At 39.5% G+C, this 71703-nt stretch overlaps 3 protein-coding genes across 3 annotated transcripts in view; 2 read left to right on the forward strand and 1 right to left on the reverse strand.

Annotated features, from left to right (window-relative positions):
• XKR9 (XK related 9) overlaps nucleotides 1–85 on the reverse strand; it is a gene marked incomplete at both ends in the record, with an annotated part of 10152 nt that extends 10067 nt beyond the window's left edge. Inside the window, one exon of the mRNA XM_084203636.1 lies at nucleotides 1–85. This exon is cut by the window's left edge and continues 214 nt beyond it. Coding sequence (XP_084059762.1) covers nucleotides 1–85 — 85 coding nt within the window.
• A 7677-nt stretch (nucleotides 86–7762) lies between these two features.
• On the forward strand, nucleotides 7763–25212 carry LACTB2 (lactamase beta 2). Its single transcript, XM_084205662.1, has 7 exons — nucleotides 7763–7982; nucleotides 8499–8662; nucleotides 10003–10126; nucleotides 14223–14401; nucleotides 18445–18593; nucleotides 20334–20415; nucleotides 23022–25212. The coding sequence occupies exons 1-7, from the start codon at nucleotides 7861–7863 to the stop codon at nucleotides 23063–23065; spliced, it is 864 nt and encodes a 287-aa protein (XP_084061788.1). The 5' UTR covers nucleotides 7763–7860; the 3' UTR covers nucleotides 23066–25212.
• Nucleotides 25213–27459: 2247 nt separating this feature from the next.
• Nucleotides 27460–47449, forward strand: TRAM1 (translocation associated membrane protein 1). The gene is made up of 11 exons (XM_084202546.1): nucleotides 27460–27644; nucleotides 30512–30575; nucleotides 31164–31285; nucleotides 31488–31604; nucleotides 32504–32562; nucleotides 32958–33042; nucleotides 35771–35841; nucleotides 35931–36035; nucleotides 36568–36711; nucleotides 37589–37749; nucleotides 41223–47449. Exons 1-11 carry the CDS (start codon nucleotides 27522–27524, stop codon nucleotides 41294–41296), a joined length of 1125 nt encoding a protein of 374 aa, XP_084058672.1. The 5' UTR covers nucleotides 27460–27521; the 3' UTR covers nucleotides 41297–47449.
• Nucleotides 47450–71703: the final 24254 nt, after the last annotated feature.

Genomic DNA, 71703 nt, shown 5'->3' on the forward strand with positions numbered 1-71703 from the left:
CTACATAAATTATCATTCCACCAACTAAGAAAAAGAAATTCTGTTTAGTAAATTTCCTTGTGTGGGAAACTGCCACTGTTGTCATTCTCTCCTCACTTAATGTGAAGGGATCTAAATATTTTCCTACAATGGAGTCATTTTCCTGACAATGCCACCTTCTCATATTGCTTCATACAAAGGAAAGTTGGGTTATCCATTTTTATTATGGCAAAGAGACTTGCATCTTTCCATGCTCTTGATTTAAATATTAAATTAACTTCTAAAATACACATTTATAATGGAAAAGATAAATGTAAATTGTCTTTTTAATTGATGGAGTCGTTCTTCATCACTGATTCCTAAAAAGAAGAAAAAAAGGAAGATTAGCAGTAACAATATCTTCATCATTTAAAATATCCTACAGCAATTCTCATGATCATTTGAACAGGCAAGTTCTGAGATACTGGTGAACAATCATCCCAAGATAGCTCCATTTCTGAACCTGCTGAGGTCTCCCATTCTCCCAAAAAGTGACTCTCAGCTGTTGGGATAATTCCTAAGAGTTGCAAAACACTAAGGAACAACTGTATAAAAGCAGCTTATGGAAAAAAGATGGATTCCTTCCCAGAACTTTCTAAATTTCTGAACTCGTCTCCTTTACTGTGCACAGCACAAAATGTTGAGAAAACTTTGTCTTGAGCACACACCATGGTATCAGAATAAACATCATTTGGCAGCTTCCAACTGTGTCACTGCATTTGTGTGCCAATGTCCAGTGTTTTTATCACTCCTGCTTGGTTTTCTACATGCAGTAGGAAAGTGCTAAATAAGATTGCAGCTCTCCTGTTAAAGAGGCTTGTAAGGAGCCAGACCTGGACCAGTGTATACCTCTTTGAGAAATGTCTTCTAAGCTGTGTGTAGCTACACATAGCTCACTGCAAATACAATTAATTTGTAGTCAGAACTATATTTTACATTGCCCAACACTGCAAGGGTTCTTGTGACCTCTTGGGTAGCCATTACATGTCTTTCCTCTGTAGATCTGTGGTATTTGGCAGGTGAAACAGAAAAGCTATAAGGCAGTACATTCTCATTCACCTCTGCAAAGCTATAAACTTACAATTACAAAGTCCCTTTACTTCATTTACATATCTTAGGAAAAAGCTGCTGGCAGCAAATGCAAAGGATGGGATGCAGGACATGCCAAGGCTGGGCTGGTGCCAGTGCCAAACAGCTGCAGACAATACATGGGGAACAGCTGCACTAGGGAACTTGGAGCAGGAAAAGGGCATGTGGAGGCAGGTCCCTTTGGATTTTGTGAATTCAGGCACACTGCCACAGAGAAATGAAATGAGATAACTGGTTAATAACCCATAAACAAAGGTAATGACTGTTTTTTTCTTGGGTGGACTGGGCTCATCTTCACTGTGACCTGGGTACAAACCCAAAAAAGAGAACTTAAGTTCTTAATTTCCTAATGAAGACAAGTGGGAACATAACAGCCTGAAAAGGTGATGAGTGTATGGATTACTTTCTTGGATCCAGGCCTTAGCTATTTCTAGCCTCTCATTCTATCTCCTACTTAGGTTTCATGTCCTGGCCCAGAAGAGGTCAGAAAGCTCAGGCGATCTTGCAGCTGGGATAGCTGGAATCCTTTTGCTGTTCTTTCCTATTCTCTCCAATAAAATACCACTAATGCCCTCCAAATCACTAATGCAATTTATATCCAATTCACAGTTAGATTCTGGGAAGTGGACTTCAGTACAAAGTCCATCATAAATTGAACTCTGTGTTTACAAACACAAAAAGACAAGTTAACCATGAGCCAGGAATGCCTCTGTGCGGCCATGAAGGCAAATGGCACTGTGGAGTGCACTATGACCAGCGTGGCCAGCAGGTCAAGGGTGGCTATTCTCTCCCTCTACTCTGCCCTGGTGAGGCTGCATCTGGGGTACTCTGTCCAGTTCTGAGATCCCCAGTTCAATACAGACAAGGAGGGTTACAAAGATATTTGGGAGACTGGAACATCTCTCTCATGAAGACAGGCTGAGGAAGCTGGTTCTGTTCAAGCTGGAGAAGAGACTACTGAGAGGGGATCTTATCAATGAACACAAAAGCTTAAGGCCAGGAATCAAGAAGATGGGGCCAGACTCTTTGCAGTGATGCCCAGCAATGGGACAATGGGCAATGGGCACAAACCTAAACACGGGAAGTTCCATCTGAATATGAGAAAAAAACATCACTTTGAGGGTGACAGAGCCCAGGAAAAGGCTGCCCAGTTGTGAAGTCTCCTTCTCTGGAGATATTCAAAACCTGCCTGGATGCAACCCTGTGCAACCTGTTACAGGTGCACCTGGTTTAGACGATTTTAAAAGGTCCCTTTCCAACCCCAAATGGTTTGTGACTCTGAATTTCTTACGTCTGAAAATTTGTGTATGAACCGACTTAAGAGTTTATTACTAGGGTTCATTCAATAAAGTTCCAAAGGAAACAGTATTTACAACATGTCATTCTGCAACTTGAGTACCACCTTTGTCAAGCTGTATCTATGGTTTTTAGAACAGATTAAAAACAAAACCAAACATGAAACAAAACAAAACAAGCAAGTTCACTGTTCGACCACAACAGGAAGCATGACAGCAGCAGGTTAGTCAATCCCTAGATTCAAACAGAAAGTTCTTTGGAAGACACTTTATGGCCAAATCAGGCAAGGTACCAAGGTTCACCTTTAATGACTAACACTGTACCAGACAATATAATACCAGTATTCAAGTGGCAAGGCGTAGCCTCTGCTCTTCCACCTGAAATTAGTAAAAATGTAACAGGATTCCTCTCTCTTTACAGCCTCCCTATCCTTTTTTATATAAGCACTTCACAAAGAGGAATATGAGAAAGGAAGTTTTACAGGCAGACTCCTCTGAAATAACAGCATGAAGAGAAGCTGTGAGCCAGGGGATTTCTACTCCTGACAAGCCTGCTGTCCAAACTACTGTCATGTCAGCAGTCTGCAGACCTGTCTGGACATCTTGATGCTATTTGAAGCCATCAGGTTAGCTGAGATAAATGAAGAGCCACACATTATCAAGCATGTCAGCTTGCTCACTGTCTCACAATTATTTTGAATAAGGACTCCAGTCCTGAAAGAGCCTTGGAACAGCTGGGAAGGCACAAGGTTTATATTTTGCTCATGGCAACCTAAAAAAAATTCTACCTGAGACTCACAAATCTGTAATCACAAATTGTCTTAATTCCAAATCCAAGCACCAACACCTGCTCACAGGTGCACATGAAATCACTGTTGAAGATCCCAGCCTTTAATAGCCCTACATTTATGCATGATAGTACTCCAAAGAGCACCATGGTCTCAGTACCAGGTGGGGTTCAATTAAGTGCCACAGGAGAGAGTGTCTTGTATCAATCAGAATTAAATTGTCCCCAGTCTTATTAAACACATGATATCTAACATGACAGGGTCAGGAAGAGTAAACTGTCTGTCAATATAAATATAGCCCCCTCTAAAAACTAACATAATAAATAAATTTATGATACAGAATCTTTTTGTGATAAAACAGAAACAATAAAATTGGATTAGAAAGGCTTCAGGTCTCACTACATATTTAAAAGTTCTATTTTAAAATGCAGTTACCTTAATACTGGCCATGGATAGAATCTTTTTCACTTCAAAACTGTAGATTTCCATATTCATGGCTTTCCCATCCATACCTTTACAAGACTTGCAATCCAAGGAAATTAAAGGGCTTGCTGACATAACACAAAGTGAAACTCAAATCATATGGAAGTCATGTGACACAGTTAATGATTTGCTATCTGTCCTTATGTTTGCATTATAAAATTGTATTCTAAAAATTTTGTGTAGAAGTCCCTGTTAATAATAAATACTAAGTTTAACAGATTACAAATTTCTCTTCAATAAAATCGTTTAACAATTTACTTCCTCAAAGTAAAAAAAAAAAAAAAAAAAAAAAAAAAAAAAAAAAAAAAAAGTATCACTTTGCCCTGGTATGTTTCTGTATCTGTGTAATCATTTTCAAATTTAGACTTTAGTTCATTAGACCTGTTGAGCAAAGTCAATAGATATTTCTGGAAACACAAATGTATATGTGTGCGATTATATGCGTATGTTTGCTTATATATACATATTGATTCATTTATTTGTACACCCCTGTATATATCCCAAAGATTTTTACAAAAAGAACAATATTTTTGGCTATATTTAAAAACTGTAGTACAATGTACTTTAAAAAAAAAATCCCTTCTGTGCAATGATGCATGAAGAGACTGCATGTGGCCAAGGACAGGTGATTAAAATTGTTCTCCTCTGCTAAAACTATAGATGCTTGCAAGAGTCTGCTCCAGCTGAGCTGTTGTTACTCAACATGAAATTTTTATGCATGTTTAAAACAGCTGCAGGGTACAAGGCACAGGTGTGATCCTGCCTCTGTGACTGTGCTGCACAGGATGATGCTCACCCTCAGTCTGTAGATTTTCTAGCTCTTAGGACAGGAGTTACAATCCTCAGTGTCTTCATAACAAACATGAGATCAACCCTTGTCATTTTTTGTGTGCCTTCCCGCTTCTCCCTTACACTTTAGAAACATCCTGGTCCTAAACAGTCTACAAACTCACTGCTATGACCTTTGTTATAATTAAAAAAATTACAAAACTCTATGGCACAGAGGGACGGGCAAAGTTGCGTGCAGGATTCTTGGACTGTAAATCAAACAACACACAAGATAAATTACTGGCTGGATGATTTATTTGTTTTCTTGTTAGACTTGGCATCAAAGCAAGTACAATTCTAAATTGTGACAAATCTGCTATGGTATTTGGTATATATCCTTTCATTTGCTTCCAAATGTGGTAGGAAGGACCCTTAAAGTATTTATAGGCATTGATGAGGCTTTTTTTCTCCAGGCTGGATAGTACAAGCTCTTTCAGCCTTTCCTTATTATGGAAATGTCCCAGGCCCTTCATCATCCCCCCAAATCAGCTCCCACAAACCTGCTGATCTGACTATTTTACATTTTCTACACAGTGTTGACCCTCCATGCAGGAATCTTGCAGCCCATGGCCTTTCTCTCTGCAAAATCTGCTTCACTTCTTTTTGGTTTAAGGTCTTTTTACTTATCTCTGTACCAGAAAAAAAAATATAATGAAACAGAAAGGAAAATTCTGCAAGTAAAAAATCACCTTGAGATATTCATGTGCCAATGGCTATGAAGATAAGTCTCTGAAGACATTTTCTATCTGCTGTTCAATTGATTAGGACTAATTATTGCACAATTACATGCTTGTGCTATTCTATTAAGCTATTACACAGCCACAGTGGAGAGGCATTTATCCTCAACATTAACACTTAAAATGTGAAAAAAAAAAGCCAAGTGCCAATACTCAAAGATTTCCTGAGTGCTAAAAATTTGAACCTTGCTGGATTTTCAGAAATAACAGTCTGTGTCTTGTGCATTTCATAGTTGTTACAAAATTAATCATTGTATATCACAAACAATCTAATTTTAGGTTTATTTATTTATTTATTATTTAGGAAACTCAGCTGGTTTTGGTTTTTTTACTGGTAGCTTACCTGCTTCAGAACATTTTTCCCCTCAAAAATTTAACAATGCAAAACAGAGAACCAAAAGAACTTGAGGGTATACACTCATTTTTCCTGTATCACATCAGAGCATAATAGCAGGACGTTCACTACATGCCTATTAACCTCTGTATTATAAGAGAAACAAGAGATTTTTTAAACAGATTGTGCAGGAAGTGGAGATGATCAAAGAACCTGTACTTCGTTCTCCAAAGGCACCATTGCTGCCACCTACAGATAAAACAAATTCACAGCTCCTGCCTAACATCAGAAAATGCTTTACTACAGGACAGCAAGAGTAGTAACAAGTATTCCCTGGAGAACAAGACTACAGCTCCCCAGACAATTCTTTATTTGAGGGGGAGGGGAAAAAAAAAGATCTTGTGATGTTAAAAATAATGCCACCTGAGTTATCAATGACATCTAAAATAATGTAATTTTGGAAACCTTCTCTAAACATTCAGAATTTTCTTTAAAATAAAAAACCATTTAAATATACAACTTGGCTTAGGTAGTAGCTTTTTCTAATGACTAAACTAAACTTTACCTGAAGACTGAAAATGGGTTGCATGTACCAATAGCTATACAAATATGCTACAAAAATAGCATAAGAGGGTACCTCAGGATTAGGTAACTTCAGTCACGGTTTCTTACAAAAGAGCATACAGGAAAATTTTATGGGGAGTGACTAGAATATTGTCTATGGGGTTTTCTTGATTATGACAACAACATCCCTGCACACAAAAAAGCTTCTTTCCTTTGATCTGAAACATCCCTTCTGTTGTCTGTAGTTCATGCTTTAATGAGCATGAAAACAAAAAATAAATGTAATTGGTTTATATTTCAAATAAGTAAATGGTATCTCAAATAAGTAAGGATTTATCAGACAAATCAAGGAAATTGGCTTGAAGGCCTAAATATACTGATTACCAGCATCAGTGGTACAGTTTCTGGCTGTGGTTTTATATTGCTGTGATCACCTTATAACAGGTACCATATGAGATTCTATGTAAGTATAAAACAATCAGATAATATTTGAAATTCTAATATTAGCAAATTTACCCGCAGTAAAATCACCTGCTTTTATTTCACGTTAAATTATGTTTATTCTTCATTGATATGTAATTTAAGGGGAGAACAAGTCTGCCCTATTTTCTTTAACAATGCCACTTGAAAGGCAATTAAGCAGAGGTTTCAGGGGAGACCCTGCAAAGTCAAACAGGTAATCTCAGCACCTTGCAGGATCTGCTTGCTTGATCTGAATGCTGCTTGCAAACACATTATTTCTACTTGGACGACAGTGACACAATTTCACAAAGTCACAGAATGGCTGAGCTGGGGAGGGACCACTGGGGTTCACGTTTGAAGCCCCCAGCTCAAGCAGGGACACCTAGAGCCAGATGCGCAGGACCATGTCCAGATGAGTTTTGAGCATCATCAAGGATGCAAACTCCACAACCCCCGTGGCCCCCTATGCCAGCTCTTGGTCACCCACACAGTGAAAAGTGTTTCCTGATGCTCGGAGTGAGCATCCTGTGCTCCAGTTTGTGCCCATTGCCTCTGGTGCTGGCACGGGGCTCCATGACAGGACCTGAGGCAATTGCCGGGTGACAGAGCCTGGCTCTGCCCCCTACACACCCTCTCTTCAGGGTTTTACACACGATGAGATTTTCCTGAGCCTGTTCTTCTCCAGGCTGGGCAGCCCCAGCTCTTTCAGCTTTTCCTCACAAAAGAGATGCTCCAGTCCCTCAGAGACCCTTTGCTGGACACTCTCCAGCAGCTCTCCAGTTTTATTAAAATGCCGAATCCTAGACAGCTCCTATGTGCCGTGCGGGACCATACGCAGTTCCTACATCCCCTGTCAGGAGGCGCGTTCCTGGGATACAGAAAAGGTGCATTTGTCTCTTAAAACAAATTTCTCTGGAGAAGCCCGGCAGGGCACGGACATGCCTCTTAATGGGCAGCAGCGAGGCACCGAGCCGGCACGGAGAACTGAATTGCACCGAGAACTGGCCTCCTCCACACGGGAGAGCTTTATCCGACCGCATCACCACAGCGCCTACCGTTAGGAGCCGCCGTTTAGCGCGCACCCGGCCCGCCGGGCAACGGAAGGAGCCGCCCCACAGGCGGGCGGAAGGCGCCGCGGCCAGGCCCCGGGAGGCGGAGCACGGCCACAGAGGCTTCCGCTCTGCTACAGAGGCTGCCGTCCTGCCGCCCGGCGGCGTCGTGAGGGAAGCGGAGCCGGGAGTTCGGGGCTGTTCGCTGCAGAGATGGTGTCGCTGCTGCCGCGCATCGAGCGGCTCTCGTCGCGGGTGGTGCGGGTGCTGGGCTGCAACCCGGGGCCCATGACCCTGCAGGGCACCAACACCTACCTGGTGGGCTCCGGGCACAGGTACCGAGCCTGCTCGCAGAACGGGGCAGGGCACGGCGGAGCAGGCTCCGCTGCGCCGGGACCGTGTGCTGCCTCCAGCCCGAGGGGCCGCTACCGGCCTGTTCCCAAATCCCTTAGTCAGCGCTGAAAAGAGGGAGGAAACCGGACAGCGTTACATTTGAGGAGCTAGTGCCCGGAGGCGGCTTGGGCGGGTGGGATATGGAGTCTGGTCCGGGCGACCCTTGGGCCGAGGCCGGGAATTCGGTGGGGGAAGTGGACCTGTGCCTCAGGTACTAAACGGTGGCTTCTGCCACTTGTCGCGGAGTCGTAAATGTGTGGCCCACATTTATTACTTACGCCACTTTTTAAGTTGTTACGCTGCGGGGGTGGAATGCCAGGAGGCAAGAGGTGTGGTCTGGATATGGAGACATCCGTTTTTGCTAAATTTCTATCTGTTGGCTTATTGTATTAATATTGCTTGGCTGTCATATGAACGCTCTTTTATTCTCTGGTGTGTGTCTCTCCCTCTCTGTGTAGAAGAGTCCTTATTGACACTGGAGAGCCAGCTATTCCTGAATATATCAGCTGTTTAAAGCAGGCACTGTCAGAGTTCAACATCGCCATTCAAGAAATTTTAGTGACACACTGGCATCATGATCATACTGGTGGAATACCTGATATCTGCAAAAACATTCCAAGTGGTAGGCCAGAGATTTCAGATATTGCTGAAAATGTTTAATACATGGCAAGAAAACATTAACCAAATGCTTCTGTGCAAATCGACTGGATTATTCTTCTGGAATTGTTGTATAAACTGCATGCAATTTCATGATTCTGCTGCAGTGTGTAGATTGAGCACAATGTAAAATCTGAATGTAATAGTTATAGTACTATAGGTGTTTTTCAATACCTGTGCATACTTTTATAGTGAATTTTTCTTATGTTTGAATAATGAAAACCTAGATACTATCAGCATGGTACTAAGAGATGTGAGAAAAACTTGATACTGCTTCTGTTTTACTTGGACAGCAATGATAAATTTATTGTTATTTTCACTTTTGTAAAAACAAATAGCTTGAATTGTTAAAAGAAGTATTCATAACTTTGGGATTCCTTACAGGAGCCCATTAGTAGTTGCTGACAAATTCATAGGCCTCAGAGCACGAGGGGGAAGCACTAGGGCAGTGTGCAAGTAAAGTCTGATCTAAAAATGTGTATTCCATGTTGATAAACAGTAAGAGACATTTCTGTGTTGGTATCTGAGAAGAGAATAATGTGGATAATGTGGTAATTCTTAACATTGTTGGACTTTGTCACCAGCTTTGTCACAGGCTTAATTTTGTAAAGTTGCCAGGTGCTTATCTGCAATGAAGCCTGGGCACTATGAAAACAATTGGTGTCTTGGTGAGGATTTTGGGCTTGCCAGGCTATCAACGTGGTTGTAAGGGATATGAATGCCTTTCTGGGTTGCTATCTGTAGCTGTTCAAGCCAAGCTGTTTGTTCCAGCTGTTCCAGCCAGGTGTTTGCATTTTGTGCACTGTTCAGAATGAAAGAGGCTGAGAGAAGTTGCAGGTCAAAAAGTCTTCATCCAATTTTAGGCAAATGTTGAGTGATGCTTCTGTGAATCATAAAACAGAGTGTGAAAGCAGAAATCTTAGTGGCATTGTAAAATCTTGGGGGAATTGGCTCATGAGTCAAGAAGGAATATTTGTAAAATATAATAATTACTGATCTTAATTAATTTCATTTGTGTGTTTTTTCCAGCTTCAGATTTGTCACTGGTACAAAGTGCTGTATTCAGAATCGGTGACTTTCACTGTTTAGTGGTTTTGGCTCTGGAATAAGGCTGCTGTACAAATATAATATAGCTACAATATATTATATCTACAAATATATACTTTACAGAATTTGTTGTTTCTAGTTTCTATTCATAGTGTGTGATAATTAATAGTACTTATTCATAAAGTAACCTGTCTGTGCAATTAGCTTTGTTAGTGACAAACTCAAAACATTGTTTTCTTTGCTTTCCTTAAATATTAGACTCAGAATACCGAATATGTAAGCTCCCTCGTGTCCCTCACTGTGAAGAAACAATAGAAGGAGGACGTAAATATTTTTATCTTAAAGATGGAGATGTTGTAGAGACAGAGGGAGCCACGCTCAGGTAACCATGAATTTCTTCAAGTTCTTTTTTCTTCAGAATTCTGACATGTACATGCATCCTAATTTCTAATGATTGCAAATCCACACATCTAATCTTTTCAGCACTTAGGCGTGTAGACTTCCTATCATAATCCAGCAGGATATGTTAATACAAAGACATTGTTTTTATGAATGAGAATTATCAGAAATTATTCTTTGGATTTTGTCTTTAGACTCAGCAGAGAAATTAACAATATTTCGCTAGAAAAACCCTTTCTGCAGGAAAACCAATACTTTCTCATCACTTTTACATAATTAATTACTTTTAAAATTGTGGAAGTCTGTAGTAGTCTGGCTGGATTATTTAGAAGCATGCCTTTCTTTTTACCTTAAAAATATATCCTTAGGAGTCTCTAAAACATTTAATACTTAAAATGTTACATTTTAGACCCTGACTTGTGAGGTTCTTGTAGGGTGCCAGTTTTGGAGGACTTCTTTCCATGGCATATACTGTCTGTAATGTTAGTCTGAATGAGTGTGAAATAGAAAGCTGTTGTGCCTCATAGAAGCACGCACACCATAAAAAGGTCTGACCATTCTTTTTTCAGAGTCCTTTCACTAACAAGGCCTTATTCTTATAAGAACAAAGTTTGCTTGTTTTCTTCATTTTAGCTGGGAACTATCTCCCGCTTGTAGAATATGTCACTTGGTTGATTGCAAGGAAAAAAACATTAAAAAAAAAAAAAAGGGATGTGTTTTGTCCAAAAGCATTTTATTTTATTAGTGTAAAAACAGAAGTAAAAAGCATCTTATATTGCATACTGAAGACCTTTCACTACCTAAGTGGCCCATGTTTGGACAAAAATTTGGAGATGGAAAATTATTTTTTTTTAATTTCAATCCAAGTAAGTCAACGATTAGCACATTTTGAAGTTTGGGATTGTGGAGGACCAGGCATAGGCATGTTTTGTCTCAGACATTCTGACTTGTGACAGGGAAGTTGTGATTGGCAGGGAGAGTCCCCTGGAGGTAGAACAGCATGGTCCTGAGCCAACTGCCTTTTCTGCCTTCAGATTCACAGTGCCTCCACCAATCCCCCACCCCAGCTTGGAGCCTGGAGGGCTCAGACAGGCTGGCAGTGTTGTTGTGGCAGTTGGGAGCTTGTTGAGGGGTGTTGTAAAAATACGGGGCTTGTGGCCAATACCCATGCGAAGTTTATTGCGACAGTTGGGAACTTGTTGAAGTGTGTCCTCAAAGTGAAGGGCTTCTTAGCCAACACTTCTGAGACCAAATAGTGGCCTAGTTGATACCAGAAAGCATGGGAGTTCCCAGACACACAGTCTGGTGTCCTTGTTGATCCTGAAGAGAATTTATAACAAACATCACAGCCCCTAAGGGTGGGTTGTAACAGCCAAACTTTATGGTTGATTAAAAGCAGGTATTCTCACCTGGAATAATTCAGTAACCACTTCAAGGATACTCCTAGACCCATCACTGCTTCTAAAACAGCAGTATCTGCATGCTAAATTTTAGTTAACTGTCAGGTTTTCAAGGTGTGCCACAGCAAGGGGGCAAGACATGCTGGCAGCACCTCTCCACACACTTCTGGTGTTCTCTTCTATTTTTTCATGTTAGCGATTTGGCTTCCTGGTGAAATTTCATCAAGAACTGAAGGATTCCATGTCCCAAAGGTGAGCCCATCAACTTGATTTTGATGTTGCCTCCACAGGGCGATGGCTCACCTGCTTTCTCCTGAACTCTGTATTCAGTAGGAGCTGGAAGTCATTGCATCAGATGATGCTGCACTTGTGGTCTCCCAGCCCTGCATCAGCTTGGCTGGGAGCTGTTTAGTCTTGCCCTGTACACCACACTTGGCACCAGCTCTCTCAGTTCCTGATCACTACTTTGATGCATCTGCCATTAACGAGAAGGTTCTAATGAGTATCAGCAGTGATGCTGATTGGAGTTGTGTTATTTTCAGTCTGCATCAGCCTCAGCGTAAGGCCCTTCTGCTTTTCAGAAATCATCATGAAAGGCCACCCCGGTGCAGCTCCTTGGCAGCTCAGGTTACCATATGCTATTGTCATGGGTTGACCCTGGCACAGTGCCAGCGCCCCCATGAAAGGTGGATATCCAAAATGGTTACCGTGAGATGTGACCCAGGAACAGAACAAAACAGGCTCCAACTTGGGAATGGAGGGAAAAAAAACCAACATTTTATTAATCTACATAGACACAAAAGGGGAAAAAAAGGGAAAAACTACACACAACAATCCACAATGGAAACATCTTCAAAAACACTTCTCCTCCCCCCACCTCTCCAACAAACAAATCCCCTCTATCACATCAATTCTCAATCCAATACCCTCCTTCACACACACTCTCCCCAGTTCATCAGGAGAGAGGAGTCTTCCTCTCACACCATGGGCCTCCCCAGGGAAACACTGCAAAGTCCCCAGTGCTTCCATGTCACACACTGCAGCCGCCCGAAGAAAATCTGTAGCGGTGACCATCTTCCTTCCATGTCCAGCGCTCTCACCACTGTCCATGGATCCAAACTGCTCCTTAGGTCCTTTTAAGAATGCTTTGCCCAGTTCCAAGAGGTGGCCGCCTCTCACCATTTGGGACGCCGGTCCCCCCCATATTCTCTCCCCTGGGGCCTGGGGTTCTCAGGAACAGAGATCCTTCGCTGGAGGCAGAGGGCTCCACCACACCCTCCCCCTCAGTCTCTGTTCTCTCCGCTTCTCCTTGCGGCCTTGTCACTCCTGGCTTCTAGCCAACGCCTCCCCCAAGGAGCAGTCTCTGTATTATCAGAAGAACTTGGTTTCGCCCGTGGCTGTGTAAGAGAAAAGTCCAGCCAAAGCCACTCCACTCATCTCCTCCACCTAGGGCACTCTCATCTACAAGCATTCCTTCACCTAGTCAAACTTCTTCTTCTTCTTCATCCTCTTTCCCCTCTCACTCCTCAGCTGGGGAGGATCAGTGTTTTTAAAGCTTCCAAAAATTCACAAAAAGGTTAAAAGCTCGGCCCGGTCTGCTGGCAGCTGGGCACCTGCCGCCCCCCCCACTTTCTCCTCCTGGCTGTGCTCCCAGCACAAGATAACAAATTCAGCCTGCACAGTCTCTGTCATTCTCTCTCCCGGGGGGGCTGCCCAAACCATCCCAGGACTCCTCCACCCCTGCACCTTGCCGGGGCTCCGGCCTCCCTTCCCAGGCCGCATGGCCTCCCCTCCCCCGCCCAGACGCAGCTGGGCAGGGGAGAGGTCCGAGCAACTCACCGGCCGGACTCCAAAGAGGAAGGTCTTCTCTAAATCCTCTGCTTTTTAACCCACTGAGTGTGTTCTCGGAGGCGTACCCAAATCCTCAGTGGCCACACCAAATGCCAATTTCACATCTGGCCACTGATTGGTTTGACCATAACTTTCCAAAAAAAAACTCTCTTCCGGGTCAAACCATGACAGCTATATACATACCTACTGTCCCTTTGCTGCATGCTAATACACTGCTTGTCCAAGCTGTGGGTCCTTAATCCTTACCATGCAGGTGTTTAATGACCTGCACATAGAACAGCTGAAGGACCATGGTTCTCTGTATTTGACAGCTGTGCTCCAGTGTGCTATGGGGCTTTCAAGGAAAAATACATTTTTGGAGGCTTAACTTTATCTGGGTCGCGTTCAGAAGTTCATAGTTCATTTCTAAATGAAAGATATCATCCTTATCTTCCTTGCAAAGTACAATGTGCATGTCAAGAACTTCAAGTGTTTCAATCTGGAAATAACATGTCAATTTTATTTTTTAAGGCTTCAGAATATTGCCCTCTATAACAGAAATTCTGCATGGCTAGTCAGCTCCTTTAATGCACTTGTATTATGGTGTGTCATGTAAGTAAAAGCATGCTAGAGATGATTGGTCTTCTCTAGATGGTATGAGAAAATGGATTGGGATCAGGGAAAGTGATACCTGTTTGCATCAACTTTTCAGCCTCTTGTGGTCAGTGTTTTCTTGTTATTGTTATTGGCTGCTTTGCAACTGTATTATTTCACCATCATTTGTTCTGGCTTCAAAAATGAGGTGTATATGCTGTATGAAAAACATAAGCTTTTTTGTTCTTTGAACAGAGTTTTATATACACCAGGACACACTGATGATCATATGGTTTTACATCTAGAAGAAGAAAATGCTGTATTTTCGGGTGACTGTATTTTAGGGGAAGGAACAACAGTAATAGAAGATCTGTCTGATTACATGAAAACTTTGAAAAAGTTGTTAGAAATGAAACCAGATTTGATTTATCCAGGTAAGTGGTTTTAACTGCTCTCTTTTACTGTGTAATTTTTAAATATCTCCTCTAAGAATTTGAGAACTATTATTACAATCAAACATCACTCCTAATGTAACAATTCAATTTAATAAGCAGTAAGCTAAGCTGACTTCGTCATGGTGGTTTGCAAAACTTGAAAATTTTCAATGATAGGTATCTTTCCTTTCTTAAATTCTCTATTTCAGGGTGGGTCTTGTCTTTCTGTGCCCAAAGACTCCAGGGGCCATAATCTTTCACTGCTGGAATTGTACAGCAGATTTAATTTTCTTATGTTATTCTATCTCTGTGCTTGAATGTTATCCTGGAAGAAAAAAGTAATAGCTGTTTTGTTCCTTTTCATCCCCACATACATTGTCAATGTGAGTAACCTAGTAATGTTTTTTGAGAGTTATGTGTCCCTTGCAGTAGAGATTAATCACAAATGCATCTTGGAAAGCTGCAGAACTGTAAAGTGGTAATCTTAGTAAATGATTTAGGTTCAATTTGAACAAGAACCAGGAGGCCAAAAATGTTCTAAAAATAAGTTGTCTAGAGTCTCTGGATTTCCTTTAATTCTTTTCCTCTCTCTCCTTCAAACATTGGGAATGCATTTACTTTTCATATATACTACGTCTGTTTGACAAGACTACATTTTAAGAATTCATTATGTAACTACATTTTAAGCTACTCATTTGCTTTTTCAGAGCTACATCTCCGGATTTTTTCTGACTTTTTCTGTTTCATCTTCAGCTTGTCATTCCAAGCTACTGTATCTATGTTCTCAGTAGTGCCTATTTCCATTAGCCACCTATGTTTAGCCTACTCTCTTCTGTTCACTCTTAAAATAGCCTTCTTTTGAAGTATGTGTCCTTTAAGAGCTCAGCAAAAAATGCTGTTTAATAAAAGCATTCTTACATATTCCATAGATGTGGAGGTTGATGTAGACAGAATATGACTTGGTCATATTTATTGACTTAACTGACTTAACTAACCAACTTAACTGACTTAACTAACCATTAAAACTAACAATTCTTTAGCCTTCAGAATGTCAACGAAATGTTTTACTTTCTTTCTTAATACCTGCAAAACACAGTCTGTTCTTCTGACTGAATTTCTGCCTTCCAAAACCATGTATATGTCAAATTCTGTTTGGTTTGTCAATTTTATCTGTTGTATTTCACTCTGTTCTTAATGATTTTGTATCTGGATTACACATTCACCAAGGCTGAACATCAGTGCTCTTTATTTGTGTTTGCTGCTGTTTTAACTGTGTTCTTACTGGACTTGCAATTAGGAAGCCAGTCTGACATCGTGCATTTTCGGTGATGATAGCTAAATATTGAGATGGATTGGAACTGACTTTCTTTTTTCATCCATGCACCACAAAATGTACATGCAGTTGTGCAAAAAGTGCTGTTGCCCAATCAGAGCAATTGGTGATGCTGTTGGATATAAATACAACAGAAGTAGTTTGTTTTACCAATATATTCTATATAAGCCAATCACTCTGTGCTGCAGTATTGTCTTCATGGTTCTTGAACTGTTTCTGCCACCAATGCTTTACCACTCATGTGGTACCTCAGAATTGCACAAATTTTTGTAACAAACTGTCTGCTGGCTACCTGAGAGTAGGTGAATTTTATCAATCCTTCCCCGTCTACATTTCTTTTTTAAGTTAATGTGGGAATGACTTGGGCACAACACTCATAATATCTTCTTACAGATAATACTTGATGAGAATCTTTGGGACAAGAAAAGGGCATTTTAGTCAGTAGAGGGCTCCCTGTCCTGTAATAATAATTTACCTTGGTAATACAGAAAAAAATGGTACCAGAACTAGGAATTTGTGGAAGATTTCATGACCCAATTGTTTTCTTCACTTCTGTCCTTTGTGCTGTAATTTAAAGTAAAAGAATCTCACACTTCACAATGTGTTATGAGGAAATATTATGAATCTGTCTGAAATGAAAGCTGAATTCATGGAAAGAGAGTCATATTTTGAGAGTGTTTTTCATATGCTCAGAAACATTTTACTTTTATTCAGGTATTAATTCTTTATTCATTAATAAATAAATAACTGTACTGCTGTCCCTGAAAAATGATGGATGGGGAAGTTCCACATCTGGATTTAGTTCCAAACTTTGAGATTATTTTCATGTTCATATATGCATACACAACAGCTACGGATCAGATGATGTAATGGAGATGAAGTCCCTTTAACTTTGCAAAATGTGGGTTGCATTCTGGGTTCTGACATTGGTCTTGTAGTCTAAGTCAATTAAATCGCTTGGAAGAGCAGGGCCAAGTTTTAAGAATGCCTTGTGATTCCATGTGCAACCCTCAATTTTGATTACTTCAGTGAGACTTCCATCATTAAAGAATGCAAGAGAATGGACAGTTAACATTACAGTCTCTGTATATCTATGTTTTTTCCTAAAAAATTTTCTAAGTTTTGGATGTATAAATGGTAACAGTACAGATCCTGTTATCCTTGTAATTTATTTTGTAAGGAAAAATAGCTTCATATTAAATATGTTTGAAATCATTAAATATAAATGCATATGCCAGTATAGCTTTATGTTTACACATTACATATCTTGTATTTATAATACTTATTTAAACAAGGTAAGTTTCAATGTATATGTAGTAATTTCAAACATGCTGAAGTGAATAAGTTGAGATGTATAAATATTTAGACTTACAGAAGGATAGATTCCTTTGACACTTTAGTTCAAAACATGAAAAATCAGTTGCTCTTTTTCTATAAGCTGCCTGTCATCAGGCGAAATAAGCTTGGATTTTAAAAGTTTAAAAATTAAAAACCCATTTAATCAGTAAACCCAAAGTACAAGTAAAGAATATGGTGATTTTTTTAATAGTTAGAGAACCTCAAAAGAAACTGATTTGGATGATACCAAGTAATTTCTAAAAGAAATTAATTTCTAAAAGTAATTTCTAAAAGAAAGCTATGGTTTTTTATAGTAGTTTCTTTTCTGCTAATTTTATAAATTACTTAGAATTTGCACTCAGAGAGCAGAGCTGAAAGTTGCTGCTGCTACTTCAGGTGAGTTGTACAGGCAAAGAAATAGGAAACCTTATATTTTATAGCAATATAAAAAGCATGTGATGAATGTTTGTGCAAGTCAATTCCTCTATAAGTAACACAATAAGTTTAATTTCTATGCATGTAGCTCTCATGGCTGAACAATATTTTCTCTCTCATTTTAATGTACCATAAGACAGCATTTGATTTTTCATAAAGGTTAGTGCTTTACCAATTAAGCCTTTTCATAATGTGATTCAAAAGCCTTTAAGTAAGTTGAACATTTCTGATCTGCCACAGTCAGTCCAGGAAAAAATATGTTTTGCTTATTAACCAGCCAAACATAAAATGATCCACCTATAACTTTCCCTATGCCTTCCATTTTTCCTGCCCTGACATATTCTGACTGCCTCACTTACTTGTTTTCTATTCTTTTTTTTTTTATCATACTCACAACAGTATTTTTAAAGGCATAAAATACAGTGTGTGAATCAGTTTTGAAGGTTGGTTTGGGAAAAGTACCTGTCACAATTAAAGAGGTCATCTTGGTGTTTGCCCCAACAGGACAGTAGGACCCGAGTCCTTTGCATCAGCCATTATTGTTCAAAGGCCGGTATCAGTTGAAATCATTAGTGTCAGTATCCTTTGGGGAGAGGAAGACAGGCAAACAGAGATAATACAGTAATCTGAATCTTATCTTTTAAATCTCTTCAACAGTGAACTCCTTTCCTTTTTTCTAATGGCCTAAAGTAGTCTTCCCTTGCTTTCCTTATTCCATCTGAAGTATTCCCTTTTCCCTGTTCAGACTTTTAATATCCTAATTCTTCCTTTCCATCTTAATGCTTTGCAGATGCAGACTGTAATACAGACATTCAGATCTTTTTCTCATGGCTTTTAAATCTACTAGAGTTTACATAAGAATGTTTCAATTATTCAATAGCATACTTAATTACAAATGTAAGTAATAGTGCTCTGGTACATGTGTTTTGATTTTTAGGTCATGGCCCAGTAGTACGTGATGCAAATACTAGAATCCAGAACTACATTTCTCACCGACTTGCACGTGAACAACAAATTCTAAATGTTTTACAGAAGAATAATGGGAAATCATATACATCCTCAGAGCTTGTAAAGATGATATACCAGGTAATTGTTAATGAAAAGTTTTTAGATCAAACAAAAAAAAAAATGAGGTTAGGTTCATAAAACTTGTATGTAACAGTAATGGTCTTTGAGTAGTGAAAATTAAAATCATGGTGGCTCTTTGAAAGGGCTAAAAAGTATTTCTGCCTGTTCAGGGTTCAGTTATGACTGTGCCTTTAAATTGTCTTGTTTAAGCACTTAATTGGAGTGAGGCCCACATGATTCTTACAAACTTACTTAACTATCCAGATCTTAGGCACAGTTTCTTAAGACCAAGTAAAGATTAAATTGTAGTGTTTGGTTCAAAGTGAAAAGTATGACATGACTATTAGTTGTGGATTTCCCAAAGTCTGTTTGGGGTCTCCTGAAGAATGGTTGAAAACTTTGAGTTCTTGATTTATCAGTCTGCCTGATATTACAGGTGAACTGCAGTTCCACAGCACAAAGCAGGATATTGCAGCTCAGATGTTGGATAGCTTGTATGTGTCTTTAGACTGGTGTAACAGTACTTTGTTTCTACTTCACCATTCTTCGTGTAACCTTTTCAATTTTTCCCTGTGGTGTGGGGTTACCCTCCTAACCAGTAGAGATAAGAGATACAGTAATTCTGCTTTGGAGGAAGATGTCAAAGTTGCTAATGGCTGTGGCTTGGGAACAGGTCTGTAACAACTCCACAGCTCATTTTTTTCTGATTTTGCTGATATCCAGTTTCCAAAAGAATGCCTACGTCACCCTGAATATTTTGTAGTGCTGATGGACCATTACCTATGGCCATTCAGCTTCTGCAGCTCTCCTGTCTGATGAACTAGGTTTTAAGTATAGAGCCATTCTCATGTTTCTGTAAATCACAAACCACTTGTCCTGCCTATATAAGAATTTTTCAGTACTATTGCAGCTTTATATTACAAAAGAATGTATATGCTTTCAAAGTATTCTCAAGGTTCACAATTTATTTAACTAGTTTTCCTGCCACACATATTATTTGAAGAACTTTTTAATTTTCGAAAAGGAAAAATAGAGCTTTACCTTTAGGATGATAGAGGTGGAGAGGAGGATTTTGAGCAGTAGTCATACAGTCATAGAATGGTTTAGGTTGGAAGGGACTTTAAAGGTCAGCAATTTCCATCACCCCTGCCATGGACAAAGACACCTTCTATAAGACCAGGTTGCTCAAAGCCCCATCCACCTTGTCCTTGAACCCTTCTAGGGATGAGGCATCCACAGCGTTTCTGGGCAACCGGTGTTACTGCTTTTTACATAATGAGCATTGAAGAATTGTAAGAAATATTTTGTCCTCCTGAAGCTGTTACATTTTTTTATTATTTACTCACAGATACTAATTGCTAGAGCATATTTAAACCTATGCAGATGTTGTAATGGAATAGAAGGGATAGTTATCTGTGGAGAAATGCATTATAAATTTGTCTTTAAAAATACTCAGCTACACTGACAACCCAGGGCAAACCAAGCTCAGAAGAGGAGTGCTGGCCAAAGTTTTCATCACACAAATGTATAATGCAAAAAACTGAGCAAAGTAAACAAAAATGTGTTGTTAGACTGCTAATTTAACTGGTGTAAAGTTGATTTACTCATCTTAGTTTCCTGTTGTTACATAACTAACTGAATGTTCCCATACTGATTCAGAAGAAAATCTGTGGTAATAAACCACTGGTTCCATATATTGAAAAAACAGTTGATGGATATTTAAACAAATACAAAATGCATATTTTTTGTTCCCATTAGGAAATCCCTGAGAATTTACTTCCAGCAGCGGAACATAACCTCCTAGTCCACTTGAAAAAGCTGGAAAAAGAAGGAAAAGTGTGTAAGTTGTGAATGAAGGGTGGAAGGAGGGTCGTTTTTATTTTGCTGTTCTATGCATTATTTCTCATGTTATTTTAGTGCATTATTTTCTAGGGGAAAAAAAATGCAATTTTTTGCAGTAGCTGTCCATCAGACAAATTAGAGTAATGGTTGTACAGTATTCACAAACTTTTAGAAAATATTTTACTAAGTATTTGAATGCTTAGAGCTCAGATTACTACAATGCATATCCCTTTAAATTTTTATTTAAAACATAGCATAGAATACATTCCTAATGGTAGGATTTATACCTTCTTGTATTTTCTGAAATTCATACCTAAACATGCATGTATGTAGCATTTTATGAGTTTACATTTAAGTTTCTGCCCATGCTAAGTATTTTGCATATTGTGTGTATGTGCTACAGAGATAGTTAAAATAATGCAGTCTAAATTTTTGCAATTACTGATTAGTACAGTACCTAAGTAGAGCTGCTGTATTTAGTTTAATGTTTTTACATTGTGCCTTTACTCTTAGTGAACAAGGTGAAGTATTGTTTCTGTAATGTGCATATGGTACATATGGAAATGCTACTCAGCTAAAGCTTAGGAAAATATTTCTTCCTGTACAATACATGAGTGCACTCAGGAGTGTCCATTTATAAGTAAATAATTACATTCATTTACAGTGGTTGAAGATTTTCACCATTTACCAACCTGAATAACAATATGAAATTAGTGTATTTTTTTCAACTTAGACCCTCTGTTTATCTTACTGATAGAATGGCTAGGTACTAACTAGGTACTAACTGAGCAATTGAGACTGAATTTTTGTAATAATAATAACAACCTGCTTTTATTCAAGGAAAATAGACTAGAGTTACATGAATACAGTCATCACTGAAGTTCAGAAAATGTTCTCTTTGGGCTTATTTTATGCAGAATGCCATAGAAACTTTACCAGCATGGTACTTACTGCACCAGCTTTTAAATATTGTCTCAATTCTTGGTTATTAACATCCATCATTGATCTATACATTTCTCCAATTTTGTGCCACCAGATTCATCAAGGGCATGAGGTGTTGTTGACAGTTTATCCCTTCTTTTCACTCTCAAAGTAGTTCAAACAACAGCATTTTCTGTTGAGATCAAATAGTGGATAAATTAACTTTTTCTTTAAAGGTAGTCTTCCCTACAAGAGTGTCTTCATTTTGAATGCCCAGGAAATAATTTGTTTGAGTGAGCTACTGACTTAAGGGTTTGTTTTCTCAAAACCACCCTTTTCATGTTTACTGAACAAAAATAACTCAGTTTTTCTCAGAAATCACATTTTAGTTTTGAAGAGAGAGCAGATACAGTCATGTATCTGTTCACGAAGTATCAACTACTTGAAATTATTAGAAAGGTTAAATAACTAGAGGAGACGCTTGTCAGAATAATTGTTGGGACTCTCCTGCTCCAGTTGGAGGCCCTTAATTCAGATGCGTCTTGGTTTCCTGGAAGCACGAGATGTGCCCTTTGACATTTGTTTTGTATTTTAGACTTGAATTTTTGGGTATGGGGAAAGTGAGAAGCAATCTCATTGGAACACTTGGGGTTGCTGAATTTTTAAATACAAGCTTAGGCCCAGACCTGTACTAAATGCTTAAGAGCATGTGACCTTTGCCTATTTTTCAGTTCAAATTAAAGGCATCTGTTGAGGAAGACTGATTCTGTTGATTCTGAACATGTAGCATACAAATGCTTGTGTACTCATGGTACTTGCTCATTTGATTTTAATATCATTTGATGCCCTTTCCACATATTCCAAGACCTTGCAGCATCTCAAGTTTTGTTCTCATTATGGAGGACTTGAGCTGTAGACATAACACTGTCTTGCTTAATTTTCTCCAAAGGTTTTTCCAAAGGAACATCTTGTCAGTATCAATAATGAATGTGACAGGCATATTACAACCTTACAAGTGAGTTACTCACTGCAAATGATGGCCATATGCTGCCTGCCGCAGTCATTAATTACCCACTCAGTACTAGGGATTGCTGATTTTGTCAGTACATAACTTTTATAACTGCAGTTGGGAGTGACACTGCCTCTTAATTCAAACAGAAATGTTGCTCTTCTTACTTAAAGCAAAAATAATGTCTTGTAAGCAGGAGAGTGGCACAACGCACACATGTAAGCTTTATCCCGTGGTTGGATATAAATAATTTGGTTATTGTTTCACATCATATCTCTGATGAAGAGATAAAAATAGTTTATCTATTCTTAATTTAAGAGCACAGACTTTTTTCCATCTAAAGGTTATACATTTCAGAAAATGCAACAAGCACTCTACTACCTCAGATTTCTTAATATCTAGAAAGTTTAATATACCAAACTTGAAATAACTAGAGGACTATTAAGACCTTTTTATTAATCACTCTTTATACTGCTAGGTTATGTTAGTTAATGTCTATCACCTTCAATTAAAACTGAACACTGGTGTGAAGGAAAGTATTTCATTAGTTTTAATAATAAATGTCATGTGTAGACATACATCTTCATGTACAGTTTAAGTTTGGGATAATCTAATGCCTATAAATAAAATCTAAGTATTGGTTTGTAGCTAATTTGGTTTCTTTTTCTTAACAGTACGTGATGAAACTCCCAGCTTCAGATGGAAAAACAATTTATAAGTTAGGCAAGATTGCCCAGGAATATATTTCATCTGCATGGTAGCTGTATGAAAAATCATAACAATGAGCTGGGACTGTATGTGAAATAAAAACTAATTTTTACTTGGCTTTTTAAAAAGTGGTAACAATTTTAAAGCAATGTTACAGTAAGTTAACTGATGTTTTTCACATTCTACTTTATTGGAATTTTAAAGTACCCTGGTGGGTACTGAGTTAATAAAATGGAATGAGTGTGAAGAATTGAATCCTACCTTTGTTATAAAGTGCTGAGTTTTATCTCTGGTGATAAAAGACAAATAGGAAGGATTTTATAAACTTAATATAATATTATCTTAAAGCAATATTATTAACTTAATAAATCACATATATAAAAGAAATCTCTAGTAAGAAAACCAGAAAATGTCTTCTTCTATACCTGGTTTCACCTGCTTGTGCTTCTCAAAAAGTGATTTTCTAATAAGTTACCTGTACATTCTAAAAAGCCAAGTTATTTTTGCTAACAGGTGTAATACCAGCATTTATGTTCCTTTTCTTATTTAGCTGACTGTGCTTGTGTTTGCTGGTTGCTCAGTGCAGAAGGTTTTAGCAAACACTGAAAGTAATTCTAGACTTTTGGGGTTTTTTGGTGGAAACACCATTTCTATGGAATTCATTCAAAGGATTCATTAATTTTAATTAACGAGTGTCAAAAAATGCATAGAGTTGGGGCAGACTTAAATTCTTTGTAAGATTCTGCAAGAATGTGATTAAAAGGCTGTATAAATTGAGATATGTATTACATGCCATATGAAGTTTTGCTGTTAATCTACTTAAAGTAGGAATATTTTAACTAAAAGGTTGTATTTGGTTGAAAAATACTGTACAGTGTATTAAAATATGTTTGGAGATTAAATTAAACTTCAAGTTCAGTTCTCTGTGAGTCTTCCACTTGCAGAATAGTACATAAATATTTGCATTACTTTGTCTATTCAAAGTGTGTGACATTTGATGATATATACATTTCTTATAGTATTACTCAAGCCTTAAAAAACAAAAACAGATCTGAGATGTTTGAAAATACCAAGAACAAATATGTGTCCTTAAAAACCTTTGACTATTCAGTCCTGTACCCTCATTTGGAAACATGCATAGATGTTTGGGTACTTAAGGCATGTCTTAATAATTGACATTATTTTATGAAGCTGATGGCATTTGTTCTGATCAGCTGAAAGCAAATCCAAAGCAAAATCCAAAGCAAAAATACTTACAGGAATAGCAACCTAAAACTGAAATCATATTCTGAGGTAGTAGGCAGACCCCTGAAGAAGAGAAATAATTACTTGCTGTAAAAATGATGCTTCTTGCAAACTTTATTGATTTGAAATTTGGCCTCATCATGACACATGCTCACTTTTGACTTTTTCTGCAGTGTCATTTTGAGGTCTTTCTGAGGTCTGCTAGGTTTGCTTCCTATTGTATTTTCTATTTACTTACATATTTCCAGACACTTTTTGTCCATTCCTTCCACAAACATTTTTTTCTTCAATTCCTTTTGAAATAATTAGTTTTCAAATGGACTTCTTTCCATTAATAGTTTTCCTCAAGCTATTCCATGAATTTATAGTTAGCTTTTCCATTGTTAGGCATAAAAACATAATTATCACTGCTTTTTTGAAAAAGATAAAACAATAATCCACATGCTCTGGATGGTGTCATTTTGCTTCAAGACAACAGAAATATCAGTGAAATGACAGTTTCCTGTCATGAGGTCTGAGAACCTAAGACAGCAGGCAACTGGTATGAAGAGGTGGCATCTCATTACCTTTCTGAGCTAAAGAAGAAATCTAATGTTACTTAATGATTTTATTCTGTTTTACTATAAATTTTGAAATACATGGAAATGGCTTTAGAATGCACTTAAGAATTGTTGGGACTTGCAGGTGGTGAAGAAAGCAAGAAGACAAAAATGGAAAACTCCATGTTCTGTGCTGTGCTGCAGCAAATGCCTGACATCTCCAAAAAAGAAAAAGAGAAAAAGGCTGTTTAAGCAGGCAAGTCATTAATGATTGTATATGGTGTCTTTGGAATGTTAAGAGCAGAAACTGCACTGTTACTAATATATATATATATATGAATATATATATATAAAATAAAGGATATTTGGCTATGGCATCTTGAAAAAGTCTCAAGGCTCCTTGTTACATGAAATGGAATGTTTGTTCTAAAGAGGTGACAATGTAAGATATGCCATGTATGTACAAAAAGGGGGGGCCCTTTCACGTGAATGTATTCATCTGTTGGGAATGCATTAAAAGTTAAAAATAAGAAGAGGGGAGGGGGCTATTTCTGTCTTAATGGGTTAGAAGGGCTAGTAATACCAGTTGCTGGGATAACTTTCTAAACAGCTGGGGACAGAAGGAAACACAAACTGTTTCCAGCCTTCCTGCCTGCTAATTTCAAGATCCTGTCCTGAGAAGCAACATCATTTATTACATTTAAGACCTAGACGTTTGATGGTAGGTATCATCTTTTTGAAGTTTTCCCTTTTGTTACTTTCTGATTTGCTTATTTATATTTGTTTTAAAATATTGTTCTTGGTTCTCTAAGCATGCTTAAATTCAGGAAAGGTTCCCAAATAGAAAGCTGTTTGTGTCTTGTAGGTGTCATAATATGCTTCCTGCTGAAGTCTCCACAATCTTGCCACCTGAAACGCTGTATTTGATTTGGTTGGGAAGGTTTTGGGACACACATGCACATGATGGTGGCTTCTGTGCTAAGATGCTAGAAACTCCCTCTGACTCAGATTGTAGAGAGCTTTCTTCCTAAATAATGCAATCAGTTTGGAGCCTAGTGTTGGAAAATACGGATGTTCCTTTCATGGAAAGAAACATAGCAAACTTAGGCCGGCCATCCATGGCAAGCAGCAGACTGAGGGCTGACCATCCCACTTGGCCTGAAGTGCCATACAAAACTTCATGTGGCAGAAGAGGAGACTCCTGATAAAAGGAAGGTGTGGCAACCTCTGGTGAGGCAACAGGTTTCCTTGTTTTCCATTTACAGTGTACCATCAGGACAAACATACAGCCAAGGTGAAACTGAGGGTCTGTAGGAGAGGATATCTAGCCAGGCACTTGCTGATTAAAGCTTGAGGAAAGCATGTCTTGTTCCACTTAAGTCCTTCTTAAGTTATGTTCTGTGGAGATAAGATGACCTGATTTCTTTTAAGCCTAAGGTGGGAAATAGATGCAAACTTATATTGCAAAATGGAGTCCAATTTTTATTCCAATCCAGTGTATTTCACAGGTAAAGTATGTTCCATCCATTACTATACTGTATGCAATCAGGGATATACTTTCACATTGATATTGTAGAAATAATGTCCTGCTTACTTTGCATTTACACAATACTGGTACATTCAGGGGATTAAGGCATTTCTAGAATACAAGACATCTTGGAACTAAAACATGAATGCTCCTTCTGTTTAAACTTAAAAAAAAAAAAATCCAGCTGTGAAGGGAAATTCTTCTATAGTTTTTTCTGTGTTTTCAATGTCCTAGATCATCTCCAGACACCAAATATAGCTGTCTCGTTATAAATTCATAGAAAATCTGTGAGCATCTACACAGCTGATGAAGGTGTTTCATAGTTGAAAAACCTGGTCTTCCACTGATCAATCTGTTCCATGAGTCACTGCTCCATACAGTTGGAAGAAATCAACCTTTTTAAAACGGCTCACACAATTCATTTGGTGCACACTCTCAATTTTGGCAAAGCAGCACCAAATAGCTACGCCTTAATTTCTTGCCCTGTATTCATTCATAAGCTGCCGGCAGCAAAAGCCATTCTGACAGCACTAAATTTCAGCTATAAATTAGTCCGTTTCTTTATATTTCTTTTCCATATATCCACTGGGAGTATCTGCCTAACAGAAGCTTTAACAAATAAAGACAGCGTGAATTTTGCGAGGGTTGAAGGACCTCTGAATTCAGCCTGGATCACGGTTCATTTCTCAGACCTCTTCGTTCGTCGTTTTAACCTGACAAGAGCCTTCTTATACGGGGTTGGGTTTTTTTGCTGGGCCGGTGCACAGCGCGGGCTTCGGGCTACCGCCAGCGAGTATCCGGCCGTCACCGCCAGCCTTAAAAAAGGAAAAGTAGATGTGCCAGCGCTGCTGCCCGGGTGCCGCGCCGCGGCTCCGCTCGCCCGTGCTGACGAGCGCCGGCCGCGCCGCGCCGCGGGTTGGCGGGTTTGAATCGGCGGGCGCTGGCCTCGCCGCCCCGGCGGGCGGAGCGCGGGCGGAGGCGCCGCCGGCCGGCAGGGGCGCTGCTGGCGGCGGGGCGGGGGAAGCGGAGCGGCGGCGCTGCCATTCCCCGGCTGCGCGGCCACCTCCTCCCCTCCGCCTCTTCCTGGCCGCGGCCAGAGGAGCTGTGCTGGCAGCGGGGAGGCGGCGGCGGCGGCGCCCAGCTCCCGGCCCGCCATGGCGATCCGCAAGAAGAGCAACAAGAACCCGCCGGTGCTGAGCCACGAGTTCATCGTGCAGAACCATGCGGACATCGTGTCCTGCATGGCCATGATCTTCCTGCTGGGGCTCATGTTCGAGGTGAGGCGGCACGGACGCCCCCGCCGGGGGTCCTCTTCCCGCTTCCTCCCGCTCCACCGGAGGCTCTCGGTGCTGGAGGGGAGGGAGGGTGCGGGAGTGCCGCGGCAGGAGGGGAGGATGTGCGGGCCGCGGCGGAACCCTGCGGCTGCTCCCGGTCAGCCCCGCCGGCCCACGCCCGACCCGCTGTACGCGGGGACAGGAGCCGACCCCCGCCCCGCCGCACCGCCCGAGAGCCACCGCGGGCGCCCTCCTCGCGGCGCATCCCCGCTTCCCCGGGCGGAACGCCCTTCTCCCCGGCTGGGCTTGGGCAGGCGCAGCCGTGGCTACCGCCGGGACCCGGGTCCCGCTTCCCCGCCGCCGCGGGCGGGAGGCCGTGCGGGGCCGGGAGCGGGGCGGCGCGCTGCCCGCCGCGGCGGCGGAGTTCCTGCGGGCGGCGGGGTTACGTGGCAGCCGGGGAGGGAGGGAGGAGTGCGCGGCACGGCGGGGAGGGGGCGGGGGGCGAGGCCCGGCCGCGACAGCCGATCTCCCGCTCTTTGTGTGCGCGGCCCCGCCGAGCCCCGCCGGCACTACGGCTCCCGGCGGGCGGCGCGGCGGGGAGGGAAGGGAAGGGACAGCAGCGGTGACGTGTCCTTAGGGCCGCCGCTCGGGTCCCCCTGCCCGCGCCCCCGCCCGCCGAGCATCCCGGGGCTCCCGGCGGCCCCAGGCGCCGTGCGGCCGTGCCGGGCACCCCCGCCGCCTCCTCCCGCCTCGGAGATGCGCCGAGGTTTGGCAGCGGCGGCGGGGAGCGCTCCCTCCGGCCTGGGGGCCGGCCCTGCTGCAGGCCCTCCGCTCTCTGGGGCCCCATGTTGAATGCAGATGCTTTAAAACGCGCCTTTTTGGCGCTGGAAAGGTAACTCACCCGTGTGACCGCCGAAACGTTATCAGTGGTCTAAGATCACTAATCATCAAATTAAGACGGTGTTGACTAAGTGTTTCTGATGTTCTAGGCATTTGTTCAGACATTTATTTCAGACATTTGTTAAGGGTTGTGAACCTTTCTGTCATGGTTTTCAGGATGGTTTCATCCAGCTGTTGGTACAGCTCAGCACTAAAAGCCAGTGGAGTTAGGAAGAAAATAGGTAGGTAGGTAGGTAGATAGATAGATAGATAGATAGATAGATAGATAGATAGATAGATAGAAAGAAAGAAAGAACAGGGCAGACCAACTACACTGTTGTTTTTGGGTTTGCTATCAAAAATCCCCAAGACGACTGTTATATGGTGATTTCCTGGGGAATGAAGTTAAAGAGGTAAACCTTAACTGTTTCTTTTTGTGCCTACATCAGGCTTACTGTATTAACAGTATTACTGGTAGGGTTAGAGGTTTGGAGGGATTGAATGTGCTGAATTCTTTTGTTTCCAGTTTTTTTAACCCACTGTGTTTTCTAACCCACTATAAAAAGGCCGTGTGACATTGTAGGTACAGATGTGGTATGTTGCAATTTTTTAAATGCTTTGATACAGGTACAGGAAATCACTTGTTAATGTTGGTATGGTAAGGTGTTTACACTGCCTGACTTGCACAATTCTAGTATTGAGAGTAGCTGACAGAGCCTTCAAAGGGCAGTTCAGAATTGAGTACTGTTTCAAATTGTCCTCTGAGGGCTCCCTTGATGAATAGGGAGCCCAAGGCAACTTCACTAATTTGAGCAAACTAGTTGGATTCCCTGAAGTTACATGGTCTGAACAGTCTGCCACGTATTCAGGGTTTCATAGAAAATCTAGGGCTTGTTGACAAAGCAATGGTTTTAAAAATCTCACTTCCTGTGAATAATTAATACTAAGTAGTAACCTAGTCATTATCTTCAGACGCTCAATATATCCTTCCAGGATTACTTAAGGAGCTCAGGGTTTTTGTCAGCCCTATTAACTAGCACATAGATGCTGGGTGTTTACAGCAATGAGAAACTATCTGATCTATGTGATAGATCAGATCTACTAGGTGATCTACAAAGGTATCTGTCTGAACTGTGGTGAAGCACAGTTACTTTTCCCTCTCATTTAGGGCGTGCTGATTAATGTTGGGAATCAATGAAGGTGTGTTATAGTAAAAAATAAGTTTCTGGTTTTTGTCAAGTAAGAACTTGTACTCCATCTTATATATTGGGGGTTTTAGACTATCCCCACCCCACTTCTCAAAGAAAGCCATTAGAGCACCTTCTCTTCAAACTGGTTTTATTCATTCTGGTTTTTCTTACAGCTCATCGTAAAGGGGTAGTACCACTACTGCTAAATTTAATTTAATTTGTTTTATGCTTCTTGCCAAAGGATCCCCAGGGTCAAAAGAATGGTAATTGTACTGAGTTGGTATCCCACTGGTCTGAAATTGCTTTCTGTTGTTTATGGCTTTTTTTCTTCTCTGTCCACATTTTTCAGATCACCCACAGATTTATGAATATGACTTCCAAATTTTGTCAAATAAGAAAAGTACTTTTAAATGAAGTTTATTCTCAGCCATTGCTGAATGCATCATGGTCTAGGGACTCCATGATATTGTACATTCTCTTAATGGAATAATACCGTATGGACTAAAGACGGAATTGTAGCAGGTGTTTTCACTTTAGTGTTGTAGGAAAAGCTGTATGTAAGTAACATTTTCAAGGATCTTTCATTTGGCAGGTTGAATATTCTGTAAACAAACCTATAGAGACCATTCCATGTGTGCTGCCCTTGGAAAGTCAGGTGCAGGGGTGAGATAATGGGAGTCAGGTTTTTGGGAGGAGACAAACGCATTGGGCAAAGGTGCCAAAACGATGGGCAAATGTTTTCAGTTTAATGTAGTTTATTTCCATGAGAATTTACAGCATTTTTGGTTTTTTCTCTTTTAGATTACAGCAAAAGCAGCCGTCATTTTTGTTACACTTCAGTATAATGTTACCATTCCTGCCACAGGTATGTATCTTGCAGGAGGTTGGTTAGGAGACAGTGTATCAGACACTGTTAGTGTGCCATGCTTCCCGGACTCCTCGGGAAGGGAACTTGTCAATTTCAATAGATAACGAGCAGCTTTCAAGGATTTCACTTTATTTTTATTCAAACACTGTTGTAACTAATTAAGTTAGTGACAATGTTTCTGTTCTGCTGGATTCCTCATTAGTGCTGAAACACCATCTGACTGGTAGATAAGTTCACATGAATTCTTACTCTGGCTTTGCAGGTGATCATTTTCAATAGTCAAAGTGGCGTGATGGTTTAACATATTTTTATTGTCCCCTTTCAGTGTATTTGGATAAGCTTTCTAAGTGCACTTAAGTTTTTAGTTTTATAGCATCTTTCCAGAGTCAAATTGAGTTTGTGATATGATGGAGAAGATAACTATAAACAGTTTAGTGACCTAGTTCATGGTGGCAGTTTAATTTGACTTTTATTTGTTCAGCTGACTACAAGCTACTTCTGTCTGAAAGGTTTCACTCTGAAAAATAAACTTATGAATCATTAAACTGTATTGGTGCCTAACAGTTAATTCTGTTTGTCTTTTAGAAGAACAATCTGCAGAAACAATCTCTCTCTATTACTATGGCATCAAAGACTTGGCTACAATTTTCTTTTACATGCTTGTAGCAATAATCATACATGCTATAATTCAGGAGTATGTACTGGATGTAAGTACAAAATATTAATTCCTTTCATCAAGATAATTGTTGGGTTTTAATTAGACTTTAAGACTATTAACTTTAAAGTAAATTTTTGCATTAAAATTTTTAACAGTAAAAACATGCATTAAAACTTCAAGGTACTCTAATGTAGTTGCTAAATAAATGTGAAGTACTGCAGCATATAAATAACAGTGGACTTTCATTTCAGAAAATTAACAGGAAAATGCACTTTTCAAAAACAAAGCATAGCAAGTTCAATGAGTCTGGGCAACTTAGTGCATTCTACCTTTTCTCCTGTGTTTGGGGAACGAGTATTCTTGTCTCTGTAAGTATGCTTTCTCTTCTGTTTCATTATGAGATTTCAAAAAATTCACTTATGTTGATGATAAATATGGTTTTGGTTTATTTTTCTGGTTTTAGGTGGTTTTAATTTTAAAGTGGGGACAAGTTTAAGGATTCTGTGTGACTTTAGTCATAACTGAGTATAAAGTCAGTAGCGTTACTGTTGCTCAGTCTTGAGTAGATTTACTATCAAAGTGAATAAGATGAAATCATTTAACTTTATTATGGTATTTAATTCTCTGTAGGGTTTTTTTTGTGTTGGTTTATTAATATAAAATAAATGTTTAGGAACCATACATAGCATTTTGGAGCCTAGGGAATGGGTATATGACAGATCATTGTAACCTCAAGTCACTGTGACATACTTTTTGCTAGTGGCTGGATGTGTATGAGCTTAGCTCATAGAAAGGGAAGACTGTGCCTTTTTTAAAATTATTTTCTTTATTTTAACATAAAAACTCCTGGAAGACCTTTCTTTCTCTTAGAACTAAGTTCAGAGTTTGTCAGCAGTTTACAAGAGAAGACTTGTGGCCGTAGTAATCCTGGAATAACTTCCATCTCATAAGAACATTCTATCTTGAATAATCACTTGATTTGTTTGGGTGCTTTTTATTTTCTTAAGCCAGTGCAACTGTCTTTTGCTTTGGAGATTTGTTTTCTGGGTTGCTTTAGTTTTGTTTATTTGTGATTTCTCGGGGATTTTTAAAAAGAAAATTTATGGATCTGCAGCTTTTTCTTGTGTATGTATATGTGAGTATTTTTTCTGTGTACACTTGTGCATATACATAAATGCATATGTGTATGTCCAGTCATTATTTCTGACTAGAAAGTAACATCTTAGAGTGTTTATTGGGGTTTTTTGTTTGTTTGTTCTTTTTGTAGGAGAACTATATATCAGATCCAACCTCTCTGTGGAGGGACTATCCACACGCTCTGATTCCGTAAGGCCTCTTCCTTCAAGGATTGCTGGGGGAGAGGAGGGACTGTTTTAAGCCTAGGGTGTGTCATGTACAATCTGTGTAGAATAAGTAGTTTGTAAAACTATATCAGTCACTAATGAGTTTTTGGTTGTATTTATGTGGGCTTGATTCTTTGACAACTTGTAGCATACAAAGTTCTTTTTATGTAGCATGTTACTTAAAGAATTCCATTTTTGCAAGCTTTGTCTGAATGATTTAATTATTAAAGACATTAGTTTAGACTTGGCTGGCATGAAGGATCTCTATTTTTTCTTTTTTTAAGAGACAGTGATAAAATGAGTTCACTAGAAGCTTCTGAAATGTTTTAAGTTCATTCATAATAAATAATATTCTTCAATTCTTGCTGTGTTATACAGGTTTCAAATGAAGTTTTTCTACATCTTACAGTTGGCATACTGGTTTCATGCTTTTCCAGAACTGTACTTTCAGAAAACTAAAAAAGTAAGTTCAAAGGTAAATGGGAAGAACTCTAGAGAAAGGTGGCTTTTTTTCTTTACAGTTAAATCCTAATTGCAGTAAAACTGCTGAATATCTGTTGTGTAAATGAAAATTACTAGCGTTTCTCATCCACTGAAACTCAATCACTTCCCTCGAGCAAGTGATTGTGAGATTTTCTTTTCAGCTCTTGGGGTTTTTTTTCCCTTTGTTTCTCAGAACTGATAGTCTGAATAGTCTCACTGAAATCACAGCTGTTTCATGAATCGTGATATAGGTGTAGAATATAAACTGTGAATAATTCTATACATCAAAGGAGCATGAAAGTCTGGGATTTGATTTAAATAGCATTTAAATGGGTGGATGAAAATGGGACATGAGCTGGCAATGTACCTTTGCACCCCAAAAAAATATGTGTCACCTGGGCTGTATAACAAGCAGTGACCAGCTGGTTGAGGGAAAGGATTCTGCCTTTTGCTCTGCTCTGGGATGAGATTGCCCCTGGAGTGCTGCATCCAGCTCTGGGGTCCCCAGGGCAAGAAAGGTGTGGATCAGTTTGAGTGGGTCCAGAGGAGGGCCATGAAGATGAACAGAGGGCTGGAGCACCCCTTCCATGGAGGCAGGCTGAGACTGTTGGGGTTGTTCAACCTGGAGAAGAGAAGGCTCCAGGGAGAGCTTATTGTGGCCTCTCACTGTTTGAAAGGAGCTTATAAGAAAGATGGAGACTTTTTGTTGGGGTGACAAGGAACAATGATTCTGAAAGAGTAGGTTTAGAGTAGATTTGAAGCAATTATTTGTGATGAAGATGGTGAGACACTGGAACACAATCCCCAACAATGGCACTTCTCAACAATGCAGAGAAGTTGCGAATTTCCTTTCATTTGAAATGTTCAAGGTCAGGCTGGATGGAGCTTTGAGCAACCTGGTCAAGTGACAGATGTCCCTGCCCGTGGTAAGAGGTTGGACTAGGTGATCTACAGAAGTATCTTCAAGCCTAAGCCATTCTGTGACTGTTGTTGCTGTGTGACTAGGCTGCGTCTCTTGCCAGTTCTGTTTTATTGAGGAAAATGAAACATAGGTGTTACATAACCACAGGTCTTTGTACAGGAGCCTGGAAGAAGCTTAGTAGAATAGTAACAAGATGCAAGGTTTTTGTGCTGCTCAGATGCAGTATGAATACTCTTTTGCAGATGCACTGCAGCTGATGCTCCCCTCTTGTGCTAGTGATACCTTCCAAATTTGACTTCACAGCCAAATGTGGAGATTTTTCTTAAAATAACTTCAAGAAAGCTGTCACAAGTGGCCTAAGTGCTGTGTGTTGAATAGTAGTGTTTTACTTGGTCACTGCTTGAAATTGTGCCCTCTGACTTTTGCATTAAGTTTAAAGAGTGATAGTTCATTTGTTTTAGCATAGTTGATATTTCTTCAACCACAGCTTAGCCTCTGCTATCTTGTCTTACTTGCCTTATTCCTTCTCTTGATCAAGCTGGCTGCTTTTACTCAGGTCTAGTTATCTGTCTTGCTGACATAAACAGAAAATAACTTCTCAGCTCTGGTTCCTCTATAGTCACATATACCTCGTGCATTATTCCACAAGGCCTGCAGTCTCACAGTTTGTCTGCAGGCAGCATGGGCTGTTTAAATATTACCTGAGTTCTAAAGTTAGAGTGTTGTAGGCTGGTACTGGCTGTGCTTGGAGAAACTGACCATTTGTATTTACTGTGTCTTTATCTGAGATAACCAATTTTTCATTTTCAGATAATTTAGAATAGGTCTTTCTCCACCTGTTTTCTTGCTCTTTGTGTATTATGAGTGTCATGTTTGCTGTTGTCATATTTATTTGATTCTTGGATATGATTGATCATTGGATGTGATACTGAGTATTGAATAACAGTATAGCTCTTGTAAGATTAACATTTTAGGCCCTTTTTACAAGATAAAGCTAAAGATCCTTGCTTAAAGTTTAGAGAATGTTTCCAGAAAGGAGTTTCTTAAGCACAACTGAATGTACTCTGCTACCACTCCAAAAGAGATTTTTATTGTGATCTGGCATAGTTCAGTGGTCCCTCTGTTGACAGATGGTACAATCTGCTTTCCATGTGCTGTGTGTCTTCCTCTTTATTATTTCATCTCCACGAAGGGTTCAGCTCAATAGGGCTGACTAAAGCCTGACCTAAAGTGCTTTAAGCATGTGTTGTAGCGTGACTGGTTAATAACAATACTCTCTGTATTTGCCAAAAACAGTGTGCCAGAATTTTGGGTGGTCTTTAATTTTTAAAATTGATGTCAACACTTGGAAAACCTTTCATTTTGATTCGTAGACTGTTATTTTATTCTGTAGCCATCTGACAATTTGATGGGCAGCAAATGTGTGGAACTGTGGGATCTGATGGTACAGTAATACATGCAAAATAAGAAATGTAATAACTTGTATATATTCACAGTGATCATAACAAATAAAAGTGGATCCTTTTTAAAAGCATCTTTCCATGTTTGGTGCCTTTTCTCACGGTAGCATATGTAAGACACTGAATATGACTGGTAAGTGAGCAATAAGTTATGTGTGGAATTAGGTGATCCAGGCTGAGTGATTCAGTGCCAGGCCATGTTAAGGTAGCTGATACACCAAGGAGAATTTCCAGGACTAGGGAATAGTTTGTAATAACAGATAACATAGTACAATATTGTGTAACATTGTGTATAACTTGTGGTCCCTTTCTTTTCTTCCAAACAGGAAGATATCTTTCGCCAGATTGTCTACATCGGGCTTTACCTCTTTCATATTGCTGGAGCCTATCTCCTGAAGTAAGTCAATTGTAAACTTTTGCTGACTCCCTTCTTTGCCTTAATAATCTACCAAAAGGTCTGAATGTTTGTTTTATTTGTTTTGACAGTCTGACCCACCTTGGACTTGTTCTTCTGGTATTGCATTACTTCGTTGAATTTCTTTTCCACATATCACGTCTTTTCTACTTCAGTGATGAAAAATACCAGAAAGGGTAAATAGTCTTTCTCTTTAAAATTCTTGTAATTTCTCTCTTAGAGCCTTTTGCATGTAACTAACCAGAAACCAAAATTACAAGGGCATTCAGTGTTTCTTAAGCAACCACAGTTGTCCAGACTAGTGCTAGTACTTACATTCCTAAACCCTCAGTATACTTTCTACCTTGTTTTAGCCTATTTATATTAGTAGCAGTATTAAATGAAATAAAAATCTCTCAATGTATACTAATGTGGGGTTTATTTTAAGTTTTGTAGAGAAAGAAACAGGATAGATTGCTAATATAGCCAGCTCTGTAGGAACTAAAATGTGCTTTTGTTCTAATAGTGCTGGAAAGCACTTTCCATTGAGTTGAAATCAGTTCTCATAACATAATACAACATGAATTTAAGATAGGTGCAAAATCAGGTATTTAGGTAAGTTCTTAGATTTCAAACAAATTTGCATGGTGAAAGGTAAGCATTTGCATTATTAGTGCATGTGTTTTGAATGGAAAATTGATTTAGTGTTTGTGATGTTTTTATTTCTAGATTTTCACTGTGGGCAGTTCTTTTTGTTTTGGGAAGGCTTCTCACCTTGATTCTCTCAGTCCTCACTTTTGGCTTTGGACTGGCAAGAGCAGAAGATCAGCAGCTGAATTTCAGTACTGGGAACTTTAATATCCTGGCTGTTAGGTACAGTAAACCTGGAACAGTTCTTAAGCATGTGCTGTAAACCGTGTTAAATACACAATGTAAGTGGTATGGTACTAATGCCAGTAATTCTGAATGATTGAGTGTTTTCATGCAACCAATGGGATCAATAGGAATAGCTTCTGTAAGAAATTTGTAAGGCCCAGTGAAATGAATTGACTGAATTTAGTCTGTAGCTGAGAAATCTGTAACTGGTTGCTCTTCTTTGTTAAAAAAACCCCAAGCAACCAAAAAAAAAAAAAAAACAAACCAGCAGAATTAATAGGAATATCCAATTACAGACACTACTTACAAATGTTTTAAAGTTAGCAAATTGAATTCTAAGTACAATTGCTGTGAGTATATCTTAGAGGTCAAGGCATTTGTGCCCAGAGCAGCTTTGGTATCATTTGAAGGTTACTGCCTCTTTCTCTGCCTTTTTTATGGCCCCTGTTGCTGCTGTGTGATCCAACTGCCTGGCCTTCTTATGGCTGCAGAAAAAGAAGTCATTGAAACTTTGACAATGTCAATATTACCTTGCAAAACTGATGCTCTGACTGCAAGACACTCTTGAACCATTTTCATCTGTTACTACCTGGTACCCTGAGAGTAATTCTGAGAAAGACAGCAGGAAAGAAACCTAGTACTTGCCAGTTTTGATGGGCAAAGATTTCACTATCACTCTATACCCAGTTTTGGTCATCTGTGCTTAAGCCCAGTGTCGTCCATCTTATGCAAGTGAACTCTTGGCTTAGAAAACAGATGTTACCAGGAGGAGGGGGTGGAAGTTGCCCAAAATCCTGAGTTGTTCTACCTTGCTTTTCTGTTTGAATAATGAGGCAAACTTACTGATGAAACTTTACCTATTATTTGTTTCTAGAATCAGTGTGCTGGCCTCCATCTGCATGACCCAAGCATTTATGATGTGGAAGTTCATTAATTTCCAGCTTCGGAGGTGGAGAGAGCATTCTTCTTCTCAGCCTCAGTCAGTGAAAAAGAAGTTTGTGTCAGCTAAAGGAAAGACCTCCAGAAAAGAAAGAGGTTTGTAGTTTCAGTTTTTCTGTTCCCTTGACTTCTCAAAGCCAACTTTAGGTCGCTAAAGAAGCATTTTGTGTTTAACTTGTGAGTGAGATGACTCAGCTACAGAAGCAGTACTGGGGAATATTAGTGTGGGAAGAATAATTCTTTTTTTTAATAAAACCCACTCTATTTTGTTGGGTTTTCTAACTGCCCAAATAAAGGAATTACTGGGGTGTTTTTTGTTAAGGCAGCATGATATTTTTTATTCTCTTTAATTTCATTACTTGAACAAAATGTGTCATGCTTGTGTTTTGTTCTCTTCTGTAAAGGGAACAGATGCAATTTTAGATCTCCTCTTAGACATTAATTTTCTTGCTGTGGATTTCAAGCTTCTTTTTCATTGCCCCAAAATTGTGAGGGTTTAGAGCAAAAAGACAGTTTGATGATCCACCCAGTAAAAGTTTTGTGTTGAACTGTTTGTACAAAAAAGAGAAATTGGTAGTTTTTTAAGGAAAGGTAATAACACCTTACTACTCTTAAGTCTGTGTCAGAGCATTTGGAAATGAACTAAAGAGTCCAGGTTTGACCTTTTAATTATGTCACACCTTTTTTGTGGAAAGGGTGTGAAAGATGAACAGAATGCTCTTTCCTCCAAGAAAAAATAATGTGCTCTTTAAAAAAAAAAAATTAAATCCCTGTACTTCAGTATATCTGTTGCACCAACAGTTCAACTCCTGTGTATTTAACTGCTAACTTGAATAACTTCTGCACCCTTTTGAAATGGCAGAATTTGTTTCCAAAGCTTTCTTCAGCATGATCCTTTGCTCCCAATCTTTGTACTACCAACCTGTTCCCCTTTTTGATAGATTGAAAGTAGTGTGTGTCAAGACCATTTGCACTGAGAACTGAGATTTGTGGTGGGAGATCAATAATTTTTTTTTACTTCTCCCAAGTTTCCATTTTTATTAAAATTATGTGTTTCACAGTACTACTGCACTCCTTTTAGAATGACTTGTAATTATCACAACTTGGCTTTTCCGTGGTGTTGGGCCTTTTTTTTCATCTGAAAATTCAGTTGGAATTTTTTTTTATAATTGAGTGAATGTAGTTTCCTATGTAAGTGTCCTGTTTAATCAGAGCTTCATGGTCATGGCCTTCTCAATATGGAGGTTTTTTATTTTAATTTAAGTATTTTATGTCAAATAATTTTAAAATATATGCCTTGATTAGGAGCTTTTTAAAAAAAGCTTTTTAAAATCTCTTAATCTATTTCATTCATGTAGTTTAGTGAATGTGCTGGCTTTCACCCTACTTCAATGGAGACTTGCAAGTGGTAAACAAATAGTGAAAAAGTTAGGTAATTCACAAAATAATTGAACTATGCCTGTCTTGAACACTGAAGAATTGTATTCCCTATTTTAAATGAACATAAAAGAACTCAGTTCATTCAAATTCTGGTTTGAATACTCCTGTTATGTTGTCTGTTCAGAACACTTGTATAGGATGCAGCAAAGCAGTGGTTTTGAAGGAGTAATGTATGCAATTGAAGCCTTTAAAACACTTTTTTTTTTTGGTGTGTGTGGTTGAATTTTTTTTTTGAGAGCCAGGGCACAATAAAATGTGTTACTTTTAGTCTATGCCAAAGGCAAGACATGGCAGTAAAAAATCCTGCTGCAGGTGGGGTATACAGCCACGTACTGATTCATGTTCTTTGTTGGTTTACCTAAACTGTTTAAGAAAATATGATTTCAGTTAGCTGGCTTGGGTCTAATTGATTGATTGTAAGTTTCTTTATTTAAAAACCATTCAAACATTTTCAGAAATATCCAAAGACCACCTTATGTAGGCTTAAAATGGTGGTGTCATTTACAGCCAGATATATGCTCAAACAGACTTTGACTCTTTGGGCCTGTGTCTGGTCTTGTCCTCTTGTGTTGTTGTCATTGTTAGGGTTTTTTGTTGCCTGTTTGCATAAATGGGAGCATTTGGGTGTCGTGGGAGAAAGAGGGAGGCCAACAGTTGTTTTTGTAGACTGTCCACACTCTAGTGACCTTCAGCACATCTGGGGATGGAAAAATATAAGTTTAACCAGTCCTTTGTAAAAATATATAAATATATAGATAATAATAATTGTTTAAAAGCACCCAAAAAAACAGCAGCTGTTGCTTGAAGTCAGAATGCTATAAGTCAGAGCAGAGATGTTAGGCTGCAAGCATTGTAGCTGGCTGTGCACTGTGCTCTTTAGATCTGTTTCATAAATATAGTTACTGTCAGGCAACATCTGCTTCCTTGGTTGTGGTGAAGCTGAGTAAAGGGGGTGTTGGAGTTGTGGATGCTGAGGATTTTAGACTTTCTGTGCTGACACACTCTAACTCCCAGGAGAGCACTACATTTGACCTGAAGCCATGGAGAAGGCATCCAAAATTAATTGATAACACTAGGATTACAAGTGTGTAGTTAATTAGAAGTGTGTAATATCACAAGGTGAAAAACTTAGAATTTGAAGTTTTAAAATGTAACAATATATATAGAACAAGATAGAAGTTTTAAAGCAAAAACTAGTCCTTCTTTGCCTTCTTCTTCTTTTTTCTTCTTTAGTTTAAATAGTATTTTGTAATTAGACAAAAAAGTCCACATTGCAGACTTCAAGTAATTAGTTATTAGATTAAAAGCGAAAATAATTTAAGTATCATTTCTTAATTAAATAGTTTACCCTTAAAAAACCTTATAAAAATTGTTAACCATTTTATACCTTATTAAAACTAAAAATTCACTACCTATGAGCCTATAACATAAATAAGAAATAATAAGCACCTAAATGTAAAGACAAACTATCATCTCAAATACCTGTGTGTTCTTAGATAGGTGCTTGATCTTGAACTCTTTCCACCTACACGTACTCATTGCAAATCTGAACTGGTGTTTTACTTCTGTCTTATCTTTGTACATATCTTCATCCTAATGTAAATGAGTTATATATGTTAAAGTATATGCTTTAAAAATTGGGAGTATAACTGTGTATAAAGAATTTCCTCCCTGTATCAAATGCTTGTAAAGGTAAGCAAAGGAGTGTAATTTTAACAAGAATTATGACATAGGTGAGGTAACTAAGACATGTAGCAGAGAATTCTGTATGCAGTCTGTCTCCAAAATTTCACAGAACCACCTCATCTCATCTTCAAATTGTACTTTACTTTTTCACAGGATGTTTTCTAAAATATCATAACTGGTCTTGATTTTCAGTCTAGAGGTATATAACGGGCATATTTCAGTGTCTGGCCACATCAGGAAACTGGAAGTTATTGTAGTAAACTTCAAATATTGCACTTTGTAAAAACTTCATTATACTGTTGTGCTCTGAATGATAATTAAGGTGTTTAATAAAGAAGGTGCATCAGAAAAAAAGTTAAAGGCTGTTTGTAGGACCCAGAAAAATGTAATAAAATATAAAGTGTCCCACTGTATTTAAAAAGTGTTTTCTTCTTTTCTTCTAGAAAATGGAATAAATGGAACAGTGACCTCAAACGGAGCAGACTCGCCTCGCAGCAGGAAGGATAAATCCTCGTAAAACTGGGTTTTATTAAGTTAATTGACTAATGTCCCCAAAGAATCTGCTTTTTACATGGATGGCCCTTCAGCACTAGAGATATTATGGATTAAAGAAAATACAATTCATGTTTTTTGATTATTGCTGTTGTTTTGAGAAACTTTTTTTAAAAAACCATTTTGACTAAGGAAAAAGTTTATCTCTCTTCAAATACTTGGGGGGAGGATTCAACACTTTTTAAAACACATTGATGCTTTTTTAAATATTTACTGTGATGAAATAACTTACTTAATGAGGATCACTGTTGCAGTGTATTATTTCCTTCCAGTTTTTGTAATCTTGGTGATACTGTTCTACCAACTTCACTTTTTCCAAGTTCCTTAAAAAGTATTGCAAAATTGAAGTAAAAAAAAACATTGTATGCATATTCAGATACTCTGGGTTTTCAGCTAATTACCTTGACTCAAATTTACATTTCAATTTGGGATTCCAAGACCACACCAATAGACCTCTTTATTTAGTAGTTACTATAGCTGCACAATGTCTGCTCTAAGAAATGCCCCATATCATTAAACAAAACTGAACTGATTGGAAATGTTGCAGAGTCTTATTGTTTGTTGGTTAGAAATCTCTTACAGGGAGCACAGCACCTTTTTGAGATATAGCTTTTAGCACCTGAAAAATTAGAAGGGAGCGTGTATGGTCATAGTAAGGGTTGATTTGAGTAGCACTGTCCACTTCTGTCTGTGCTTTTGCAGTGTATGTATCTTGGAGAATTGGTGTGCATTGGACCTTCTTTGGAAACTTGTCTGTCTGATTTTACGGGTGGAGGTTATTACAATGTGTTGTGTTTGTTTTGGGATGCAATCAATGCTCCATGAAGAGGGGATTAGATAAATGGATCAAGTGATGAGAAACATTCCTTTATTCTAACTGCTTTGCTTTGTTTCACCTCTGTTAGGAAATAGTTCGATTTCTCCTATATATATTTTTATGAAAAAATATTTAAAAGCTACAGCTTCTTTAAACTGATTTATTGTGACCTCTGCTGCAACTGGAAAAATCTAAATTTAAGAATTTTTCCATTATCTTTCATAATTGTATTCAATGTGAAACATTTTCCAGTTAGTTTTCCAGTTTATTATTATGCAGATGTTTCCTCTATACACTTTTGTAATGGGTATAATTCAACCTGTTTCACTTGAGAATGAGTGAGACAGTTATTGCAGTCCTAAGAAGTGCTGAATTAGTCTATCAAGTTAACCCAAGTATTGAACTGCTTATTGATTAAGGAGTAATTATGAGCAATCAAACTGATAAATAAAATAATTTTAATTAAAAACTGTTATTATAATGGAGTCTATACCCAACAAAATGATAAATCTGCATTCTGTATTTTCTACAGTTCAATCGCTTACTATTCAGAATAAACATTCTAGTACAAAATCTTCACTACAAGCAACTATCCATTCTTCAGTTGTTTAGTGCTGTTTAGAGTTATTACAGTAAAATTTATGACACGTTTCAGCTGATAACAGACACAATTCCCAAGTATTTGGTTCACAGCTCCTGAAGTGGACTTGGTAGACTTGTACTTGCTTAGCTTGAGAGCTCTGGGGCAGTGGGCCCTCTGGTGTGCCCAGTCTGCTTCAGTAGCAGTAGGTATCCCATGTCCTGTGACAGCCCATGGAGAACTGTGAATCTGTCCAGCCTGACCACAAAACTGGAAAACTGGAACTCGGAAATTTTGAGACTCGTGTACATTATATACCTGTTCAAAATCATGTTTTGTGTCTGATGTTCCTAGAAGAACCTTCAAAGATTCTGTGTGCCTTGCTCTCAACTTGTACCTTAAGCCAAAGGGGGTAAAATTTAAGTGTCTAGTCTGGTGCTTGGACTCTAAATCAGTTTGCTTGTGGTATCTGGTTGTACTGGGGCTGAAAGAAACATGAAGGGTGGAGGATCTAATTATGAAGCAGTCATTTAAGGTACTTCTTGAGATCTTCAAGACTTATAGGAGTCTGAGGGTTGTAATAGTTGTTTCCCTAAGGCAAACTATTTCTTGTAAACCTCATTCTTTGACACAGTAGTCTTGAAATGTAAACTTCAGGTTAATTTCCAAAAACTTCAGAAGTATTCTTGACTGTTAATACTGATGTTGCTTTTTGTCTCCTTTTGGCCTTATGGACGGACATTCTTGTCCTTTGGACATTTACAAAAGCACTTTTGTTTCCACAATGGCTTAATACTCATCATTGCCTTATAGGAGTTGTTGGTATCTGCCAAGTAATAGAAAGTAACAACAGGTCTTCTAGAAATTGGTTAGAGTATTGGAAGCCAGTATTTTCTGTCTCTTCTCTCATAACTAAAAATACATATTTATCATGTTTGATGAGGCAAGACCAGTAATTTTTGATTATCTGCCTTGGGATGGAAACACTCATAAACTTAGAAGATATTGAGACTTCTATTTCTAATTTGATATTATTTGTTTTAGCATTAGAGTATTGTTTGGCTGGATAACTTCTTTCGAATTGCTTAAAATTGATTTTCAACTGTTATTGCAGTTTTGGCTCTTTGCTTGTAATCTGGGTTTCAGTAAGATGGAAGAAGATTAGTTGTCTAATCGTGTTTTCTTAATTATGGCATCAAGAAAATTAGAAATGGAAATGACTGAGGAGTTCATTATTATATCCTACGCCAAATAAAATAGGCAGTAGTTAATTTATCCTCATCAATTACCAGGTCCCACAAAGAGAAAGCTTTGTCCATTTAGATGGATTTGAAATGAATAATTACACAGATAGTGGATAGGGTTTGTTTGGTTTGGTTTTTTTTCTTAAACCTCCTTCCCATTGCCCCATCTTGTCAAAACTTTTCAAGATTTAACAACAGATGATTTCAAGCCTTTTTTGAGCCCCAAATGTGTGTTTGTTTTATGTTCCAGAATATTCCCTCAAAGCCAGTATTTTACTTTTCAAGTGGTTACATTTAATTTCAAAGTACAAACAAGGAATGCAGAGCAGATGAAATTAATTTTCAGAGTTTTAGTTTTCATCTGAGCACTTTCTCCTTGACTGGTTGCAAAGACTGATTTCTTCTGTGTGAATCATTCATGAATGTGAAAATACTCTCTGGAAATACTGTTTTTCTGATGATCCCATGCCCAAACTTAGGAATGGTGAAGGAATTTGCTGAGCAGAGAAAATGCATAGGTTATTTCTTCTAAGTTTAGGTTATGCTGAAGGTAAATTATGTATGTTGGGATAATGCATTTAGAAAATCAGCAGTTATTTGTAAGCGTTTGGTATTTTTTCTAAATACTCTTTTCCTTTGAAAATTTTACTTGTGTTTATGGAGTTATAGTACCCAGGATCGTAATAAGCAGTGTGGTCCTCTGGTATGGGTAATTGGACTTCTGTAAAAAGGGCCAATACACGTCTGCAGTCCTTTGTTCTTTGCAGATTTCTGACTGACTTCACCTGAGTTGATTTTGTTGGGGGCAAAACTTGATATGAAAGGGAAGGGAGGATTTCCATAAGCATGCTAGCCTGACAGTAATGTAGGTTGCTGCCAGAATTGTTGTTCTGTCCCTTGCCTTACCTAGCACGAGCCTTTGTGGTTGCATGGTGAGCTAGACCAGGGAGCTGGTGCACCTGAAAGCAAGCATGTTTGGGTTTTTTCCATTGGGTGAGCTACCTGAGAGTAACCCCAGAGTTTTACAAGTAGTTCTGTATAAGCAAGAAGAAGAGTTGCAGGGTCAAGATCAATCAGGTTCTAAAGCAGCTGCCCCTTTCAACAGCATGTTGCTTAAAAATTACACTAGATTACAGTGTGGGAGATCTTTAAAGGCTTCCAGTCACCAGTACCAGAAGGGACCTGACCTCTCTGGTAGTTCCTACATGCCAAATCCATGAAGTATTAATGGATTTTTTTTTCAGATCTTGTGGGGGAAGGGGAAATACTCATTGTGGTTTACTGTACTGAGATACCTTTTATCTCTCATCAGGGTTTCCAAGCAGTGCAAGAGGATACTGGTAGAGTAGAAATAGGGATTTTGAAATTGTAGATTGTCCTGTATCAAACAAACAACATGACTTTCCTTAACAGCCAGGAAATTATGGGTTTTGTTTTTTTTTTTTTTCTTTTTTGGTGTGAGATTTTTTTTTCTTCCACATCAACCCTTTATGTACTGGAGGTCTTCCAGAGAGCTTCACAAGAATTGCACTGTATGCCAGTCTCAGTACATGGAGGGGACGATTGTTTGGTTTCTCTTATTTTGTTTTCCTGTTTTCAGGAAGTTCACCAGCTGATTCCTAGGTCATACTTGGGCTTGGTTCCATTTGTGACTCAGCCCTTTGGGCCTGTGTTGTAAATGTTGGGGATTGGCAGTTTCAATAGGCTCCCTGTGATCAGTGCTGTCCTAATTGTTCTGTCTGGAAAATGTCAGTATTGAAGGGACTTGAAGGCAAGGTAGAGCCAGTGGTGATGTTTGTAACGTTTACAGGCTGGTGGGAGCCTGCACACAGAGATGGTATCTGGAGGGGGGGCTGTGCTTTAATGCCTGAATCTTGTTATGCAAATATTTAGGTTATTTCTGGTGCAGGGTATAAGAATGTCCTACAAAATGAAAGCTTGGGGAATATTTAGAAAATCCTTTAAAAAGAAAAAGACTTCAAAGGACTGACGTCAGTTATCATCTGTTCATCATATTTGAGTTTCTTACATTGCAAGCTGTGGATTATCTTTAGAGCACTGGATCAGCCCATGCTTGTTGGTTTGTTGGTGGGGTTGTTTTATATGCTCTAAGTTGTTGTGGTGGATGTCTGGTGAGTGCCCCCTCTTCACACTGCTCCCTGAACTACTCAGCTTTGGATCTGGTAACCCTAAATCTGTACACAATAAGGAATTTTGCTCTTCAGAGCTAAAATAGGATAAGTGCTGGAGTGTTTCTGGATCAGATGGGCAAAAGAAACGTGCACATCAATATGTTGAGTGTCATCAGTGCCTCCTTAATGGGAACTGAAACTCTTTAGGAAGAATAAATTGCAATACAGCTTGGATATAGCTCACATCCACATAGCAAGTGCTGTTGTGAGTGAAATGGGACTGCTGTTAGCATCTGCCACTGTCCATTCCCTTTGAGCAATGGGTGAGGAGTGCTGGGCTGCAGCAGCAGTAGGCTGACTGCTTTCTGCCTTTCAGAGAAGCTCTTTTGATGTTGCCAATTCAAAAGGCAACAACTTTTATTTCTGGTTAAAAAAAAAAGCGTGTGGCCTAGTTTTGAATCCAATACACTTGCTCTTGATCTCTTTCTATGTGTCCTGTCACTTTTATTTTAGGTTTCTGCAGATACTTTAGTTTTATCCAGCTCAAGGATGGCAAGTCTATGATGTGAGTGCCAGAAATGACAACTCTTTTTCCTTCTTTTTGTGTTTGAAACTTTTTGCAGAATCAGAGCAGCTAAAGTGTAGCTTTATAATTCAATAGTGTTTCAGTATTCATTTCTTTGTCTGTGTTTATTGTGGTTAACATTAAAGGTCAGGCATTATCGTTCAGCACAACACAGTTGTTACTTCTTCATGCCACACACAAGACCATTAGGCAATTTGATATACTGACTTGAAAAAATCATGTGTTAGGCAGTCTGGTTTAACAGGAGTTGATATTCCTGGATGGTTTTGCTTTGCATATTGCAGTTCACTCTCACTGCCTTTCTCATTTAGGAAACCGGGCACCTAAGATCTCTGAATCTCTAGACTGTAGTTTTGCTGTATACCACATGAAAAATTATGGTCTAGAGCTTTGTGTCTCCTTATATTTGTTTTTAAATGTTGAAGACTGTATCTTGCATTGTAATCAACAGATAAGTATTCGGCCCATGGTAATAAGAATACTGTAACAGGGTAGGAATTTCAACTCTTGAACTCCAGACTACAAACCAAGCCAAAACTTAACTCATGTTCTCACGCAGGTGATTCCTCCTCTTTGTTTCTCGATTAATCATTATCTTTGTTTTGTTTATGTAGATTGTAAGTTCTCGTGGCAAGGGTTGTCTTTCGTGCGTGTGTGTGCGTGCGCGTGTGTGTACCCAGGACAACGAGGTCTGGAGCCCCAGTCCCTGGAAGCTGTAATAAGCAATCACCTTGTTATTGTTTTCCTGGATATCATAATAAAGAGTATCGAATTAAAACTGTGCTTGAATAGTCTGTTACAAAAATGGAAGCGTGTCAATTGCTTCTGGCCTTGCTTACAGTCCAGCAGCATCAGGGAGATACTGCTCAAAGGCCAATGTGGTGTTTTGTTTGGGGATATTCACTAGAACCAGTGATCACCAGAGACAGGAAATCTGCTTAGCCTAAAGAGGAGTGGCTTGTAACTCGGGCTGGAGCTGGAACTTGCACAAAATTATCATGAGTTCAGGACCGATTTTCAAACCTTTTGTCAGCTTGAGGAACTGCATTGGCCCTCTCTTGGGAAGGAGGGGCTTGTTTGCCGGGATGTTTGTGCAGCATTTTGTGTCCGTTGAGTAGAACTTTCCAGCTTGAGAGAGTAACCATGAACTTGGAGAGCACCAGGAGCTGTGTTGGGCAGTGTCTGGTGCTGCCTGGGAACTTGCTGTTCTGCTGTGCCCACTCCCTTCAGCGGAACAGCTTTTAAAGCCTTTGTAGACTTCAGCTTCCCTGATACAGAAGAGCAAAATTTCATCCAGTCTGAATCGCAGCCTCCACACGGCTCTGCTGGGGATTTGGCAGTGTGGTGGGATCTGAGAAATGTACCCAGCTTAAGGAAAGTTAGACTGCTTTTAGAAAACTTTTACCCTGAATGTTACTTTCCATTAGGTTTGATTTGGTACGTTGTAGAGGGGATGTCTGCTGATCCCATGAGCTCTGTATTCTCTTCAGTTCAAGACACATCAAATTGTTGCTTCTAAAGAAATGTTGAACTACTTAAATATTTTATTCTTAAAAACCTGAATTTGTAACTTTTAAATCCTCAAAGTAATTGAAAGACAATGTTAAGTGAAGATTAGTCTTTCATGAAGACACGTCTTATTCTTGAATTTTTTGTTAGACATCATAGCTTAAACTGTGGCTTTAAAAGAAATTGTGTTAGAAAATCAATGGAAAACACATAATTTCAAGAACCAGAGCTACTTGTCACTGTTTATACCTGTCAGGTGACAGAAAATCTACCGTAGGTGATGAGGACAGGTAGATCTTGATGGGTACATGGCATCTAAGATGATTGTAACAACTGCTACTTTATCTTTCCCCTACTGCACCTCTCAATATCATCATCTCGCTCTGATGCTAGGTTGGAGTGATCCAAACACGGATGGGAGGCGGAGCAGATGGCATCTTAGGAGTCGAATCATGTGATGAGTTTGGGATACGGACAAAACAGCCACTAGAGGCCCCCAAAGCCTGCGACAGCTGCTTTTGACTGGGGGTGACTGGGAGCCAGCAAGAATATCTCCAAAGGTCCACTTTGCTGCACCTTCAGCGAAAATTACCTGTTGTCTTTTAAGAAGCATTTGTGCTGTAACTCAGAGCATTGAACTAAATAAGATCGATCTCCTTGCAGTTTTGACATAGTAATAAAACCTTGGTTATATTGTGCAGGCCTTGGAAGCTGTCCTGATTTTGTTCTCGCTTCTGTTCTCGAGAACAGAATGTAGACATTCAGTATTAAAGCTTTCATCTTAGCCCAAAAGAGCAGCACCTTAGATGAAAAGCAGCATTGAGAGTGCAAAGTAAGCCTCAGACTGCATCTGAGATCAGTTTTGTAGGCAAGTACACAATGCTGTGGCAGATGCTGCTTTCTTTGCTGAATACTTGGGGTGGGAGAAAATACAGAAAACCTGCTCTCTCTATTTTCATCAATTTTTAGTGCTTTCAAAATGAAGTTATTTGTTAGAAAGGCTTATGAAATTGTTTTCTGCACTGAAATTTCAGCTTTTATTTGCCAATGGGAAACGCTTGTTCGGTGGGAGCTTGACATCTCCCTTCAGATGCTACAGGAGCTGTATGAAAACTTAGCCTGCAATAGTTAACTTCTCAGAAAATCCAAGTTAAAAGTTGCAGCCTACAGAATTTTTTTTACAGTAATGAGGACGTTTTTTGTTCTTTAACACATTCCCTCTTGTATATAGAAAAAAGTGTTTTGGTGTGACATTGGAAAACAGTGTAGTCCACTAATTTTTATAGTTGTCTTTGGGGTAATTTTACCTTACTCTGCCCAGAGAAAAAAAAAATCACAGATTGGCTCTAGCTGTTCTGGGTCCTGACAGGATTGCTTTTGCTGCCGGAAAGCAGCACAGCAAAATCTATCTCTGGAAAAATAATAAGAACTATGGCTCTCCTTCAGGAATTTCCTGGGACTTTGGTGGAGTCTGGGCAAAATTTTCCCGAACATCTGGATTTGGGTAGCCCTGTTAAGAAATGGCAAACTATCTGAATCATGTTATGAACTATGAATGCGCTTTGTTTTGTAATTCATTAAAGTGATGGCGGCGGGTTGAGCGTCTGACCGGCCTGATGGTTGGCTTGGCAGAGCACACTGCCCCCCGAGACCGACGGTGTGTGAAACCTCAGTTTGTGTGGCTCCACAGCTCTGGAAATGCACTTGAACACAGGTCCAAAGACCTGCAATGCTCACACTGAGAAGGTACAATATCAAGCATTCTCCTCTTGCTCTGGCTATTGCTTTGGAGATGAATGGCTGCACTGAGACCTGCAGGAATGCAGCAGGAGCCAGGAGCTGAGATTGTGCTGGAAGCAGTTGATTCCCTCAGGACTTGGATACATACCCCCTGTTCCCCACCACCAAGCCTGCTCTGCTTCAAAAGCTACAGAGATTTTAAATGGAAACTTTCTAATTTATAGTGACAAACACAGCTTAGCAGCATGGGGAACATTAGGAGCCTCTGAGTAGAGAATAGAGTATGCCCCACCCTGGAGAGAATGATGTAAATCATTCTAATTCTTGGCACTGGAATTTAAATTTTGTTCATTGCATGCCATAAAAAAACGTTCAGACATTGTAAACTGTCTGTGTTGTCAAGAGAACTCTCAGAAGCTTTCTGGAGGAAAATTTTTTAGAAGGTAGAGGAAATGGTATCGTTTCTAGAGGCAACACAAATGGTGCCATAGTTCTGTTGACACTCTGCTTCTGCTCTCTCACTCTCCCCTCTTCCCCTTCTATGCCCCACAAGTCAGTGAAGTCATGAGAATGAGCTGCAGTGAAGGCCAGAGAAGCTCCAACTAACCCTGGAGGTTCCTCTTGCAGGGAAGCCCGGCAGACTTCTCGTCTCCACAGCTGTAAGGCTTCTCTGCAAAGAGCTGCTATCCTGGACAAACCCAGCAGACCACGTGCTCCAGTGTCTGGCACACATGGCCCTTCAGGGAAGGGATGCAAAACTGTGAGAAGTGTCCTCATGTTTCATCCTCCCTGTTTCTGGCAGTTATCACTTCACAGGCTTCTGAAGCATCTGGTACATCAAAACTGTAGGGTTTTTTTTTTCCTTTTAATTTTTTATAGTCGCCAATAGAAGTATTCTACATGCATTTGTGTAATCCCTCTTGAACCCATTTAAATACTTGGCATCCACAAGACTCAATAAGTTACACAATTTAACTCTGCCTTGTTTGGAAAAAATATTTCCTGTGGCTTGTGCTTTAAACCTGATGATTTCCTTGTGTGAGTCTTAAATAATGAATAATCATTCCCTCTTCATCACTCTCATATTATGCTTGATTTTATGGACCTCTCTTTTTCAAGCCTAAGGGTTCCCTCTCTATTTAGTATTTTATTGTGCAGAAATTGTTCTGGACATGTGATTAGCTATGCTTTTATGTACCTTCTCTAGTTCACTGAAATGCTTAATTTTTGACCTTATATTTTAAGTCTATTGGGAAGTATATCCTAACAGTTTGTACACTTCTAGATTTAAATTTTTTCTATCTTGATACATATTTCACATCATAGTATGGTTTGGGCTGGAAGGGACCTTAAAGATCCAGCCCCCATGCCATGGGCAGACCTTCTACTTGGCCAGGCTGCTCAGAGCCCCAGCTAGCCTACTCTTGAACACCTCCAGAGATGGGGCATTCCCAACTTCTCTGGGTAATGTGTTCTGGTGCCTCACCACCCTCACAGTAAATAATTTCTTTCTACTATCAAATCTAAACCTACTGTCTTTCAGGTTGAATCCATCTCTACTTGTCCTGTCACCACATGCTCTTGGTAAAAACCCCTCTCCAGCTTTCTTACAGGCTCCTTTCAGCTACTGGAAGGCCCCAGTTAGGTCACCCCTAAGCTGTCTGTTTTCCAGGCTGAACAATCCCACTTCTCTCAGCCTTTCCCTTTAGAGATTCCCTCTATTCTCTTGGAAGCCTCCTCTGGACTCACTGCAGCAGGTTGATGTCCTGTCTGTGCTGGGGTGGCACTGCAGGTGGGGTCTCACCAGAGATGTCCTGTCTGTGCTGGGGTGGCACTGCAGGTGGGGTCTCACCAGAGCAGAGCAGAGCAAAGGGGCAGGATCCCCTCTGTCACCCTGCTGGCCATGCTGCTTTGGATGCAGCCCAGGACATTTTTGGCTTTCTGGGCTTCAAGTGCACATTGCTGGGTCATGTCCAGCCTCTCATCCCCCAGCACCTACGAGCCCTTCTCAGCAGGACTGCTCCTGATCTCTATTGAGACCAGCTGTTGCCCCCACCCTTGTGCAGCACTTTGCATTTGGTCTTGTTAAACCTCTTGTTAAACCCCTGTGGGCCCGCCTCTCAAACTTGTCCAGGTCCCTCTGGCAGGCATCAATCTTAGCTGCAGGTGTTTACACCTCAGTTGAGCTGCACAACTATATTGCTAGAATGCTGGGATGTCAATTGATTTGGGAAACAAGAGTTCCTCACAAGGAAAATAAGCAGTGGCTCGCTAACACAGAAGTGAAAGACTATTTTGAATGCAGCCTGGTCTTCCTTGGACATGCTCACTTTTGTGGTCTGTTGGTTTTGCTTGTGGTGTAGAGCCTCTGTAGTAGTTGTTCTCTGTTATTGCTCTGGTTGATTCTATCAAAAAATTTTCATATGATTTGGGAAAAGTCTCTTTGACAGTACCATTTATTTGCAAGTGAAGCTGCCTTTAATACCTTAGTTCTGCAATATTTCAGTAGCAAGCACTGGATGTCTTGAAAAAAGGCAGCATAACCAATTAACCCCTTCTGGCAAGAGCACTGCTGGCCCACCTTCATTGCTGGATTTCTCTGGAGATCAGCTAGTTCTCAAAGGGTCATAACTAATCTACAAAACATAATTTTTGGAAACAAAAATCTTCAAGACAGAGCTACCTTATTATACTGTTTGTTGTGTCCTTTTCCCATTTTACTAGTCACTCATTGTCCATGGCAATTCATAAAATGAAAAGTTGTTTTCTTCAAGTGAGGATCTATCTTTTGGAGTCCCAAGCAGTACAGTTTGATCACACCAAGAGCAGCTGGCTAATACTTCCAAAATCAGATTTAGATCAGAGAGCAAAGATCTCAGTCTTTTTATGAGCCTTGGAATAGTGATTTTAAACTTACTACCTGCTTCTTTTTAAATAGTGGATCATATTTAGCTCACATAGATAGCAGGACACTGACTTAAAAATCTGTGACCTACAAATGTACTTTATTTGCTGTGCCTTGCAGTGGCTGCTCTATAGGAAAACAATAAGGCCTTGGGTTCTGTGCAGCCAGATCCATGGGGAAGGCTGTCAAAAATCACCAATAAGCTCAAAAGCAGATTTTTCTACTCAAGACACACCTTGATAAAAACAAGATGTTGTGTTGTAGTGCTTTGGATTGTCCATATTTTCAAGTGGGAGTCCTTTGACCTGTATATCTGGATGACACTGGGAGTTAAAATAGCACATCTGCTCTAGAATAGCTAGAGGCCCCAGGACTTGCATCTAGATGTGATAAAAGGTGATGTCTTATCAGACAAGGCAAACTGGAGAAGAAGTATGTTCTATTCTAAGGAGCTGATGGTCCAAAGGCTTTTGTGACACCATGGAGTATGAATTACAGTTCAACCACTGGACGTGGGCACTGGAAATGTTGCCTTAATGTGTTGTTAAAATTCATCTGAACCTAGAAAATATCTTGGTTTTCTTGGATGTGTTATTTTTTTTAAAGATGAACTAAAAAAAGAACTGAAGAAGGCTGGGAGGTGTTTGAGAGGTGCTTGAGAGGTGCTCTAATACCTAAGACCTAGAGGCTGTGGAGGACCAGTGTTCAGATGAACTTGCAAGTGCCTACAGCAAAAAGAACTTTGTTCTGGAAGTCACAAGCCTTTGAGGGAGATGCTGACTCCAACACTCAGGCTCTGAGGTACAGTATAGCCATTTATTCTACTCCAAAAATGTCCCCAGAGGACTAAAAACTTTTTTGAGGTTTTTTCCCCCCTCTCTGGCACACGGTCCCTTTTCCATGCCTGCAGCTATGAACAGCACTTGTCTCTGGGCCTGTAATTTGGTGCAGTTTGGGACTTCCAAGTTCTCCAGTGCCCCTACAGTTCTTGGCAGCAGCAGTGCTGCTCAGCGGCCAGAACTTTTGATCTCCGTTCAGCCTGCAAATGAACATTTCATCCAACACCTCTATACCTGTGTTCCTCAGAACAATCAGACTCTTGACTGCATCCTCCACCCCTCCCTCCCTCCTTCCCTCCCTCCCTCCCAAACTGGAGCACTGCAGAATAGCTGCACAATGGATGACTATACTTCCAGCAGCGTCTGGAGGACTATAAATAGCCTTAAATAAATGCGCGTAAGGATCCAGCGTATTGTCTGAATGATCTAAAATTAGATTGCTCTAATGTTTGTGCATCAGTCTTCCTATGCTGTAGGAAAATGAATTTCTTTCCAAAGTATTTAAGCTTGAATTATGGTTCCTTAAGGATGGGGGAGGGTGGGGAGGCTGCTTGAAGGGAAACTCCTGTAGGGATGGGTCTAGTTTTCTCTTAAGGCAGAGACCAGCCACAGTCACTGCGGGGGGAAAATAGCAGCTGCAAGTTCCTGGAAAGCACGGACATATGTAGATTCAGTTTGTTCCTAAAATATCACCTTTATGCTTTCTTTACTTTTGTCTTTCAAGGACATTTGCACCTTGAATGCAACAAACATTTTGAATGAGAAGGTGGGGTGCAAAAGTCCCAGAGAGCGCATTTCCTTTTTTTGATTGGGATTAAATGACATTGTATGTCCTGTGTTCAAGGTATTTTAATTCTTGATCCCCAACAATTCTTTGCAACACATAACAGTAGCTATGTATTTTAGATAAATTTGAACGTTTCTTGATATCAGCTGGAAATACCTGAGTTGGCTGTTACTCCTGAATAAGCATATTTGCTCATACTTTACAATGCTTTCTTATTCAAATACCTTGCTATTGAGTTAAGAGAACTCAAATTTCAACAATATCTGTCTCTTACTCCCATTTTTACTCTCCAGCATTTTTGGGGAAGAATTTATTGCAAAATGATATTTTATATAAACCTTTCAATATCGTTGGCTTTTTAAACAAATTGTGAAAGCACAGAAAATTATTCTTTGTACTCTTGATTAAATTTCAGCGGGACTGGAAGTAGTACTGGGGTTTTTTGGTTGTTTTTTTTTCTATAGGGAGCTGTTTATGCAAGCTTATTGTGCTAAGCTGTGTAAGAAGGGTCCACTGCATTGAGAGAAAATGAGAGGCATCCTCTGTTGTGCCATGAAGCTGGAAACCAGGGCAAGGGAGGGGGCTCTGAGGCATTAGGGTGCCTTGGTACAGCTCTGTTGAACAGCATTAGTAACACAACTCTTGTCCACTTACATGCAATAAGGGACTCTGTCGTGTCACTGTGTCACTCATAAATGCCATTCAGGTCTGAATTAACAGGTAAATTGATGAGGTCTGTGGACTCTCAGAAAGTCTTATATAGGACTCTGCACACTCTGAGAAGATACTCAAGGGTGTGTGTTAATCCTGTGTAGGGATCCAGTAGTTTCACATCTTCAACTTTCCAGCTACTCTGTGGGTTTAACTATTGGTTATCTAGAGGGCAACAATTCAATCAGTGTTTGCATATGAAAAACTCTATTCCTTCCAGCCTCTTTTGTGAGGAGCTGTAGATTTCTCCATATCAGATCCCAGTTTTCTTTTGCTATTTTTATCAGGCTTTTGAGGGAGATGATTTTTTAGCCTTTCAACGCAGATACAAGGTGGAATTATCTGTTCAGAGTGAACTCTGTGCAAGGTGTATTATTGTACTCGTACTTTTGCATGCATGAACGCGTATGTGGCTGTGCATTGAGATGCAAATCCCGGCAAATAATCCTTTCTTCCCTGAATTTTCATGCAAAGATCTGCAGTGCCGCTAAATTAGCAATAGTGAGTTTTAACCACACGAGGGAGCGATGCTTATCTGCGCTGGGAACGCTGCAGTCCCTAGCAAGGCTTAGCACCTATTTACAAGATTAAAAGTCTGTATTTCCCGTTCTTAGCGCCGTTCTTTCTAGTTTTTCTATGTCTCTTGGTGATGTGTATGATAAAAAGAATGTAAGTAGAAAGGATAAGGCAGAACACGGTTGATTATAAACTTCCAACTACATCAACTTTCACCTGAAAACGGCAGTGGTTTTGAGCAGAGTGAATCCACCAAACCGTGGGTAATGCAGAGCCCACAGCCTGCCTGAGACACCGCTTCTGACAGAGGATTTCTCTAGCAGAACTGAGAACTGCAGCTATATCTGCTGATTCTCCAGAGTTGTGCTTTCCTCTCTGAGTCCCTTCTGCTCCCATGGAGGCAGCAATTGGAAATATAATTTTATTTCATTTCATTTCATAATTTACCCAACAGCAAATGAGTTCAGAAAGCAAATGTTTGTCTTTTGCTCCTACAGGCTGCTGGTGTATTTTTTCCTTCTTTTTTTTTTTTTTTTTTTTTTTGTGGGGGGGGGTTCCCCCTTCCTTGCCCCCACCAAAATATTCCAGTTAATCTATTTAAGAGTTTGTCCTGGAGGCTGGCCACTTTCTTAGGTGATTCCTGAGCTGGGATACAAGCACCTGCAGAGGGGAAGCCAAAAGGACAAAGAAGGAGGTCAGGTTACCTCCACCAGCTACAGGCTAGTGAATGTTACATCTGATCATACAAGAGCAGTCATAAAACAAGGAAAAATGGGAGCAGCAGATTGGAAGTGGCTGGTAATTCTGGGGGACTGTTGGAGACAAAAAGTTGGAAAGTCAAAAAGTGAGAGCGGTATGGGAAGGAGGGGTGAGGAGCAAGGAGGATTGACTGCTGGTGGGGGAAGTGCTCTGCATGAGAAGGGTTCTGCTGTTCAGCTGGAGGTGCTGGGGTGAGAACCTGGTAGAGGGCTGGTGTCCTGGCCTCCTGCAGGCAAGGAAGTGGCTCCCTGGAGAAAAGTTCTAAGGGCCAAGGGTGTGAGACTGGGAAGCAGCCTCAAGTCACTGCTAAGAATACTCAGATTTGTAAGCATTTATACGCTGCTGTGTGTACCCACTCTGTGGATACAGATCAGGGTTAGAAGACTATCTGCTGCCTCCTTATCTAGTCACTTAGCTAAAACAAGATCTCAGTGATCTGTCATTAGTTAGTGGCATGGCTTAACAGAAAACCCTTACTGTCAATATGCACTCATCCCAGCTCCACCTGGAGTCCATGTGAGCTTTCTTGTTTTACCAAAAAGTATAAGGCTAAAATAAAGTTTAAAGGTGGTGTTATAAATGAAAGACACTGCCATTCTTGTTTTATTTTTCCTTATGTGCCATTTTGCATTTTGTTTTCATGCAATAGATCTCGCTTGGTGGGGTTTTTTTACACATCTTCCTTTTCATGGAAGACTAGAGAGCTGGTCTGTAAAGCAGAGACATCACACTCCTAATGGCAGCCTTGTCACTGCTCGTGGGCTCTCTTCTCTGGCAAAATGAGAAATGACATGCTTTTGCAGTAGCATAGCTGCAGCAGCCCCTGCTAGCCTGGTGTAACCTCTGGACACCCAGCAGTGCCCTTTCCCTCTGGAGGAATTCATAGCTTTTATTGGAGGGGGGAAGAGGGAAGAGCCACAGGCAGCTTGGTCTGGGGGGGTAATACCTGGCTTCTTAAACAAATATCCAGTAGTAATCCACACTCTTTCCAAGCTTTCATAGGGGTCAAAAAAACCCCATGAGAATCTGTTAGTATAAAACCCAGTTTTCACACAATATCAACAAATTTGTTTTTTCTGAGCTTGTTATGTTAAGACACTTTTTTTCTTGCTATGCAGATGAACACAACTGAACTTTACATTGTGTCCACGGCTAGAACACGAAATGATGAGGAACAAATGTACTTCTGGCAACCTTCTTGGGGTAAGAAAGGCTGTAGATGGTCGATTAGGCTGGGGGATTCAGGAGAAGTTTAAGTATTTGCATATGATAGAACTGGCGGTTGTTGAAGTGTTTTATTACAGGGTTTGATCTAAGCTATAATAAGAGTCTGAGCTTGGAAACAGAATATCGTCCTTCCCACCAACAAAGCTCCATGCATTTTTGACAGCCAACATGACCAAAAAGCTGGAACTTCCCAATGGGTGTATCCCAAAGAAGAAATTTTGTAGTACAACCAGAAATGTGCTTTAGATCAGAAAGACTGGGTAGTTTTGATCTGCTTTTCTTTACATAGAACAACTTGGCCTTAGTCAGAAAACCCTTTGTATAAAAAGCTAGCTTTTTATCTGTTTCTAGCTGTTTGGATGATTAATTGTTTTTCTCTGCATCATTTCTGAAGGATGCTTGGATCCTTAAGAGATCCAAGAGATGTTTAATTCAATAACAGATACCTAGAAACATTTAGGTTGGGAAAGGGTTTTAAGATTGAGTCCAGCCACTAACCCAACACTGCCAAGCCCACCACTAAACCATGTTTCTAAGTGCCTCCTCTATACCCCCAGGGATGGTGCCTCAACTACTTCCCTGGGCAGCCTGTTCCACTGCTTGACAACCCTCCAGGAGAAGAAACTTTTCCTGATACTAATTCTAAACATCCCTTGGCACAACTTTGAGGAATGCTTAGTCCAGTTGACATTCTTCTCTTCTACAATTTATTTGCAGAAAATGAAATTATCATGGTAGCTTGTGTGCCTCAAAGATCTTTCTGAAAGCACAGATTCCCTCCAGCACTGCTGGATCAGGGGAGCTGTGTCCTCAGGCACTTTGATATTGTTGCAGATGTGATAGTGTGGCTTTCATTCTTGTAGCATGGTGCTACAAGGCAGTGGTGAGGAGAAAAAGAGAATAGTGGCACATCTCCTGTTAAGTCATCTTGGCTGGATGAATATGGTAGTTTTAAGAAAGTTAGAGGCAAACTAGACCTTTCCTGATTTTTTTTCTCTATAAAATACTAGTTTTGATTCACAAAGACACTGCTTGAACATTCCTGAGAACATTGCTTGGAGAACATGGAAAGGAGTAATGCTTGGAAAGGCTTCAGCAAATCACAAATTATTATGTAGGGGAAATAGTTTCTAATGGATTAATCAGCAAGACAGCCAGAAGAAGTCAGTGATGAGATACAAGTGCTGGTAAACAGAAGTTTGAATTTGGTGTGGAAAACAAAACATTTTAGATGTGAAGTTTTGATCTTCCTGAAAAATAAACACCAAAAAAAACCAAAAAACCCCACACAAACAAAAAACCAACCAAACAAAAATACACCAACAAAACCAAACCAACCAAGATTTTAAATAAAAAACAAAACAAAAACCCCCCAAAACCACATCCCAAAACAAAAAAAAAATTGGCTGATAGGCAAGATAGAGTTAGTTAATTTCAGTAGTCAAAGGCCATCCTGGTTCACTTTTGGGGATGCTGATGAAGTTAGCATGATGGGAGCACTGCTTCCATGAGACAAGGAGAGATCATTCAAGTTTGGCTTTGCCAGTCTCATGACTTTAAGTGCTTCTGTTGAGCTCAGACATCCTCTCTTCTCTTGCTTTACTGAGATGACACAATGAAGGAATAAAGCCATTTTTCAAAATATTTCTCATGCTCCTAAAATGTAGCTGTGAAGTGAGCAACTTTATTCCTGCTTGTAGCAAAAGGTTCCTGGTATTACGTGGTCAGTCGCTACTGATGAAAGATCACATAAGTAAAGACAATAACAAACCAGTATTCACCAAAAAGCTTAACAAAACAAAATCATTGCATTTAAAATAATGTTTTTAATTCCAGAGCTGCTCTGGGAGTTGTAGTATCGGGAGGGTTATTTCACTGATGACTGAATCACAGCACTTCTGCTTGAAAGAGCGGTATCAGTTTGACAACTCAGAGCTTTATTGCTCAACAGCTTTGAGCAGGAAGAGGAGCCGATAGTCATCTCGGAGGAGTCTGAGGACAGCTTCCAAAGCTGGAGCCTGGCCAGGAGTCTGGGCTAGGCTCTCTCGCTGAGAAACCTGTGCCAAAGTCTCTTCCTTCACCCACAGTCATCCAGCACTTCACATTTTGGTCTTGTTCTGTAAATTCTGTCTGTTTTTTTAAAAAACACTCTTCTTGAAAACCTTATTTTAAAATACCAGTCATCTAAAAATAGGACTTGTAATGCAAAAGCGGGGAAATTTTTTCCTCAGCCACTAGGTGCTTCTGGATATGCTCATTTTAGACATGTTGTTCAAGTGTCAGCTGGATGCTTTAATGCTGTGACTATCCTAGCTCATCTCCAGCTGCTGTTCAAAAACAGGCTGAACAGAGATGATTTCTGTCGCTTTCTAGTCCTAGGCAAGCAAAAACTTATAGAAATTGTATGAATGTTAGACAGTTTTGCTTGTTTCCTTCTTGTTCCAATCTCCCATGTTCCTACTTTGTGCATTTACACCAATGGAACAGTCAGCATTAAACTTCATAATGCCCCCACTGGCTTGGAGATTCCACCTTTTCCATCCTCAAGGAACCTATAGTACCTCAAAATACAGCTAGCCCACAGTACATCTGGGAATTTAACAAAGGCCTATGTTTTATCACTGCCTCAAACTTTCTTTCCCTTGGATTTTCTTTTACTTTTCTTTGTTTCCCTACTGGGTCCTAGTTTGGGTCCCCATAAAAGATCTTAGATTTGATGAGTTGTATTACCTAGGATTCCAAGTGAATCAGCATTGCTCTACTGCTTCAGATGTTTTGGGTTGGGTTTTTTTTGTTTGTTTTCCAGTTGTCTAAAGTTTCCCAGGCCTTTAGTGCTTTAAATGCTGGAGAGTTTATTCTGTATAGGGTAGAAAAGCTACAAAAATGTAGCAACTAAAAAAAGTCTTCAAATTTCTATACCTGTTCTTATGTTGCTGCATTCTTTCTGAGAATCTGGCTTTTTAAATCTCCACCTCTTTGCTGCATCCTTCATCACTGCAGAGACACCCTACTTAAGTAACTTTCCACTTATAGCAAAACAGCCCAGATTCCTGTGCAGTGCATCAGCCTCACTCATGAGTTGATGTTAATACAATAGTGCTACAATGCACAAGCATTGTTCTCCACCACTCTCTTTTCAGAATTCTCTTAATTTGTTTTGATATTGTGCTTATGTTCCAGCTTATGTTAAGGATATTCATAAAAGCAGACTCACATGACCTTTCAAATTCTAGTAAACTGAAAGCAAAAATAAAATGTTCACTTTTGTTACAGCAAGGAAATTCTGAGTTAAGGGGGGGTCTTCACTTTTGGTAGAGAGAAAGATGAATGCTTTGAATCTGTTGTGTATCTATTTGTCAGCAAGGTGATGGAAATGCAGCTCTCCTCTGCACTGTAACTGACTTAAAGAATGACCTAGGGATAAAATTATTTAACTCCAGGTTCTTACACCTGGCAAAGCAGTGGTTGGTGTCAGTGATGCGTATTGCTCCCAGCTGCAGACGGATGCTCTCTGATGCAGAACAATGACATGCTATGTCTTAAAGATGCAGGAAACAGAACTCACAGACCACAGATTTCTGAAACTCACAGAGGACTTTTGAATGCCTTAATTTTTGTCAAGGCATTCAAAAGTCCTCTGTGCCAGCTGCTTTTGAGATGCCTGTTTGTTGCACTCACCACCAGGCCATCTTCTTCAATGTTTCTTTCAGGATTTCAGCTTGGCTTCACAGCAAAATACACTCAAAGGCATTAATGATTTTTTGAAATGTCTGAATCTTTGAAAAGCATTTGGAACTGATTAGCCAAAAAGCATTACAAGCAACTGTGCAAGTATTAGGAAACAATACTGTGTAACACACAGAGCGTTTGGCTAGGACAGGCTCTGGATGTGCTGCTCCCTTCATATATACTGTCAATCACTTTTCTTTGTTGTCTACTGTACAAAAGAGATTTTTTTCCACCTTCAAAGTACATGAATTGTATTTGAGACCAATAACAGGGTCTCCTAAAGGAATTTAGAGGCATTGGACTTCCAAATTGTTGCCCACAGTCCAGGGATGGTTAAATGGCACATTCACTATGCATGGATCAGATTGTCTTTATCGTGCTGAAAATGAAGGTGTCAGATTTGTTGCACATGGATAGATCCATTTAGTGCTATGACTCTCTTACATGTATGCAGCTCTATGCCCAGAAAAACAGCTTGCCCTAACAGAAAAGCCCTGTCCCCTGCGTTTTTTCTGGGCTATGGTGAGGTTTCTTTGGTCATATACTAGGAAATCACATAGCCTTTACTATGTCTTGCAACTCTATTGCAAATAAAGGGGGCTCTCCAAATCAGTACTCAGGCTCCATAATTCAAGCCCTTGCCTTAAAATGACCCCACTTAGCTAAAGAGCCCCCACAGCCATGTGAGGACTGATTTTCACGACAGGAATTTTTCATGGCCCTTACCTTAGGTTACTGAGAAGAGCCTTAGGTCTTTACAGACTTTTGCCATGCTCCCTTTGCAAAATGGAAATATTTTCAGTTATATATATATATATTTATTTATATATATATAATTTCAAATTTTATATATTTTATATATATATATAACTGTAAAAACTAGTCACATAGCAAAGGAAAAGCAAAATGAAACATCAAAATACAGGAGAAAAGCTTATACTCTGTGTGCAGAGTATATATGTATGTATAGATGTGTATACAAATGCACACACAACTTTCTGGATGCTTTCTGATTACATCCCAGTAAGAGCTATGATGTATCCAGGGTGTTTAGCTGACTGCTTTCCCTATGGTACATTTTGCACCATATAAAAGTAATACTATTTGAAATAGATAGCTGCTATGGTTCAGGAAAAAACTTGTACAGAATACCACAGATAATTTCTTGGAAATCTGTCTCACTTAATTGTTTGTGAAGCAGGTTTTTTTTGTGTCTTTTTGAAAACCACCTGTCAGCATAAGAGCAGCATTTTTTTTGTCAGTGATTGTTTTATATCAGAGTTTGTGTACCATAGACTTACTGTCCTCTAGCAGAAGTTTTCTTGTAAACAATAATTAGATATATCTATGTTTATATAAAATACATTTCAGCTCTGTTTTCCTTTTAGCAAAATATTCTGTATTTCATGAGGTTAGAGATTGTTTTTGCCAAGAGACTGGTTTTTGCCACTTGTAAAACTCATTACGCTACTGGCTTCAGTCAAGATGGCCAAGTGCAACATACGGAATTGCTGTTCTGTGGAAATGTGTTTATTTTTCCAAGAGGTGATTGTGGCTCCCAAAATAGCTTCTGTATGACTGTGTAGTAAATTTTAGATTTGCCAGTCTTGGCACTGTCCTTTCAAGCAATTTATTTCCTCCTCCATATTACTTCAACAGTATCTTTAATGAGTATATGTCTCAAGCAGTCACAAGGGCAATTTGAGTCCATCTCATTTCCTGGTAAACATGCAGCCTTCAGTGAAATAAGCTCTTCTGCATTTTAAGTTGTGTGCAAACTTTCACTTGCATTTATTAGCACTTCCTTAGATCTGCCAGGGCATATTGCAGCAGAAACTGGAAAAGAAGACCTTTCTTTTATTCCATTCTTAGGAGAGAAGAGTAAGAGGAAATAAAAGCATAATGTCTATTTTTACTTCTCTTTTAATATTAATATTGCTAAAGTGGGTAGTGCAAATCAAGCTCGATTGCTTTTATTCTAACAAGACCCTTGAATATTTGTCATGGCTTAACCCCAGCTGATAACTAAGCCCCCCACAGCCCTTCACTCACTCTCCTCAGTGAGATCAGGGAAAGAATCAGAAAGGTAAAAGTGGGAAAACTCAAGGGTTCAGATAAAGAAATCTATTGGGTAAAGCAAAAGCAGCACACACAAGCAAAGAGAAACAAGGAATTAATTCACCATTTCCCACAGGAAGGCAGCTGTTCAGCCATCCCCAGGAAAGCAGGGCTCCACCACATATAATGGTGACTTGGGAAGGCAAACACCATTATTCTGAATGTCCCCACCTTGCTCCTTCTTCCCCCCAGTTTGTATGCTGAGTGTGATGCCACATGGTATGAAATATCCCTTTGGCCAGCTGTGGCCAGCTGTCCCAGCTGTGTCTCCTCCCAGCTGCTAGCTGGTGGGATGGGGTGAGGAGCAGAAAAGGCCTTGACTCTGTGCAAGCCCTGATAAGCAACAGCTAAAACATCTCTGTGTTATCAACAGTTTGCAGCACAAATCCAAAACACAGCCCTATACCAGCTATGAAGAAAACTGATTCTACCCCAGCCAAAACCATCACGAACTTTTTATCCAAAAAGACACTGACAGGTATTGGTAGAAGTTTTGTCTGAAAACCAGGGAGAAATCTCAAGCATTCCTCAGTGATTAGGAGAAAAAGCACATTACAGGGATGTTGCAACATGAAGAAAGCATCAGAAATGCAGAGAAGGCAGAAGAAAGTCTATTGAAGCAGAAGAAGGCCTACCTAAGGAGCCCAGCAAAGAGAGGGCTGCTCCTCCTTGCACCTTGATTAAGCAAGTCTTGTCAATGGCAACCATTAAAGCTGTGAATCCTGACATATTCATTAAAAATGCCTTGTATGGTATTTTCACTTCCTGCAGAGCAGTCTCATTAAGCATTTCCCTCCATGGGACCCTTGTGTAGGCTCGGTTGCTAAACTTCCACAAGTAACAACATCCTTCATGCCTCTTGGGACAGAAGCCAAGGTGCCTTCTGAAGAGGATGTATCCCTTTTCCTGCCAGGGGCTGGAAAGGGACAATGCAAAATAGATTAAAAGAAGCAGTGATTGTCTCTGGGAAGGGTGGCCGGTGGTCTGGGACCACATTGCTGAGAGCAATGGGAGGTGGGTGACATCTGTGTGGAGTGGGGATGTTCCTCAGTAGAGTTCCATCCACAGCCCTCTTTATCAGGGCTTTGCCAAGGACAAATGTTTGGGGCTGGAGAGCAAAGGGCTGTGGGGCAGGGGGAACTTTCTCTTTGTGAGCTCTCAGCACTTTTCAGCTCTGCAGGGAAGATCTGAACTGCTTGGCTCTAACTGCTTGGGATGGGGCAAGTGTGGCGCGGTCTTCTGCAAGGTCTCATTTTAGAAACAAGCTTTATCTTACAGTCTGTCCTTGTCAGAAATAAATTAACAGGCCTGTTCTCATTCTCAGAAAATTATTTCTGTCACAAACGATTATTTTCCTTATTTTGGGAAAGAGATTTACAAGTGAAATACCACAAACATTGAGTTGCTGCTTTACTGATAAGGCGATGTTTACATTTACTTGTGGACGGTCTCTGTAACACCAGCTAAAGACAGATAGCAAATCCTCCAGTCTACCTAAACCCAACTGCTTTCCACCTTCCTTTCTTTTTGGCTTTAATGCCGCGTTGTCCTATATACTGAGTTATGATAATTAGTAATAGAAAAATCCTTTTAAAAAAACACTGAAGGCCTGATTTATTTTTATATCAATAAAGCTTTTGTAATTTCTCAGCTGTCTTGTAGCTTCAGAGAAAATTCAGAGTACCAGCAGAGTAAGTGTAGTGTGGGAGGGGTTCAGCTGAAGCATAAATTAACTGTATTTCATTTCCCCTTAATAAAGAATTTCAGTTTTTCCACAGCTAACTGTATAATCAATTTGATCCCCTGCTGGCTTGCTAACTTGCTGTTGGCTTTGCTTCAATAATATCAGCCTGTAATGAGGGAAATGGGAGGCTCTAATCACACAGAGGAGAAATAAGCAGCTGCAACTGAACGTGTAGTTTAACTGTGCAGAATTTTGCTGCGGCTTTTATCGCTGAAGAGCTCCAGTACATTTCCCCCCATGTCCGCCTTGCTTTGGAGACTAAAAAGCAGTGTACTCCTCCAGACTCATTAATCATATTTCACTGATTGGGTGACACTAAATACTTAAATCCTATTCAGTTTTCGGCAGCCTTGAGCTCACTCCTTCATCTCTGTAAAGTTTTAGCTGTAAGCTGTACTTGCGTAGCCAGGGTGCATTGCGGCTCCGCTTTGCTGTATTAGTAATGTCACATAATTCCTTCCATTCTGCTGTGAAATTGTTGGTCAAAGTATGCTTTAATTGTAACATTATTGTGCCACAAGTCTGGGAGTGCTTATAAAGAAAAAAGAGAATAAATACAGTATAATAACTGCTGAGTTTGTTTTTCCTGCCTTCACCATGCCTAGAAATTATACCCTGTGTTATGGGTTTGTTCAGTTACTCACTTGTAATTCCACATTTTTTTTCCAACACTTTGGGTATACAAGACACAAGTTAAACATACAAGATAAACAAAGATTATCTTTAGTCACAGTATCGCCAGACAAAAGACTCTTCTGAGCTAGCAGTCTCCACGCCTACATTTCTATTTCTGCTCTTCATTCTAAATGCTCCACTTCTCATTGCAGATAATCTGCCTGGCAGAACTCTGCAAAAAGGAAAGTCTTTGTGTCAATTTAAACATTTTAGCTGTTTGTCTGGGGTTTTTTTTGGTTTGGATTGGGTTTTGTTTGACTTCACTATTTGTGTGAGAATGACTTCTGCTTCATATTTGAAGATTTTTTCTTGCCAGTGCATGGGGGAAATAACTGATGAGAAGAAGTGGGGGTTAAAGTTCAATTTTAGTTTTCTGCGTCATTTGATCTCATTTTGACTCGTGGCCATGTGATCAGGCAGAATTCAGTGCAAAGAGAGGCAGAGTGGGGGAGGCTGAGCAAGTATCGGTGAAGCTTAGGACAAAAGTAAAAATCATTAACTAAAATTTGTTTTTGTTTACTTTTTGCCCTAAACCCCCCCCAAATTATTATTATAGAAGTATACTTCATAAACAATTTCTTGTTGTTTCATGTCTTGTTTTGGAAGCCCCTCTATGCAGATCCCTGATGAAAAAACCATTTTTTTATTGCACACAAGCATCACAAGTCAATATTGCTGCAAAGTTATCTGCCTATTTTCTGTGTCATTAGGAAGTCCTTGATGTCATTCCAGAATATGTGTCCTGTTTATGATGAAAATTTAAAAACCAAAGTGATGTAAATGTAATTAGGAAAACAATCTTGGTTTGATTTATAAAGGGCATGATGCTTACCATTGATTCTGCCAACACAGTGCATATTACAGTGCATGAAATGGCCCTCTTCTTGAGAGAGAAGAGATCAGAACTCATCCATCACCCTTTTTTTCCAGCTTTGAATGGCTGTCACACTGTGTGTGCATGCAGGCAGGTATGTGAACACGTGGGTGCCTGCTCAGGTATCAGGAAGCTGACAGGAGGTGGGATGGCTCCTTGCCCTTGCACTCTTTCAGTCTCAGAGGACCACGCTGTTGCCAACAATGCCAGGGCTCTGTTTTTTCTACTCCTGTGTTTGGGCAGAACTCATTAGATACAGCCCAAAACCAGAGCACACAAGAAATCCTGTGGACCACAGCCTGGCAGGGTGGAGTGCTGGGGATGCTGTTTGGGGCCAAGAAGCAGCTGGAGGTGCTGTGGAGGAGGCAGTCTGGCTGCAAATCAGGGATAAGCCAAGTTCATGTGCTTATTTCAAACATCATGGGTAACAGCCAGAGGAAGAGCTTTTGAGGAGTGAGGCATCCTAGATATGTGATGGTGAGCATTCTCTGACACTGTTCTGTATGCTGGCTGGACTGAGCAGTTCCGCTTTTATGTTCTTTTCTAGTAGGATCCCAAGATTTATGCAGCACATGAGTCTTTCCATCTTGGCTCAAAAGACAGAGTTGAATTGCCTTTTAGTTCTCGTGAGTCACCATTTTGAAGTCTGAGTGCATAAAACTTAAGGATAAGAAGTATGTTGTTTTGGTTTTAGCCCTTAAGAAAGGAAAAAAAATACTATTAATGAAGTTTTACAGTTCTCCCTCTGCATAAGGAAGAGTGGTTTTTATTACAACATGACTACTCCAAAGTTTCAGAGAATAACAGCAGCACTGAGGAAGAAGTGCACACAAACCCTACTGGGTCTGTAGCAGCAGTTATATTTATTAGAAACTAGGCCAGGAATTGCCCATCCTCAAGACATTTGCCAGTAGTAGCCATTACCTGATGTACTGGTTGAGAGAGAAGAGCTGAAAAGTCTTGAAATAGAGTCAGGGGTAACACAATTCAAAGGAAGCTTCGGCAGGATGAGGGAGTACCAAAATCTAATGTTAGTGGTGCTCTTTGCTAAACAGCAAAGTTTGTGGCTTTACATTTCAAATGATTTAATATGATTTGAGTGTCAGCTTTCAGAATGACACATTATTAAAATGATGGTCAGAATTTTTGTGAAAAATGCAGATAATGAGCCCCTGATCCTCATGATGAATATTGTTCATGAAATAATTTAAGAATTATTGAGAGCACGCACATCTGAAAAGAAGCTGCTTGTCTTCTCCTTTCAGATCTTGACTCTTTTGTTGTGACTGATGGAGATGTCATTTGGCACAAGGCCTTTGCAAAATGAAGCCTTTCTCCGTGGGACTAGCAGAGAGAATGACAACCCATTTCTAATTTGCCACCATTCATCTGCAAGAGACTTTGAATGGTTCCTGGCTGGAATGATTTTACTCAATCAAAAAATATACCCATTGCCAACCCCTTCTTCATTTCCCTCCATCATGTTTTATCTAATGTTTCCAAACTTTGCCTCCTGTAAAATTTGTGAAGGGGAGATTTTAAAACCCCTTAAGAGTTTAGTGTTCTCCTTGCAACCTTTAAGACCTTTTCTCTCTTTCTACCCTTAATTTCAGTTCGTTTCAATCTATGCCAGCGTGCTGCATGTCTTCTGGGAGTGAAAACTGAGCCAGATTTAGCTAGAAGGAGTGTCTTTCTCTGCTCTATTAGAAGGGAGTAGCAGCCTGAGTTTTGCATCCTTTTTGTGCTACAGCATCTCGTTGTGAAACTGCCTCCAAATCGCTGTCTAGTGTCACGTGCAGGGCTGCCTGGGCACGCCTGCTTCTGCTCTCCGCCTTCCCTTCACTGGCTTTGCCTGTACTCTCCCTAGAATAATTTTCAAAGCTTGTTATTATATTTTCTTACACTCTTTTCATTGTCTCTGGTTTTTGTTTTGGTTTGGTTTTTTAATACTATCTCCATTCTCATTAATGCCATCAGACCCTCTCATTTTAGCATTATGTGATGTGATTAGCATGTTGTTTACAACATGCTCTGCCATTGTATTAACGAAGCTGCTAAATGAGATGAAACCAGTTTATGAACCTCCTTAAGCTCATAGAAAGCTAAATAAACTCATATTCTCACTGCTTACCTTTCTGGTTTTTAAAGATGTCTTTAAATGGCTTTCAAGCCATATAAGTCAGCTTGAAGTCACCCTTTATGCAAGATTAACAAGGCACATCACCAACTGTCACACAAACCTGTGAAACAGGCCCTGCTGTTATTTCATGAGGACAACCAGGTTGGAGATTGCAGGTGTTACTTCCATTTTCAAAGCATTTTAAATAAAATTGTATCACCAATCTTTAAAAGCATTTGATATTTCTTTCAGGTATATTCAGATCCTTGCTGAATCTTACTTGGGACTATCATTTTCTCTTCTGATCTGCTGCCTTGCAAAAAAAAAATCAAAGCATTCAAGCACTTCCTTTATGAGGTTACTCATTATGAGTCTGGAAAATGTATGTAGAGAGAGAAATGTTCTCCAGAATACTCTCTAGTAATTTCTGACTTTTAATTTAGAAAATATGCACCCACGTGGCTACAAGTCCAGACCATGGGCTGTATAAGACACTTGATGTTAGGATAAGGGGAAAATGAAGATTTTGAGTATCTTGAAATATAGGGCCTTATATACTTTCTTTCTAGTCTTAACTTTCTCTATAACATATTGAAATACCTTTGAACAATTGTATCTTACTTTTTCTGGACAACAGGCTTGATTGTTGTGGATATCCTATACCCAGGTATGTTAAAAAGATTTACCAGCAGCTTTCTGGCTGAAAAACAAAAAAGCACTGTAAGAGTAGTAATAAAAATACAGCATGTAGCTCTTTATTATAGTTTTATAATGCTCTACAGAAATTAAGGCACCACTGCATCCTGTGTTATTAGTATTAACTGCACCAACTTATCATGGTAATATGGTCAGAGAGGAATTTGTCAGCATCACACAGCACTGTGGTTAGGCTGTCTCACTGAAAGATATTCCTGGCTTTTAGTTTGGTACTTTCCCAAAACATTCAATACATCTGATATGAGCTTGCTTGTTAGTGATTATTCTGATGTTCTAGGAGGTCGTTTCTCCATCTCATAAATAAGCTGGATTTTTTTTCTTCATAGTTTTATCAGATAGGATGCTGCATTTTAGTTTTTCTTTTGAGGAGGTGTGACTTACGTGGTACTGTTCATTGTTGGACATTCCACTGTACTCTGCCTCTGCCCAAAATTTTCACAGGAGTCAGTCAAAATATTCATCAAACTTTGTGCAGTTGTCTATTTCCTGAAGGTATTTCCAGGCCACAGTTTTAACAAATTGCTAGTTATCTGTGTGCCACATTTTCTGAGAAAACATCAGAGGGGACCTGATTTTCAGAAAGTACTGAGGACAGGAGAACAAACCACATTAAAGTTTCAACTACCCTGAAATTACCAAATCTCTACAATCATTGCATTCATTTCCCCAGATTGTACCCTGTACTTTGCTTATCATCTAGTATTAAAAGTAACAAGTGCTTCCTCTTGCTATATATTTGCTGTAAAAAGTATCTAATTGAACAAACTTTGATGAATGTATAATATCTGTGCTATGCTGGATTTATAGTAATTATTTTGATTGTGTTAAAACTACATAAATACCAGTTTTAAATCCCTCTCTCAAATGATTTTATCTTGCCTATTTATTATTATTTAATTTAGTATTTTTCACTTTGTTTTTGCAGTTTGCTTGGACCTGGAGTTACAATGTTCCTCCCACTATATTTCCCCTGACTTTTACTTATTCACACCGATTTTCAACATTTTTTCCTTAGGATATCAATTTCTTTCACCAGTCTCATAAAGATACCTTGCTCTCCTGTCCTGTATTCTCCTTTCTGCAGAGTGACTGTTCTTGGTATTTTTTTTCTTTTGAAATTTAATGCAGCTATAATTCTTTCTTTGACTTTCATCCTCATCTTCTAATGAAATTAAACATTCATGTCACAAAACTGGTGCTCAGTAAAACCCAAAGGTCTGTTTAGTGTCTCAAGTTATATTGTAGTATTTCGGTGAAGGGCTTGGACAACTGTTCTTCATTTCTTAATGGAACTCTAAGCAAAACCATGTTAAACAAGGATAGTTTTTTTACTTTCCATTATTTTGTTCATTTTGAAAGATGATATCTCAGTTTTCCATGTGAAGTTTTTAAGTTCATTCTCCAGCTAACCTAAAAAAATATGTTGTTTACTTTAAAAGATTTCAAAGTCTGGGCAAGCTAAGATAGGGAGACTCAAATCCATTTGCATGACAATATTATACTACAGGTCGTATATTCTTTTCTCCTACAGAAATGGGATTATGGCACGAATATACAGGATTTCTTATCCATATAATTTGATGGCAGGAAATATTAAAATAAACTATAAACTCAATTTGCAGCTTGTCTTAGGGAGGAAATTGGGATATTACTGGGTAAAATACAGATTGCAGACTAGCAACTAAAAAACATGGATTTGCAGAAATAGAACGATTACATAACGTTCTCTGTCATTTTCTTTCAGTAACATTGAATATAATTACCTTACCATTTATCTCAGTAAATGTTAGGTTCCCAAACAGAGCTACATAAACAGAAATTTTTGTATTCCTTAAAAAGAAGACCTTGAAGAGACTTCAACTACCTATATTCTTGATGAGGCCTCTACATCTTAATTCATGCAATCAAATTAAATAAGGATTTAAAGTCCAAAGAAAACAGTTCTTACTTTGTGGGAAATTCACCTCTACAAACAGAATTAGTATACTTTGTTAATTTTTTACAACAATGAGGGCCTAAGTTTGAAAGGTGTTGAACATCTAAT

Source organism: Fringilla coelebs (assembly GCF_963513975.1).
Source record: "Fringilla coelebs genome assembly, chromosome: 1".
Lineage (NCBI taxonomy): Eukaryota > Metazoa > Chordata > Aves > Passeriformes > Fringillidae > Fringilla > Fringilla coelebs.

What these genes read in the sequence shown, in the direction of transcription:
- TRAM1 (XM_084202546.1), top strand. Translation starts at nt 27,522, where the DNA reads ATGGCGATCCGCAAGAAGAGCAACAAGAACCCGCCGGTGCTGAGCCAC. An exon ending in TGCTGGGGCTCATGTTCGAG is followed by an intron (nt 27,645 to 30,511) that starts GTGAGGCGGCAC and finishes TTTCTCTTTTAG; the next exon opens with ATTACAGCAAAAGCAGCCGT. An exon ending in GAACGAGTATTCTTGTCTCT is followed by an intron (nt 31,605 to 32,503) that starts GTAAGTATGCTT and finishes TTCTTTTTGTAG; the next exon opens with GAGAACTATATATCAGATCC.
- LACTB2 (XM_084205662.1), top strand. Translation starts at nt 7,861, where the DNA reads ATGGTGTCGCTGCTGCCGCGCATCGAGCGGCTCTCGTCGCGGGTGGTG. An exon ending in CTGCAAAAACATTCCAAGTG is followed by an intron (nt 8,663 to 10,002) that starts GTAGGCCAGAGA and finishes CTTAAATATTAG; the next exon opens with ACTCAGAATACCGAATATGT. An exon ending in ACCAGATTTGATTTATCCAG is followed by an intron (nt 14,402 to 18,444) that starts GTAAGTGGTTTT and finishes TTTGATTTTTAG; the next exon opens with GTCATGGCCCAGTAGTACGT.